Source organism: Adiantum capillus-veneris, chromosome 29 (assembly GCF_014529385.1).
Source record: "Adiantum capillus-veneris isolate H3 chromosome 29, ASM1452938v2, whole genome shotgun sequence".
NCBI lineage: Eukaryota > Viridiplantae > Streptophyta > Polypodiopsida > Polypodiales > Pteridaceae > Adiantum > Adiantum capillus-veneris.
This window is the reverse complement of record NC_140959.1, coordinates 112,462,601-112,534,689: the sequence shown is the minus strand read 5'-3', so window position 1 is coordinate 112,534,689 and position 72,089 is coordinate 112,462,601. Positions and strand designations below refer to the sequence as shown.

General features: G+C 41.0%; 1 pseudogene across 1 annotated transcript; it reads left to right on the top strand.

Annotated features, from left to right (window-relative positions):
* Positions 1 to 31,672: 31,672 nt before the first annotated feature.
* On the top strand, positions 31,673 to 34,043 carry LOC147419771 (11S globulin seed storage protein Ana o 2.0101-like; annotated as a pseudogene). Its single transcript, XR_015187155.1, has 5 exons — positions 31,673 to 32,075; positions 32,166 to 32,362; positions 32,611 to 32,998; positions 33,228 to 33,467; positions 33,628 to 34,043. The product of XR_015187155.1 is annotated as an 11S globulin seed storage protein Ana o 2.0101-like (transcript).
* Positions 34,044 to 72,089: the final 38,046 nt, after the last annotated feature.

The window sequence follows — 72,089 nt, the reverse complement described above, 5'->3', positions numbered from 1 at the left end:
GTTCAAGATGTTTGCTGCTGAGGACAGATTGGATGGGGACAACTACCCTATGTAGGCTTATAAGATGCAACATGTTCTTCTGTCAAAGGGTGTCTGGAACATTGTGCAAGGCATTGATGTACGTCTTGGTTCTGAGGATGTAGGCGATGTTGAGGATGTTGCAGGTATTGCTGCAACGATTGTAGCTGTTAGAGTTGATTTGCCTACGGCAGAACAAGCTCGTTGGGATGTTAAGGTTGCGCAGGCTCATGCATTGATATCGTTTTCTATGCAGTGCACCACTGTTCCTCACATCCGTTCAGCAAAATCTGCAAAATAGGCTTGGGATATTCTAGTAGGTCTTTATGCAAGCCGCAATGAGGCTAAAATTGCTTTGCTGCGTAAAGAGCTGGAGTCGAAGATTATGCATGAGGAAGATGATATGGACACTTTCCTTGCTAGTGTCAAAGATACCAATGAGAAACTTATTTCTGCAGGTGAAGTTATTTCAGACAGTTCCCTTGTGCAGACTGTTCTTGATGCCTTACCAAATTCTTACCAGACTTTTGCTAGTACTTGGAGACTTATGACCCAAGGAAATCCAGAAGTTGTCAAGTTTGATGCATTATGCACATTGCTATTGCAAGAGTCACTTTCCAGAAAAAACAGGACTAGACAGCGTGCAGTTGAACAGGCTTTTATTGCTTCTCAACTGTTCTTGATGCCTTACCAAATTCTTACCAGACTTTTGCTAGTACTTGGAGACTTATGACCCAAGGAAATCCAGAAGTTGTCAAGTTTGATGCATTATGCACATTGCTATTGCAAGAGTCACTTTCCAGAAAAAACAGGACTAGACAGCGTGCAGTTGAACAGGCTTTTATTGCTTCTCAAAGAAAGGGTGTTAACAACAATGCAGCCACTTCTTATGGTTCTGCTGCGAGTGGAAAAAATTCTATTCCTAATGCTTCTGCTAGCAGCAATTCGTCTGGAAATTCTGGTGATAAGGGAAAACAGAAGAAGCGTTGCCATTATTGTAAAGCCAATGATCACTTGATCAAGTCGTGTCCCAAGTTGAAGGCCAAAGAGGCTAAGAAGAAAGAGGGTGGTTCCACTGCAAATGCTGGTTCCACTACAAATGCAGCCATTATTGAGTCTTCTGTGAAAAAAGACCATGATGCAGCACTGTCAGTTGCTACAGATTCACATGTGTGTTATTTCGACAGTGGTGCTACAAAGCACATTACATCACATCGCAAATTGTTTACCTCTCTCAAGTCCATCCCTCATGGGAATTCAGTCACTTCTGCCAACAACGCCTCTTATTCAGTTCAGGGAGTTGGAAAGATTGTGCTCACTGCTGCTAATGGCAGTTCCTTCACACTTGTTGATGCACTTTATGTACCTGGGATCAAGAAGAATCTCTTGTCTGTATCCGCACTTGCTAGACTTGGACTTGTAGTCAAATTTGTGGATGACAGATGTACAGTTCATGATCTCACTTTTGGTGATGAAATTGTTGCATCTCGGCTTTTGTGCCGTGGGCCGTATAAGCTCACTTTGTATGACAAGTGTGGACAAAATTTTGCGAATGCTGTTTGCAGATTCAAGGACTATTTCAGATGCAAAACGTTGGCATGCACAATTTGGCCATCTAAATTTTGCCAGTTTGCTACGTTTGCAAAAATCTGATATGGTTGCTTCTTTCTCGCCTCTTGAAGCACCTGTCAAACATGTTTGTGAAGGTTGTATTTTGGGTAAGATGCAGCATTCTAAGTTTCCAACAGATGGTTCAGTTTGGGCCACATGCAGGTTGCAGCTTGTGCATAGTGATCTTCGTAGGCCCATGCAAACTCCGTCCTTGGGCAATTACCTTTACTTCGCGACTTTCATTGATGATTACTCCAGGCATGCATGGGTATTTCCGCTTAAAGAGAAGTCCGAAGTTTTTATGTGCTTCATACAATTTCTGGCTATGGCTGAAAAAGTTTCGAAATGTACTATTGGCACCCTCCGTTTTGATCGGGGGGGGGGGAGTATATGTCTCATGAACTTAATGCATTTCTGGCTAGTTGTGGGATAAAACACCAATGTACAGTGCCTTATACACCTCAGCAAAATGGTGTTGCTGAGAGGAAAAACAGGTCACTCACGAAAATGGCACGATGTATGGTCAAAAGTCAAGCTTTGCCACATTCTTTTTTGCTTGAGGCCATCATGTGTGTCACTTATGTACGAAAGCTTTGTAGTCTATTACTCCATATGAAGCATGGCATGATAGAAAGCCTTCTATTGAGCACAATTGGATGTAAGGCTGTCAATGTATTTTTGTTGGTTATAAGCTGAAAGCAAAGGTTACAGGTTGTATCATCCACAAACAAAACGTATTCTGGTTTCACGGGATGTAGTGTTTGTGGAAGATTTTGTTCAGCGCTTGCTGTCATGTACTAGAGACAGTAATGTAAGCTCACATGACATTTATGACACTTTGTTGCCTCTTTTCAGTGGTGGAAATACGAATGTAAGTTCCAATGAGGCAAATGTACAGCCTATGGGGGTTTCTCAAAATGTTTTAGATCAGCCTATTACTGATGCAGATGTACATTATGTACTTGATGAGGAAAGGGTTGAAAATGAGCAGGCTAGAGGTATGCCAAAATGGCTGGTGCACACTTTGCGTGACAGCAAATTGGATGCAACTTTGTCTAGTTGTACTCATTCAGGCTCTTGCCATGCATCTTATGCATCAGATTGTTATGCTTTGGATCTGTCTAGATTACATGATGTTGAGGAGCCTCTGTCTTTTGATAAAGCACAGAATTGAGAAAATTGGATGGCTGCCATGCAATCAGAATATGATGCACTTATTAAAAATGACACATGGACTTTATGTGATTTGCCTGCTGGCAAAAAGGCCATTGGTACAAAGTGGGTTTACAAGTTGAAATGCAAGCCGGATAGTGAGATCGATCGATGCACAGCAAAAAGGCATAGATTATGAAGAGACTTTTGCTCCCACTTGTCGTATGACTGCTTTACGTTTTGTATGTGCATTGGCAGCTCATTTTGGTTGAGATGTACATCAATCAGACATTGTTACTGCTTTCTTGAATGTGACATATTTGAGGACGTTTATGTAACGCAGCCTCGCGGTTTTGTCATAAAAGGACAAGAGGACAAAGTGTGAAGATGTAAGAAGGCTTTGTATGGGTTGAAGCAATCTCCTCGTGCTTGGTATGAGAAAGCGGACACTCATTTGGTTAAACGAGGCTTTCGTAACAGTCCAACAGAAAGCACATTGTATGTAAAGCATGAGGGTGATGTACTTCTCATTGTGGTTCTTTATGTTGATGATTTGCTGATCACTGGACCAAATGAGAGACATATTGCTGAATTTAAGGCTGATTTGAATGCTACTTTCAAGATGAAAGATTTGGGGCTGTTGCATCATTACTTGGGTATACAGTTTAAGAAGTGTGATGGTGGTATTGCCTTCTGTCAGAAAAGTTACATAGAGACATTGCTATGTAAGTTTGGACTTGAGGATTTCAAACCTATTGTCACTCCCATGGAAACAGGTTTGAAGTTGTGTCTACATGATGCTGGCGATCCTGTTGATGGCACTCTTTACCAAACTGTTGTTGGCTGCCTCATTTATGTATGCAACACAAGGCCAGATATTCAGTCTGCAGTCTCACAAGTAAGAAAATTTATGCATAGCCCAGGGTCTAAGAATTGGTAGGCTGTCAACAGGATTTTCCGCTACCTTAGTGGCACTTTACATCTTGGCTTGTTTTATCCCAAGGGGGGATCATTGCCGCCAGACTTACATGCTTTTTCGGACTCAGATTGGGCTGGTTGTTTTGACACGAGAGTGTCCACAAGTGGTTTTTGTTTCATGCTTGGTAGTTCATGTATATCATGGTTGAGAAAGAAGCAACATACTCTAGCCACTTCGAGTTGTGAGGCTGAGTACAGGGCAGTCTTTACAGCTACGGTTGAGTGTGTATGGCTCAGACGCCTTATGGTTGATTTGGGTGTTGGACAGGACACTGCCAACACTATCTACACTGACAGTCAGAGCGCATTGGCAGTTGCGAGGAACCCAATTTTTCATGCTCGCACAAAGCACATTGAGGTGCATTGCCACTATGTCAGGGAGAGGCTCTTAGCAGGAGAGATCAGCTTAGCTTATGTGCCAACACAGGAAAACCTTGCAGATCTTTTCACAAAGGCATTGTCTCGTGAGAAGCTTGAAGCTTTCCGCAAAGCTTTTGGGCTTACTCCCCTTTGTGGACTGATCATATCCTTAGGGCATGGCACTTACCTTTACTCATGTGCCAGCTCTCGTTCACTGCATCACTCCAGGGGGGATTTGTTACCATATACATGTGGTAGTGATGTGTGTGTACACACTAGGGCCACCGGGGCATTTTTTCCCTCTTTAGGAGGTTTTTCCCGCGTGCATTGTGTATACGCCCATCACTCTAGGGCTATCTATCTTTCCATTGCACACTAAGTAACACACTCTCTATTGTGTGCCTTCAGCTTCCTTCGTCTTCTCCAAGCTATGTGTGTTTCGCTGCAGCCCTAATTCCAACAAAAAGATTGTGATAAATTGATCTACTTTGTACTTAGCTTTAGCTTGTAAAAGGTAATTTTTTTTAAAGGATGGACATGGACAACAACTGGTATAGTCCATTAATACCTATAAGACACATCCAAGGCTAACTGAATTGTTGTCTTGTTGGGATGGATGCAGGTAAGGACTCTATGTTATCTTGGAGGTTTTTTTGACTTTGGTAAGCTATCTCACTTTGGATGGAACACTCACTTATGACTTGGGAAGTTCCTTTACTATCTGCATACTAAAAGGGGATCTTTCCTACAAACATTGTACTTAAATGATTCTAATACTGAGTTGTTTTTGTACTTATCTATTCCTTGTTCCATTGCCAACTGTCTTTTGAATGTAAAAATTCAATTATGTCTTATTATCTAAGATTTAACAACTACACACACATCCTATACATAAGGTTTTTCTTTCCAGAGAAATCGGGATGCTGGCTTTGAAAATTCTCTTCGAAATTGAGTTCTAAGTTGGATCCATAGTCTGTAATCCCTTGACTGGTTGACTGGTGTCAGGTGGTCCTTCATAGACTATTTTTTTGGTTCCCTACTCACGACTACTATAGTCTTTAACTTTGCCGGTTGAAGGTTTTGCAGGCCAAATTTTTTTTACAGTTTCTGTTTCTACTTATTTATGTTTACACTATTCACTTTTCAGGAATGCTTACCCTATAGAAAGACAGCTCGCATGAGCACTAATCACAACCCTGAGAATCTTGCAAAGATTCTCAAACAAATTAAGCTATACCTTAAGGACCCTAAACCAAAGAATGCTTTGGCAGTTAGAACTAGACCCTTCCTCTCTAGGAAGGCCAAAAATTGTATTACTTACTATGGTAAGTATAAGTGAACCTCACCACACTTTTTTGAAAAATTGCAGACTCTTGCTGTCTCACAAGGATTGGAATTGTTCTCGGATCCCCTCTTAGTGGCCACATCTCTTGTACTCAGATGTATTAGTAGCTTGGATGCTTCTCAACTAATTTATGATTCGGCTCTTACCTCTGACAAGAAATTATCTGTCTTATATATGCTATCTTTTAATGATTGGGTCAAGATTTTGGCGACTTTGGATAAAGACTCCATGAAAGGAGTGAGTTTAATTACCCATTACATTTCCCATCTTCCTTTATTATCCTCACAATACTAATAAGAGGTTGCCCTATTTTCCTCCTCTGGTGCTGATCTGTCTAAATTTCTTAGGAAGTTATGTGGGCTCAATCCCTCTTTTGTTTGTGCACCGGCTACTCCTTCTATTCCACAAGCTGGTGGAATCTTTTGTCAAGATAGTGCAACCTTGAAGCAGTTAAGGAATTTCAGAGTAATCTTTGCTTCCTCAACGACTCAAACCTCCTGGAGATGGTGCCTAAAATATCCAAAGTTTTTCCTGTCTTGACTATTAGACAAATTGAAATTGAATCCCTCAGGGTTGACCATCATCTTTGGGTCTTGCCCAACAAAGCCTTCTTAGCACCCATTTTGAGTGAAACTTGGGTATACCTTGCAAACTTCCCTGCTTCTATTGTGGAAGATTGCAGAGTTAAGATTTTTAAAGCAGAGCAATTCCTGGACAAAGGAGAGCTTATCAAAGCACCCTTCAATCTCAATCTCCTTAACCACTCCAAGTGCCCCTTCAATACTAGCCTCTACATCCGTACCAAAGGAAACATGGAATTTGCCAAGAGTAACCCTGATTTTTACACTGAATCCATCTAGAATGTCTTTTGTCCTTATGTAAAATGTGCCTGCAGATTTCTTGACCCTAAAGCCTCTTGTGAATCCAGCATCATGTGGTTCAATCATTCCATTTGGTTTATTCTTAACCATCTGGACTTACTTTTCTCGGAAAAACCTGTGGACTTTTATCTTTCCCTCATTTGCTCTTGGTTAGGTGGCCAAGCTAAGCAAATTGTAATTGCACAGATTGCCTTAAACATCTTTTGTGGACTAATGCTTGATATCTTGAAAGAATTGAGATCTGATGAGCCCAAGATTTACTTAACAATCCTTTTTGGCTTACAAAAAACTCTACAGAGGTCTCGCTTAACCTTCCTCAACATATCTTCCACATTTTTACTGCTGACATTACACAATGTTACGAAAACATTCCCCTTGAAGGGGATCTTGGCCCTAAGACAATTCTTGCCAAAGTGATTAGATTAGCTTTTTCCAATGCTAGAAAGAAGAAGATTTTTTACAACTCTCTTACTAAAAAACCCAGGTGGATTAACGTATCTCACTCCTTACACTTTAATGAAGCTAAGATTTGCTCTTACATCTCCTAGCTGCTGCTGAGTAACTGCACTATAGTTTCAGGTGGTCTTTGATTTAACCAATGCTTAGGCATCCCCATGGGATTCTCATGCTCTCCACTTATGTGTAATGTTTACCTTGCTTTCTTTAAATACAAGTGGTGTCTCAAGACCATGGAATCTTACAAAAATAATCTTTCACAGTTTAGACATACCTATAGATACATGGATGACTTACTTAGTATCAACAATAGAGACTTCCCAATTGAAATTTGTCTGATTTATCCTCACTACCTTAAAATTGAACCTACCTCTCTCCATGAGACCATCACACCCAATTGGGCTTTCTGCACATCTGTTCAATTCCTTAACCTCTCCATCTCCCTTCATGACCCATCTGTTGGTGGGTATGACCTTAGGTTTGAGTGGAAAAGGAATCTCTTGAAACTACCACTTATAGAATTCATAAAAAATAATAGCAATAGGCCTTACAAGGTGGCTATTAGCTCTTGCATCAGCCTACTACACTTAATTTGCTATTCCTCCTCTAACTCTTTTCTTGCCTGGGAGTAGATGTTTTTAATAATCAGAAAATATTGCCTTAACCGGGTTTAATAGAAACCAGATCTGTAACACTATTACACAAGCTCTCACCCAACATAATTGGCCTAGGTTACATTTTAAACAGTAGAATCTCATTTCTTTGATAAGGTAGTAGGCCCATACACAATGGGCCTACTACCAACCCATTGTGTATGGCGCCTGGGTTAGGGCGCGTACACACACACACACACTCACTTGCTGAGGTACTATGGTTTTCTTTTTTGGTTTCAAATACAAAAACCCCCCCCCACCCCCCCCCCCCCCCCCCCCCCCCCCCCCCCCCCCCCCACTTGGTTCTAACCCGATAACAACTGGGTCACTTTAGGGTTATGACTTCAGAAATGCCATTAATTTTTTTTAGACCATGGGGCATAGCCCTTGATTGTTCAACTCAGGATCTTAAGATATTATCTCTCTGGCGTGCCGAGCGTGATTACGTTTCCCCTTCTTCATTACACCGTGAAGACGGCCTCTCCCGTTTTGCTGTGGATCTCCCCACTCATGGAATCTGCGTGCCGATTAGTGCTACCACACACACTCACACTCTTCAGGATGGCGGCCCGACTCACTCAAGGCTCCCGCTCAAAGGACTGGCAGTCCTTGCTCCGTCCGCTATTTAATCAGGTGAGCGCGCATCTCTGCCCCTTACTTAGCCGGTTTTGTTTTGTTGTGTTTTTTCTGAGAAGGCTGACTGCTTGCTTCACAAAAGGAGCTATGGAGCTCACTACACAGGTGTCTCAGGTTTTTTTCTACCCTTGCTTGCCTCACTACTGGATTTTGTTGGAATTTTCTTACTATTGTTCTACATTGAGCATTCAATTGTTATTTGGCACAATAAGGTAAGTGGTTAATGGTTGTCAGACAATAGCATGATGGAGGTGTATACTTTGCTTAAAATGCCTTGCCTCAGGTGTATACTGTGTAAACATATTAGGGTAGGATGGGTTTGTTTATGACTGTCGTTAACTATCTTGGTTGTTGTACTATGTGCAGCAGAAGTTTATTTTATGAATGATAGGTGGTCTTGGTATTACTATGGTACCTTGGAATTTCTGCTGGCTTTTTTTGTTATCAGACTATGTCGGTTCAAGTTGTCACACTGCGAGCAACCGGTGTTAATACTACTCCTATGATGGATAGGTGGTCTTGGTATTACTATGGTACCCTAGAAAATCTTAGCTTCTACAAGTTTTTTTTCGTTGCAGACAGTGTCAGTTCATACCGTCCTACTGATTTTTGTAATAAAAAGGTGTAAATGGGGGTGATCTTGGCAATTTGGACACTGGAAGCATCGGGAATATGGGCATCTGAGTCGAAACTATTGGTTTTTTTTTTGTAGTGTTACTACTGTTGCCGTGTGATTGAAAAATCCCACCGCTCTGGTACACTATTTTGGAAGGTAAGTATACGGCCTTTTTTGCTTGACATTTGGATGATGAACATCCGATATGGTCTTGGAAAGGGATTAAACTCGAATGTGTATAATATCCTACAAATGTTACTGAAGTTGGTATGACTGGGTTTCTTACTGATTATCGCTTCAGCAATCTATTTGAAATGTCTGTAAGTGCGGCATATGGATTTTTTTTGAGAAAAGAAACCTTATACCCCTATTTTTTGACGATTGAACAAGGTAAGTTGGCTACTCTCTCTAAACATTGGCAGGAATTTGGTTCTGTGGCATTCATAAGACCTGATATGTACTATGTTGATCATTTTTTAGACAAGATAATACGATATTTGGATTCACTTACTGCTTTTAGACGAGCTATGCTGCTACCTTTTTTAGCTAGCTATGAAATTGTGATGGTTTTTTATTGGAAGTAGTGAACTTCATCTTTTGTAAAAAAAAAAAACATTATCTGCTCTTATCTTAGAACCTACTCAATATAAAATACTTAGGCTTAGTTGCTAGTAAAACCTCATTATTCCAACAGAGTATGACTCAAGTATTTTGCTTCTTAAAGGGATATACGACTTGTGGTGATCAAAGAGGGTGATCTAAAACTTGGATTACAAGAGACTTTGGTTCTCTTTGACTAGAAAACGCTGTGATAAATTGATCTACTTTGGACTTAGCTTGTAAAAGGTAATTTTTTTATAGGATGGACATGGATAAGAACTGGTATAGTCCATTAATACCTATAAGACACATCCAAGGCTAACTAAATTGTTGTCTTGTTTGGATGGATGCAGGTTAGGACTCTATCTTATCTTGGAGGTTTTTTTGACTTTGGCAAGCTATCTCACTTTGGATGGAACACTCACTTATGACTTGGGAAGTTCCTTTACTATCTGCATACTGAAAGGGGACCTCTTTCCTACAAACATTGTACTTAAATAATTCTAATACTGAGTTGTTTTTGTACTTATCTATTCCTTGTTCCATTGCCAACTATCTTTTGAATGTAAAAATTGTCTTATTATCTAAGATTTAACACACACACACACACACATGCACGCGCACGCACACGCGCACACGCACACACACACACTCTCAAGGCATGTCCAAGACTCAAGAGGCATACAGGACACATATCAAGCCTCTAGCCATGTTTCCCTCATAGTGTGCCTGAATCTTATTGGATGGCCTTTAGGGAAATCCAATGAGAATTTAGATTCAATTAAATAATTAATTAAGCTCTCTCTCAAAGGAGGAAAGAAGGACACTTGTCCAAATGCTACCTCTATTGCTAGTTATGACCAAAGCCTTTGATTGGCTAAACCCTGGCATGGACCAATGCGGTGCAAGCTAGCGCTAGGAGGGAGAGGGTTTGATCAAGGAAGAAGGGAGCTCTCCTTTTTGGGGAATACTCTTTCACACACTCACACATTCTCTCATGTGTTGAGCAAGAACTCCATCTCCTTCTCCAAGCTTGAGAAGTAGACAGCCTACACCAATACCTCTGCAGCTATGGAATGCAAATCCAACCAAGAGTCAAGATTCAAAGAAATGCTTATCATCTTGTAATGGAAATGGCCTATGAACTTTGATAATAGCGGAATTAGGAGAATTAAAGAGATCATTTTTGTGAGACTACTTTGAGAATATAGACGGTGAACTTAATTGACGGTAGCAACATAATCATAGTACTAATTAACTTGGCATGAATAATACTTTTGCAAGAGAGAGAGTTTAGAGAACTTGACAAAATTTGAGGATCGCATTTATGTGGAGCCGGTCCCCCCTTCAATTGGCTTTTGTATTGTAGATTCTCCCATCAAGAGAGACTTGCTACAATACAATCTTTGTGTTCCTTGTGACCTAGGTGATGCAATCACGATGGAAAGCTTCATGCATCATGAGCATAACATAGACTTTGTGAAAATCATTAAGTATCCCCAGCCTCAGTCCTAAGGCCTCAAACACCTTCCAAGGTGGAGAGAGATAGCGGGGAATGACGGTAAGGAGAAGGAAGAAGAAACATTCAAAGGAGAAAGAATTAATTCCTCACTTTTCATCGCTCTTCTTGTTAGCATACATAATAGCATAGTAATGAAGATGTCGGAAGATGGCAAGCTTAAGCATTGAAACATGGCTCTTGGTTGGATTTGCATTCCATAGCGAAAAGTGTTGGTGTAGGCTCTTAACTTCCCTACTAGCTTGGAGAAGGAGATGGAGCTCTTGCATTTTGCACTCCACATAATGAGTGTGTGTGTGTGTGTGTGGGGGGGGGGGGGGGGTGTTAACCCCCAAGCTAGCCCGCTTCTTGCTTTGGTCGACCCCCCTTTTCTAGCACTCTCTAGCACTTGATTGGACCTCCTCAAGCTTGGCCAATCACATGCTTAGTACACATCAAGCAACAAGGGTAGCCGTGGGACGTGTCCCCCTTTCCCCTTTGAGAGAGAGGACTTGATAAATGCAAAAAAATAATTAAATCAACTAAATTATCATTAGATCCCTTGGGAGGCTAATCAATAGGCTTTAGGCACACCTTGAGGGCAACATGAAGAGGAACTTGACAAGTGTCCTATTTTCTTTCTTTGTTCCAAGCTTGCCTTGTGTGAGGGTGCACGTTCTCTCTCTTGTTATGGAATTGATATTTTACTATTTTTGCAAGTGAGCAGGTGGAAAAGGCTGGACTGAGCTAATAAAAATGGAAATATATATATATTGTACATTTTATTAATCAAGTGCTCTTTTATGAGCTTTGGCCATTTATGACCAGCTGGCCAGTTTGTACTCAATTTGACCATTCAAGAAATCTATAAATGAAATACGTGCAAGAGGGAAAGGGTCACTCTTGCACGGGGGGAGATTGCCCCAGTGTCCGTGTTGTTCTTCTCTCCTCTCTTCTCTCTCACCGTGCCGACGTAGCACTTTGCTCTAGGAGGTACGTCTGTACACACTCTCTTACAGTCTCTCACTCAAAGTCTCTCTCTCAGTTTGCGTATGGCTTCAATTCTGTGCTACGAGACTCATCAGCTATGCGGAGTTGTCGATTGTATGGTTGCGACATGTTATTTCGCTATTTTGCAGGGAACTCCACGCCTCCGGCTCTAGCATCTTTGGCCCCTACAATGAGGGCTCACCCCCTTGAGTAGGGATCATGTTGACTTTGTGGAACACCTTACCCCCCTCAAGAACCTTAGTCATGGAGCACCTTAGCATCTTAGTCACTAGGCACCTCAGAACCTTAGTCACAACAAGCAAAACACACACCTTAGTCAACAAGCACGGCAAGCACTTCCAACTTGGTCCGGGTTCCCACCTCAAGCACAACCCTAGCTTACCTAAGGTCAAAGGACCTTTAACACTAACCTTTGAAGGTGTTTAATGAAGCTAACCCTAAGGTCTTTAAGCTCCATTAGCTAGCCTTACTCTTTGACAGATCATCTCTCATTTGGACCCCTTTACCATTGGCCCCGTGTTGAGATAGAGCCATAACCACATATCTATATTCTAACCCTTGCTCTCGTCTATTCTCCCACATTAAATGATCAATTTAATATGAGAAAATCATTTGGATTGGTTAGATATTAGATTTTATGACATTACCTCTCTCTTGAAATCATAGTCGTCCTCGACTATGAGGTACAAGAGATAAAGCCTTAGTCATTAGTCAATGTTTCTCAGCGGGTAGAGGATCCCTTTGTACCCTATGACATCATTCCAAGATGGATGACTAATCCATTTGGTGCTTGGGAGACATAGCTGTCGTAAGCATGTCTGCTCTTTAGTCTATTTCATTCTCCCAAGTAGAGTGACAAATTCTACTTGGTGTTTGAGAGACGTCTTCATCACAAACATGATTCTAAGCATGCATACTACTTAAATTTGTGCACAATAAAAAGAGAGGTAATCTTATAAGAAAAACACATTGATCAGTTAAAAGAAACATGTACATTTGATTACTCTAATGGAGCATTGTAAGCATTGACAAGGTTCATACTATCCTTAAGCTGTATTCCTTGCATCCATCTAGCATCTTCAAAAGGATAATTTTTTAACTTAATAAGATAGTGTAGGATAATCTTACCATGTCGTAGTACCTTGTCTTCATGCCGAAGGATAGCTTCGGGTTGTAGAACCTCTTCTTGGTCTTTGATTTCAGAAGGGTGTTCAGTAATTGATTCACTTGGTGGCTCTGCTTTGTAGGCTTAAGTAGGCTCACATGAAAAGCATTGTGTATGAGCCAATGGTTGGGAAAGTTGAGTTGATAAGCCATTTCATTAATTGGCTTCAAAATTTGAAAAGGACCATAGTATCTTTTTGCTAGTTTAGCAGAATACTTTTGATGGCTCGTAGGATTTTTTCTCGTCGTTTGACTCAATAGAGCCTTGGGAGACTTTAGTAAGATGCAATCATTTTCTTTAAGAGTTAAGGCCCTTCTATTCTTGTGAGCATCAGCTTTTTGCCTTTGTTTGAGAGATAGATATAGCCTCCTTAATCTTTTGAAAAGTTTCTTGTAGGTCACGGCTATACTCATTGGCAAAATGAAGATCTTCCCATGTACTATAAGTAGCAAGGGACTTTTAGGTCTTCCCTCAATTATTTCAAAAGGTTCTTTTCCCATAGAAATATGGACAATTTTATTGTATGCACACTCTACAAGAGGTAAGTACTTTCCCGTTGTGAGCGTTGATCTACTTCTGTAACATAGGTCTTTAGTAGATCAAGAATTGTAAGATTGGCTATCTCACTTTGGCCATCTATTTGTGGTCAATCTTGTACCTAGATTTTGAAAGAGACCTTTCCAGAAATTGCTAGTCATTCTAGGATCTCTATTGACACGATGGATGTTGGCAACCCATTGTGTTTGAAAATGTGAGATATGAAGAGAGTTGCCATTTGGTGTGCCTTAATAGTCTTTTTGACAGGAATAAAGTGTGCTTGCTTGCTAAACCTGTTGACTATTGTCCATATTCCAGTATTCCCATGGATAGAATTGGGTAATCCAAAGATAATCCATGGCTATACTCTCCTATGGTGAATTAGGGATTGGCAATGGCTGGAGTAATCCAGGTTTCTTCCCTCTATCATACTTAATCTTTTGGCATATGACAAATTTTAAAACAAATACTCTTGTATGTCCACTTTCATGGTAGGACAATAGAAGTACGTCTCTACTCCTCAAAGAGTAGCTTGAATACCTCTATGCCCCGCATAGGGAGGAGCATCGGATTCATACATAACTTTCTCACAAAGGGAGTAGGTAGCACATAGCCTATTGCCATGGAGAAGCTAACCATCCTACAAGGTGAATGGTTCTTCTTTCTTCCCCAAACAAGGATTGACATTATGTCGTTAAATTCAGGGTCAGTAGCATACTTATCTATCATAGAAGATAGATCATTGTGAGTTGCTGTAGACACCAACAATGTGAGCAATATGAAAATAAAATTGCGAAAGAAAATTTTCCCACCGTATTTGTTTGTTAAAAAGCTTGGTTTGCGTCATGCAGTACTTGAGAATTTGGTGGTCTGTTCGTAAAATAAATGGAGTCCCTAATAGATAGTGCTTCCATGTGTCTAGGGCATGTGGAACAACTTAAAGCGCTTTCTCATAAATGCCCAAGACCAATTCATCCGTATTGAGCCTTCGGCTTTCATATGCTATGGCATGCCCTTCTTGAAAAAAGAGTGCTCCAAGGAAATCACCACAAGCATCACATTGGACCTCAAATGGCTTTAAGAGATCCGAAAGCATAAGGACTGGTTGGGAGGTAAGCTTCTCTTTGAGCTTGTCAAAAGCATTTAGCAATCCATCAGTACTTAACGTTCTTATTTGTTAAGTTATGTGATGGTCCTGCTATTTGAGATAATTTTTCTATGAAGCATCTATAGTATTCACACATACCAATAAATCTTCTTAGCTCATGTAGATTCCTTGGATTAGGCCATGCTTTTATTACCTCTAACTTTGATAGATCCATACGAATACCATCTTGAGAGACAATATGACCTAAGTATTGAATCTCTTAAAGGAAAAATTCAGTTTTCTTTTGATTGAGAGGAAGCTTGTTCTCCCTCAATGCTTGAAAAATAACTTGGAGATGTTCCTTGTGTTCCTTCAAGGACTTGGAGCGGATGATGATATCATCAAAGAACACTCCAGTGAATTTGCGGTAGGATCTAAAGATTTTCTCCATTAAACGATTGAAAGTGGCTGGTACATTAGTCAAGCCAAAAGGCATGACTAGATATTTATAAAGATCAAACGTTGTACGAAATACGGTCTTTAGGATATCTTCATCCACTATCCTTATTTGATGATAGCCACTTTTAAGGTCAATCCTACTGAAGTAGGTAGAGCCTTGTAGCTTATCAAATAGATCTTGTACTTGAGAGACGGGATTTTTTTTTCAATGATAGTGATATGGTTTAGTGCTCGATAGTCCACACACATGCAGTATGTACCATATTTCGTTTTCACTAAAAGGACTGGAGAACAAAAGGGAGAGGAGCTAAGCCTCACCATCCCTTTGTCTACCAATTCTTGTACTTGCCTCATGATCTCCTCTTGTTGAGCTTGGGAAACTCAATAAGGAGGCTTGTTAGGTGGTGAGCTTCTTGGTAGGAGCTCAATTTGATGGTTTTCATCCCCTCATTTTGGAGGTAAGTCCAAAGGGATATCATCGATGAGCACATCTTGGAATCCTTTTTAAAAATTAGACAAGTCTAACTTTTCTTGATTCCTACCATTTACATTTGATGGAACATTAGGACCTTTTAGGGACTCTTTGACAAATATCATGTGCGCAAAAACTGAGCTTTTCATTGGTTTATCAAAAGCATGAGTTTTTACAAGTGTTTTAGTATGATTAGACTCACTAGCATCTATATACATGCTCTTTTTCTTGTAGGTGAAGTAGATTCTTCTTTCAGGAAACTTCATGTTGGTAGCCATGCAGTTGCACCATGGTGCCCCTAGGATAGAATCCTCGTGCTGGAGAGGAGAGATGAAAAAGTATTCTTGGTTGACATATCTTTGGACAAGAAGCCTCAACTTCCCAATCAAGGGATAACGGAGGCTCGCTGTCCCTTGAAAACGGTATCGGCCGTTACAATATCTCCCATTTTAAAAGCTTGAATGCCCAACTTGGTGGCCAACTCCATTGATATGAATTTGTGAGTAGATCTAAGATCAAACAAATGAAGGCATCATGTTCCCTTACCTTTCTGCAAGCATAGGAGAGAGGTGATCTTTTGCAATGAGCATCCTCTTTTGGAGATTTGATAGTGGAATCTCTATGAGTCTCATTGCGGGCATTTCTCTTGGGGCAAGAACGATTGATAGGTCCTTGCAAAAAGCTTCAAGCTCTTCAGAAGAGAGTTTATTTTTACCTTTGTAAACTCCCTTCTCCTTGGACCGAGTGTTGTTGGAATTGCCTTGAGAAGAATTTTGGGCATTGATTTTTTCCTTTGCATCACTTTTGTCTTTGCTTTCCATGGGCTTGACATTCCTTCTAGCCCCTTGTTGAAAATCGATACGCGAAGCAACCATACTGTGGTGGATTACTTTGGTGATAGAACAAGGCCGTTGGGAGTTGACGTACTTGGCTATCTCTTTAGGTAATCCTGCACAAAATTGTTTTTTTTTCTCGGTGAAGTCTATCTTTTGAAAAATAGTAGCCTTCAGATGTAGATCCCAAAACTTGTTCACGTATTTGTGGATAGACTCATGGGAGAGAAGCTTCAAACTACGCCATTCGGTAAGCACTTTGTCCTTTTGCATCGCTTGTGCGAGGAATTGCTTCATGATGGAAATTCATAGAGTTTTCCATGTCTTTGGGGCTTTGTTATTGCCACAAAGTCTAGACCACCATCGAAGAGCCAATTTCTGGAAGTGCATAGCTACATGGCGTAGCTTGGAGGACTCCGTGAAACCCTCATCTCCAAAGGCCGCATTAAATTATTGGATGAAGGAAAATACTTTGTTGGTAGCACCAAAGGTTCCATCATACGTGAGAAAAGAGATACTCTTTCCTCCCTCTTTGAACTTATTGAGCTTTTGTGACCTTCGCCATGCAGGGTAAGATTTGCGATGTCCTCCCCTCTTGTATTCTCTAGGAGAAAATCCATAGCTTTCATCGAAAGAGGAGGAGGGTGAAGACGAAGGAGAGGAGGGTGACCTCTTTCTTTCCATTTTCTTTCTTTGTTTCCTCTCTTCCCTTTTGGAATGACGAGGAGAAGGACTACGGGTTGATCGTTTCCTCTTGGGAGGAGTTGGCGACTATCTAGACTGCCATCTTTGTGGAGCCACATATTCAAAGGAACATAAAGATTCCTTACTTTCTTGTTATTTGGATTCCTCCTCTTGTATGGAAGAGAGTCTTCTTTTGGGAGTCTCACCAAGAGGCCTCCTAAGCTCTCTCTCCTCTTGGAGAGGAAGGGAAATCCCATAAGCGTGATGTTTTTGAGTAACTTCGGCTTGCAAAGCAAGGTTGCCCGTAGCTTGCTGCAACCTAGTCACAAGATAATTGACAAACATGGGGGCATCATCACTAGCACCTTCATGTGCAAAATCAAAGTTATCAATGTTCAATTCACTCTCTTGGTTATTGTCAGCCATGCTAATTATGCATATGTTTATAGTCGCTACTCTTCTTTACCTTTGAAAATCAGTCCTCAAACAACCACACCCTTGGTTTAGACACTATTGATTTCAAAGACTAGTGGAGAGGGTCTAACATTGCTCGGTTGATTTTTGAGCTTCCTCGTAGCTCAATAATGGTAAAGCCAAAGGCAAGGCTTGAGAGGCTCCATTATTAATACTTTAGTTCCCAACGGTGTACCTCGAACTAAGTCCTTCTCAGCCAAGATAATAGATCCCTGTCCCACTTACCCTATTGCAATAAATAGACCCAACCTTTCATGGACAACTCAAGGGCCTCTCTTCTTAAGCAAGAAAAGAGAAACCAATAGCTCTGATACCAATGTAATGGAAACGGCCTATAAACTTTGAGAATAGCGGAATTAGGATAATTAAAGAGATCATTTTTGTGAGACTACTTTGAGAATATAGACGGTGAACTTAATTGACGGTAGCAACATAATCATAGTACTAATTAACCTGGGATGAATAATACTTTTGCAAGAGAGAGAGTTTAGAGAACTTGACTCGCCCCCCCTTGAGTAGGGATCATGTTGACTTTGTGGAACACCTTACCCCCCTCAAGCACCTAAGTCATGGAGCACCTTAGCACTTTATCCATTAAGAACCTCAGGCACCTTAGTCAGCAAGCATGACAAGCACCTCAAGCTTGGGCTGGGTTCCCACCTCAAGCACAACCCTAGATTACCTAAGTTCAAAGGAATTTTAACACTAACCTTTGGAGGTCATTAATGAAGCTAAGCCTAAGGTCTTTATGCTCCATTAGCTAGCCTTGCTCTTTGACAGATCATCTCTCATTTGGACCCCTTTACCATTGGCCCCATGTTGAGATAGACCCGTAAGCAAATGTCTATACTCTAACCCTTGTTCCCGTCTATCCTCCCACATTAAATGATCAGTTTAATATGAGAAAATAAAATGGGTTGGTTATATATTAGATTTTATGACATTATCTCTCTCTTGAAATCATAGTCGTCCTCCACTATGAGATAGAAGAGATAAAGCCTTACTCATTAGTCAATGTTTCTTAGTGGGCAGAGGATCCTTTTTTACCCTACGAAATCATTCCAAGATGGATGACTAATCCATTTGGTGCTTGGGAGACGTAGTTGCTGCAAACATGTTTGCAAGAGTGACAAATTCTACTTGGTATTTGAGAGATGTCATCATCACAAACATGATTCTAAGAATGCATACTACTTAAATTTGTGCACAATAAAAAGAGAATTAGTCTTATAAGACAAAAACATTGATCATTTAAAAGAAACATGTAAATTGTAAACATTTTCTTACTCTAATGTAGCATTGTAAGCATTGACAAGGTTGATACTATCCTTAAGTTGTATTCCTTGCATCCATATAGCATCTTCAAAAGGATAATTTTTGAACTTAATAAGATATCCTCGGCTAGTCTTACCATGTGGTAGTACCTTGTCTTCATGCCAAAGGATAGCTTTGGATTGTAGCACCTCTTCTTGGTCTTTGATTTCAGGAGGTTCTTCAATAATTAGTTCACTTGGTGGCTCTCTTTTGTAGGGCTTAGGTAGGCTCACATGAAAATCATTGTGTATGAGCCAATGGTTGGGCAACTTGAGTTGCTAAGACATATCATTGATTGGATTTAAAATTTGAAAAAGATGATAGTATCTTTTCGCTACTTTAGCATAATACTTTTGATGGCCTGTAGGATTGTTTCTCGTCGTTTGCCTCAATCGAGACTTGGGAAACTTAAGTAAGACCCAATCATTTTCCTTAAATGCTAAGGCCCTTTCGTGCTTGTCAGCATCAGCTTTTTGCCTTTGTTGAAAGATAGATATAGCCTCTTTAATCTTTGGAAAAGATTCTTGTAGGTCACGGCTATACTCATCGGTAGCGAAGATCTTCCCATGTACTTTAAGTAGCAAGGGACTTCCCTCAATGATTTCAAAAGGTGCCTTTCCCGTAGAAGTATGGACACTATTATTGTACGCATACTCTACAAGAGGTAAGTAATTTTTCCATTGTGAGCATTGATATACTTCTGTAACATAGGTCTTTAGTAGATCAAGAATTGTAAGATTGGCTATCTCACTTTGGCCATCTGTTTGTGGGTGATAGGACAAAGAGAAATTCAATCTTGAACGTAGATTTTCAAAGAGACTTTTCCAGATATTACTGGTCATTCTAGGATCTCTATCTGACATGATGGATGTTGGCAATCCATGGTGTTTGAAAATCTGAGATATGAAGGGAGTTGCCATTTGGTGTTCCTTAATAGTCTTTTTGACCAACAACCCAATCATGCATGCTACATCGAGAAAGTGTTGCATGCTCGATTTCCAAATGCCCCCAATGAGCGTTTTTCAGTAGAGTGGTTGGAGGGCAATATCATTTTTAAAAAAAAACAAGCAATCAAGTGTACGACGCGGTCACAAATCTAGACATGAGCTATCATGGTGGCAACATGACAGATGCGGAGTGGGAGTGGGCAATGCAAGAAAATGGAAAACAAGCTCCAACGGGCTCATCCTGTAGTCAACCGCGCGATGCTCGGGGCCATATAAACTCCCACACACTATGGTTCGAGAGGCAAAGCAGCTTGGAAGGACAAATATGTAAGTTTTTTTAAAATTAGAGCTTAAACGGATTCAAAAAAAAATTTGTTGAATTTATTTTGTTATTGCTAACTTAGGAAAATATCACTCTGAGTCACCCGACTAGAGAGATGGTTAAGTATCGAGAGCGGCATACAGAGTTTGATAGATGGTGACGGTTGTTGGAGAAACATCACATCCCTCGCGAGAAATTCGACTCAGCAATCGGATCTCTATAGGAGGTAAGTGTGGAAAAATCATATTGTATTCATTGTGTTGAGTTATTAATTTGTTTAATGTGGTTTTGGTTAATGTAGAGTCAAGGTAATCAAATGTATGTACCTGTGGACGAGAAGGAGGAGCTAGAAAAGGAGGAGGAGGACTTGGACAAATAGATAATCTTTGTAGTCCTCTTTTGAAGTGTAAATGTGGCACAAAAAAAACTCTATGAGCACATGTATATACAACTCAACTAAAGTTTTGATCTTATTTGTAATTTTTTTAAATTATTTCTCCAACTTGCTATTTTAATTGTCAAGGTAATGTATGTTCAAAGCCTATTGTATATTTTTTTTCTGTACACTTTTCAAAATGCAATTGATGTTTCATATGTTTTATGCGGGTCAAAAATGAAGGTGCTCATTTGGGCCACCCAAAATTGGGTGGCTCAAACGAGCAACTTTATTTTTGAAAAGCTGTATAGCGATAATAGGTGCGGCAATAGTCGTGGATATATATCCGCGACTATTATCGCGTCTATTGCTGACAAACCATTTTCGCGCCTATTTCCACCTCTATTACCACCAACTCAATGTTTTCTCACTCCATTTTCATTTGTTAATCTGCGGTAATAACAACGGTTCTCAATTTTTCCTCTTATAATGAAAGCCAACTTCTCCAAGATGACAAAGCAAGTGCATGTGAAGACATAGAAGAAGTGAAGGCTTCTTCTTGACCTTGGCGAGCTTGGCATGAGTCCCAAGACATGGCATGAGGTTGGCATTTCCTAACACTCCATAAGTACTACCTCCATAATGAAAGATATGGCTATGTTTGTTTGTATGACCTCAATTACTACAAAGAACGCCAAAATGACCATGTTGAGAATCTTTGAATCCATACTCATGTTCAACATTTTTAACTTGATCACCAGGCAATGGACAATTAGCAACGTCTGAGTAGCTATGTGTTGTACTTCTTGGGCACACGTGTTGGTACAATGGGTCAAGGAAATACATACAGTGAAATTCATGTGAGACTAGAGAGAGATTTTTAGAGAGATGTTTAACTCACTTGGGTTGTTGTGAGAAACTACTAAAAGCCGTGGCAATTAAAAGGTCTCTTCATCAAATATTAACATTGCAATTTAGAGCCATGACACATTGAGATTTGATAGCATCTTAGACTTTGACAAAAGTAGATATGTACTTGCCAGCATATAATGTATTTCAGTTCTAGGTGCACTTGTACTCGTTTATTATATGTCAAGGACTGGAGGATTTATTGATGTTGATAGTACACAAGAGCCAGGCTATCCGTTGCATTAAGATTGCTGACGTAGGCTACGCTGAAGTTGAAAGTACATATGACACAGGCTGACATGAGGCTAGCAAAGATTCGGATGTTGTTGGAGGTTAGTAAGGCCTTGAAAACAAGTTTTAGTACATCAGTTGGTGCATAGTTGCAATTTGAATCCTTCATGTTTCTCAATTCAGGGAAATGTTGTCAAAATAGATAATGTTGGCTTCAAGATATGAGCAAACCTTTGAAACAAGGGACACTGTATACTCTAAAGCTTTCAAGCCCATCGATGTGTGGGTGATTGCTGTGGTTGATTTGACAAAAATAGGAATGTGCTTTTCGAATATAATACGATAATATTAAACGAATGCATGAGCCTATCATGTAATGAAATTGGCCTATTTAATTTGAGAGTAGCCGAAATTAATGAGAGTACTTTTGAGAAATGACTTTGTGAGCATAGCGGGTGAACATAATTGAAGATAGCAACATAATCATAGCAATTAGTTAACTTGGCATGAAAAATACTTTTGCAAGAGAGAGAATTTAGAGAACAGTTGAGGACCGGATTTATGTGGATCCGGTCCCCCCTCCAATAGGCATTTGTATTATGATTTCTCCCATTAAGAGAGACTTGTTACAATATAATCTTTGTGTTCCTTGTGACCTAGGTGATGCAATGAAGATGGAAAGCTTCATGCATCACAAACATAACATAAACTTGAAGAAAGCTTTAACTATCCCAAGCCTCAGTCCCATGACCTCAAACACCTTCGAAGGTGGAGAGAGCTAGCAGGGAATGAGGGTAGGGAAGAGGAAGAGGAAGAAGAAACATTTCGTAGGAGAAAGAATTAGTTCCTCACTTCTCATAACTCTTGTTTCTAGCATACATAATAGCATAGTAATGAAGAAGAAGGAGATGGCAAGCTTAAGCATTGAAGCATGGATCTTGGTTGGATTTACACTCCATATCCAAGAGTGTTGGTGTAGGCTCTCAACCTCTACTTGCTTGGAGAAGGAGAGGGAGCTCTTGCACTTTGCATAGCACACAATGAGAGTGTTTGTGAGTGTGTGTGGGTGAGTATACCCCCTAAGAAAACCCCTAGCTTGATTGGGTCGACCCCCCCTTGTAGCTCATACTTGAAGCTCATTGGACCCCTCCAGGCCTAGCCAATCACAAGCAGGAGGCATTACAAGCAGCAAGGGTACCCTTGAGACAAGTGTCCCCCTTTCCCCTTTGAGAGAGAGGGCTAGATAAATGCTAAATCATTTAATTAAATCTCCTAAATTATTATTGGACCCCTTGGGTGGCCAACCAATAGGCTTCAGGCACACCATGAGGGCAACATGAGGAGGAACTTGACAAGTGTCCCTTTTGCTTTATTTGTACTATGCATGCCTTGTGTGAGTGTGTGGGTGTTCTCTCTCATCCCCCCTCATGTAGGGCTCGCCCCCTCCTTGTAGAGATTGAATATTTGACTTTTTGACACCTCAAGCCCCTCATACATAGGCCCAGTTCCCACCACAAGCTTGGCCGTTAAGCACTTTAAGCTGGGGCTAGGTTCTCACCTTAAGTGCAACCCTAGCATCTCAAGCATGTCAGGCACCTTAAGAAACTCAATATTTAAGCACCTCAAGCATTTCAAGTACCTCAATCATTAAGCACCTTAGTCATCAAGCATGACAAGTAGGACAAGCACCTCGAGCTGGGGCGGGTTCCCGTGCCTCAAGCTCAGGCCTAGCTTCCCTAAGGTCAAAGGACTTTTACACACATTATTGGAGGTCTTCAATGAAGCTAACCCTAAGTTCTTATGCTCCATTTGTTAGCCTTTCTCTTTTATAGACCATCTCTCATTTGGGCCCCTTTACCATTGGCCCTGTGTTGAGATAGATCTATAAGCACATGTCTATATCTTAACACTTGTTCCCGTTTATTCTCCCACATTAAGTGATCAATTTAATATGAGAAAATCATTTGGGTTGGTTACATATTAGATATTAGAATTTATGACATTACCTCTCTCTTGAAATCATAGTCGTCCTCGACTATGAGGTAGAAGAGATATAGCCTTAGTCATTAGTCAATTTTACCTAGCGGGTAGAGGATCCCTTTTTACCCTACAACATCTTTCCAAGATGGATGACTAATCCATTTGGTGCTTGGGAGACATAGCTTCCGCAAGCATGTGAAATTCTACTCTCCCAAAGTAGAGTGAAATTCTACTTTGGGAGAGTAGAATTTCACTCTCCCAAAGTAGAGTGAAATTCTACTTGGTGTTTGAGAGACGTCGTCATCACAAACATGATTCTAAGCATGCATACTAGTTTAATTTGTGCACAATTAAAAATATGACTAGTCTTATAAGACAAAAACATGAGTCATTTAAAAGAAATTTGTACATTTGCTTACTCTAATGTAGCATTGTAAGCATTGACAAGGTTCATACTATCCTTGAGCTGTATTCCTTGCATCCATCTAGCATCTTCAAAAGGATAATTTTTGAACTTAATAAGATACCGTCGGATAATATTACCATGTCGTAGTACCTTGTCTTCATGCCAAAAAACAGCTTCGGGTTGTAGCACCTCTTCTTGGTCTTCAACTTCGGGAGGGTCTTTAATAATTGGTTCAGTTGGTGGCTCTCCTTTGTAGGGCTTAAGTAGGCTTACATGAAAGGCATTGTGTATGAGCCAATGGTTGGGCAACTTGAGTTGATAAGCCGTCTCATTGATGGGCTTCAAGATTTGGAAAGGACCATAGTATCTTTTTGCTAGTTTAGCATAATACTTTTGATGGCCGGTAGGATTTTTGCCCGTCGTTTGCCTTAATCAAGCCTTAGGAAACTTGAGTAAGACCCAATCAATTTCTTTGAACATTAAGGCTCTTCTGTGCTTATCAACAATAGCTTTTTGCCTTTGTTGAGAAATGGATATAGCCTCCTTAGTCTTTTGAAAAGATTCTTGTAGGTCACGGCTATACTCATCGGCGACGAAGATCTTCCCATGTACTTTGAGTAGCAAGGGACTTTTAGGTCTTCCCTCAATGATCTCAAAAGGTGCTTTTTCCGTAGAAGTATGTACAGTATATTGTAGGCATACTCTACAAGAGGTAGGTACTTTTCCCATTGTGAGCGTTGATCTACTTTGGTAACATAAGTCTTGAGTAGATCGAGTATCGTAAGATTGGCTATCTCACTTTGTCCATCCGTTTGTGGTCGATAGGCCGAAGAGAAATTCAATCTTGTTCCTAGATTTTCAAAGAGACCTTTCCAGAAATTACTGGTCATTCTAGGATCTCTATCTGACACGATGGATGTGGGTAATCCATGGTGCTTGAAAATCTGAGATATGAAGAGAGTTTCCATTTGATGTGCCTTAATAGTCTTTTTGACAGGAATAAAATGGGCTTGCCTGCTAAACCTGTCGACTATTGTCCATATTCCTGTATTCCCATGGATAGACTTGGGTAATCCAAAGATGAAATCCATGGATGTACTCTCCCATGGTGAATTTGGGATAGGCAATGGCTGGAGTAATCGAGGTTGCTTCCCTCTATCATACTTGGTCTTTTGGCACACTACACATTTTGAAACATACTCTTGTATGTCCACTTTCATGGTAGGCCAATAGAAGTACGTCTCTACTCCTCGGAGAGTAGGTTGAATACCTCTATGCCCCGCATATGGATGAGCATGGGATTCATACATAACTTTCTCATGAAGGGAATGGGTAACACATAGCCTATTGCCGTGGAGAAGATAACCATCCTGCAAGGTGAATGGTTCCTCTTTCTTCCCCAAAGCAAGGGCTAACATTATGTCTCTAAAGTCAGGGTCAGTAGCATACTCATCTATCATAGAGGATAGATCATTGTGAGTAGCTATAGACACCACATTAACTTTGGGTTGTCGTGAAAGTGCATCGTCCACTTGATTGTGCTTACCAGCTATGTGAGCAATATGGAAATTAAATTGCGAAAGAAAATTTTCCCACCTCATTTGTTTGTCGGAAAGCTTGGTTTGCGTCATGAAATACTTGAGACTTTGGTCGGTTCGTAGGATAAATGGAGTCCCCAGTAGGTAGTGCTTCCATGTGTATAGGGCATGTAGAATAGCTAAAAGCTCTTTCTCATAAATGCCCAAGACTCGTTCACCAATATTGAGCCTTCGGCTCTCATATGCTATGGCATGCCCTTCTTGAAGCAAAACTGCTCCAAGGCAATCACCACAAGCATCACATTGGACCTCAAATGGCTTTGAGAGATTCGGAAGCACGAGGACTGGTTGGGAAGTAAGCTTCTCTTTGAGCTTTTCAAAAGCATTTTTCTCCTTAGCAGTCCATACAAACTTAACGTTCTTCTTAGTTAAGTCGTGTAGTGGTCCTGCTACTTGAGAGAATTTTGCTATGAAGTGTCTATAGTATGCGCACATACCAACAAAGCTTCTTAGCTCATGTAGATTTCTTGGGTTAGGCCATGCTTTTATTACCTCTAACTTTGATGGATCCATTTGGATACCATCTTTAGAGATAATATGACCTAGGTATTGAATCTCTTGAAGGAAGAATTTGCTTTTCTTTTGGTTGAGAAAAAGCTTGTTCTCCCTCAATGCTTGAAAAATCACTTGGAGATGTTGCTTATGTTCCTCCAAAGACTTGGAGTAGATGATGATATCATCAATGAACACTCCAGTGAATTTGCGGTATGGTCTAAAAATTTTCTCCATCAAACGATTGAACGTAGCTGGTGCATTAGTCAAGCCAAAAGACATGACTAGATATTCATAAAGACCAAACGTTGTGCGAAACGCGGTCGTTAAGATATCTTCATCCACTATCCTTATTTGATGATAGCCACTCTTAAGGTCAATCCTACTGAAGTAGGTAGAGACTTGTAGCTTATCAAACAGATCTTCTACCCGAGGTACGGGAAATCTGTTTTTGATAGTGATATGGTTTAGTGCTCGATAGTCCACACACATACGGTATGTACCATTTTTCTTTTTCACTAAAAGGACTGGAGAACAAAAGGGAGAGGAACTAGGCCTCACCATCCCTTTGTCTACCAGCTCTTGTACTTGCCTCATGATCTCCTCTTGTTGAGCTTGTGAGACTCGATAAGGAGACTTGTTAGGTGGTGAGCTTCCAGGAAGGAGCTCAATGCGATGGTCATCATCCCCTCGTTTTGGAGGTGAGTCCATAGGGATATCATCGATGAACACATCTTGGAATCCTTTAAGAAAATTAGACAAGTTTAACTCTTCTTGATTCCTACCATTTACATTTGATGAAACATTAGTATCTTTTAGAGACTCTTTGACAAAAATCATGTACGTAGAAACTGAGCTCTTCATTGACTTATCAAAAGCAAGAGGATTTACAAGTGGAATAGTGCGACCACGCTCACTAGCATCTATATACATGTTCTTCCCCCTATAGGTGAAGTATATTCTCCTTTCAGGGAACTTCATGTTGGCAGCCATGCGATCAAACCATGGTGCCCCTAGGATAACATCCTCATGTTGGAGAGGAGAGATGAAGAAGTCTTATTTGTCGACATAGGTTTGGACATGAAGCCTCAACTTCCCAATCAAGGGAGCAACGGAGGCTTGTTGTCCCTTGAAAGCTGCATCAGCCACTACTATATCTCCCATCTCAAAAGCTTGAATGCCCAACTTGGTGGTCAACTCCATTGATATGAAGTTGAGAGTATAGCCAGGGTCAAACAAGATGAAGGCATCCTTCTCTCTTACCTTTCCCCAAGCATAGGCAAGTGATGATCCTTTGCAATGAGCATCCTCTTTTGGAGCTTCGACGGTGGAAGCCCTGGGAGTCTCATTGTGAGTATTCTTCTTGGGGCAAGAACGATAGCCATGTCCTTGCTCCCCACACTTGAAACACTTATGGTCCTTGCGAAAAGCTTCAAGCTCTTCAGGAGAGAGTTTGTTTTTACCTTTGTAAACTCCCTTCTCCTTGGACCGATTGTTGTTGTTGTTGGAAGCGACTTGGGAAGTATTTTGAACATTGGTTTTCCCCTGTGCATCATTTTTGTCTTTGTTTTCCATGGGCTTGAAATTACGTCTTGCCCCTTGATGAATTGATGCATGAAGCAACCATGGTATGATGGATTACTTCGATAGTAGTACCAGGCCGTTGAGAGTTGATGTATTCGGCCATCTCTTCAGGTAATCTCGCACAGAATTGCTGCCTTTGCTCGGCAAAGTCTATCTTTTGAAAGACAGTAGCCTTGAGATGTAAATCCCAAAACTTGTCTACATATTTGTGGATAGACTCATGGGAGAGGAGCTTCAAGCTACGCCATTCGGTAAGCACTTTGTCCTTTGCATCGCTTGCAAGGAATTGCTTCATGATGGAAACTCATAGAGTTTTCCATGTCTTTGGGGCTTCACCATTGCCACGAAGGCTAGCCCACCATTGACGAGCTGATTTTTGGAAGTGCATAGCTCCATGGCGTAGCTTGGAGGACTCTGTGAAGCCCTCATCTCCAAAGGCTGCATCAAATTGCTGGATGAAGGCCGACACTTTGTCAGTAGCACCGAAGGTGCCATCATAGGTGAGAAAAGAGATACTCTTTCCTCCCTCCTTGAAATTCTTTAGCTTTTGTGACCTTTGCCATGCAGGAAATGATTTGCGATGTCCTCCCCTCTTGTATTCTCTAGGAGAATCGAAATAACTTTCATCGGAAGAGGACGAAGGTGAAGAAGAACGAGAAGAGGGTAACCTCTTCCTAGCCTTTTTCTTCCTTTGTTTCCTCTCTTGCCTTTCAGAGTGATGAGGAGAAGGACTATGTGTTGATCTTTTCCTCTTGGGAGGAGTGGACGATCGTCTAGACCACTGTCTTCGTGGAGCCACATCTTCAGAGGAATATAAACTTTCATTGCTTTCTTGCTCTTTGGATTCCTCCTCTCGAATGGGAGAGAGTCTTCTTTTGGGGGTCTCTTCAAGAGGCCTCCTAAGCTCTCTCTCCTCTTGGAGAGGAAGGGAAATTCCATAAGCACGAAGTTGTTGAGTAACTTCGGCTTGCAAAGCAGGGTTGCCCATAGCTTGCTGCAACCTAGTGACAAGATAATTCACAAACATGGGAGCATCATCATTAGCACCTTCATGTGCAACATCAAAGCTATCAATGTTCATTCTACTCTCTTGATTATTGTCAGCCATAAGCACGAAGTTGTTGAGTAACTTCGGCTTGGAAAGCAGGGTTGCCCATAGCTTGCTGCAACCTAGTGACGAGATAATTCACAAACATGGGAGCATCATCATTAGCACCTTCATGTGCAACATCAAAGCTATCAATGTTCATTCTACTCTCTTGATTATTGTCAGCCATGTTAACAAAATTTATGTATGTACTTAGTGTATGCTTTGGCAATTTAAAACCTTAGTTGCCACTCCTCTTAGCCTTTGAAAATCGGCTCTTAAGTATCTACACCCATGGCTCAAAGTGGTTAATTATAGAGAGTAGAGGAGTAGGTCTAACATAGCAGAGCTGCCGAGGGCTAGCTCCTTTCGGACTTCCTATGGCTCAATAATGGTAAAGACGTAGGCAAGTCTAAAAAGACTCCATTATTAAGTCCAAATCTCTCGAGGCGTGCACCATCCCCCACATAGTGGGCTCAACAAAACCGATAATAGATCCCAGTTCCACTTACCCTAATATAATAAACAACATCAACCATTTATAGGCTACTTAAGGACCTCTCTTCTTAAGCAAGAAAAGAGAAACCAAATGCTCTGATACCAATGTAATGGAAATGGCCTATTTAATTTGAGAGTAGCCGAAATTAATGAGAGTACTTTTGAGAAATGACTTTGTGAGCATAGCGGGTGAACATAATTGAAGATAGCAACATAATCATAGCAATTAGTTAACTTGGCATGAAAAATACTTTTGCAAGAGAGAGAATTTAGAGAACAGTTGAGGACTGGATTTATGTGGATCCGGTCCCCCCTCCAATAGGCATTTGTATTATGATTTCTCCCATTAAGAGAGACTTGTTACAATACAATCTTTGTGTTCCTTGTGACCTAGGTGATGCAATGAAGATGGAAAGCTTCATGCATCACAAACATAACATAAACTTGAAGAAAGCTTTAACTATCCCAAGCCTCAGTCCCAAGACCTCAAACACCTTCGAAGGTGGAGAGAGCTAGCAGGGAATGAGGGTAGGGAAGAGGAAGAGGAAGAAGAAACATTTCGTAGGAGAAAGAATTAGTTCCTCACTTCTCATAACTCTTGTTTCTAGCATACATAATAGCATAGTAATGAAGAAGAAGGAGATGGCAAGCTTAAGCATTGAAGCATGGCTCTTGGTTGGATTTGCACTCCATATCCAAGAGTGTTGGTGTAGGCTCTCAACCTCTACTTGCTTGGAGAAGGAGAGGGAGCTCTTGCACTTTGCATAGCACACAATGAGAGTGTTTGTGAGTGTGTGTGGGTGAGTATACCCCCTAAGAAACCCCCTCGCTTGCTTGGGTCGACCCCCCCTTGTAGCTCATACTTGAAGCTCATTGGACCCCTCCAGGCCTAGCCAATCACAAGCAGGAGGCATTACAAGCAGCAAGGGTAGCCTTGAGACAAGTGTCCCCCTTTCCCCTTTGAGAGAGAGGGCTAGATAAATGCTAAATCATTTAATTAAATCTCCTAAATTATTATTGAACCCTTGGGTGGCCAACCAATAGGCTTCAGGCACACCATGAGGGCAACATGAGGAGGAACTTGACAAGTGTCCCTTTTGCTTTATTTGTACTATGCATGCCTTGTGTAAGTGTGTGGGTGTTCTCTCTCATCCCCCCTCATGTAGGGCTCGCCCCCTCCTTGTAGAGATTGAATATTTGACTTTTTGACACCTCAAGCCCCTCATACACAGGCCCAGTTCCCACCACAAGCTTGGCCGTTAAGCACTTTAAGCTTGGGCTAGGTTCTCACCTTAAGTGCAACCCTAGCATCTCAAGCATGTCAGGCACCTCAAGCATCTCAATAATTAAGCACCTCAAGCATTTCAAGCACCTCAATCATCAAGCATGACAAGAAGGACAAGCACCTCGTGCTGGGTCGGGTTCCCGCGCCTCAAGCTCAGCCCTAGCTTCCCTAAGGTCAAAGGCCTCTTACACACATTATTGCATGTCTTCAATGAAGCTAACCCTAAGGTCTTATGCTCCATTTGTTAGCCTTGCTTTTTTTTAGAACATCTCTCATTTGGGCCCCTTTACCATTGGCCCCGTGGCTATATAGATCTATAAGCACATGTCTATATCTTAACACTTGTTCCCGTTTATTCTCCCACATTAAGTGATCAATTTAATATGAGAAAATCATTTGGGTTGGTTAGATATTAGATATTAGATTTTATGACATATCATTAAAATTTTGCTTTGACGCTCTTGGCCATGCCATTTGGCTCGAGGGCAAATGGTTGTAATTAGGCTACATGCTTGAATGGGGGGCTCATTGGAGAAAAAAGTCGTAGGCCAACCAAGTATGGTAAGCAATGAGCATACATGTTGCAGTAAGTGTCCCTAACTATATGAGGCACGTTCGCACGAGTTGGGGTAGAGCCCTTGTAGCCCTTAAGCAATTTTGGCGTGTTGCGTTTAACGACTAGAAGCAGCTCTGTGCATGGACTCTTCAACAATCTACGAGGCGGGGGTAGAAGATAGGGTTTGCCCACTTTGCCGATTTCGGCAGAGTTGGGTCTTGCAATCTTCGTTTGCTGACGTTGGCAGGCTGGGTGGAACTATGCCCATGCAAAACTGCCCTAAAATTTTCTGATGAGGCGGCTGACTAGGCACCACGTCACAGTATAATACACGTCACATATTAATAATTATATTAAAAGGCAAATTTGAGTTTTAGTGTTGCGTGTTGGAGTTGCATGTGAGCGGACTTTTCCAAATTGAGAGGAGCTTGCGCGGGCGTAGAGGCCGCGTCTCGACACTGCGAGCATGCTCTTTCCAAACTCATCTTCCAGCTGCGCGCTACTATAAAAGGCGTCCACTGCACTCTTGCTTCTTCATGTGTATAGCTAGCTAGGTGAAGCAGAGTGCCCACTAGAGTTGTAGTTATGGCGCGTGCAGGGCAGCTAGTAGTTAGTCTTCTTCTTCTCCTTGGTCTCTTGATCACCTCCAGCTTTGCCTCTCGCGAGGCCGGTGGTGGTCGTGGTCGCAGGGAGGAGATGGAGCCTCGTGAGCGTGAGGAAGGGGAAAGGGGAAGACGCAGTCATCGTGGCCGCGAGGAGGAAGAAGAGCGCAGCCATCCTCAAATCGAGCTGGGACGGCCTCGTGACCAGCTTCAGTCAGAGGGGGGACGGCTTCGTGTTTGGAGTGAAGAGATCGATGCCATTCGCAACGCGCATGTGGGCATAGCGGAGCTTGAGCTGGAAGAGAATGGGTTGCTGGTGCCACAGTATACGGATGCGGACAAGATTGCCTACGTTTTGCAAGGTGCATTTTGATATTACCTTTGTAGTTTGTGATTAATGGTGTCTCTCTTGCTTAGCTCTTGCTGAATGGTAATTGTAATTTGCGGTGCAGGGTGCGGTAAAATGGGCGCCGTCATCCCCGGTGCTGAGAGCGAGTATCGGCGAACTTATATTCGGAAAGTGCAGCGGGGGGATGTGGTTGCGCTGCCCAAGGGCACTGTTTACTGGTGGTATAATGACGGCAGTGAGCGTCACCGCGTTCTATACGCAGGCGATACCAGCTATGGAGCAAACCCCGGGCGCTTTCATGTAATTACAAACCCCGTGCATGCACTTAATCGTTTGCCAGTGCTATATGAGCTCTGCATGTGAATGAATTTTAATTCAAACATAAAATTCAAACATGATTAGTTATTTATTCAAACATGATTAGTTATTTACTACTGGTAAAAGTGGAATCAAAGTTATTACATGTACTTAATAGTAAAAAGAGCTCAATGCTATTTACTTTTGGTAAAAGTGATGAAGTGATAAGAATGTGTAACTTTTGTATGCAGCAATTTGGACTTGCTGGTAGCAAACAGGCCAGGTTTGGATCTGTGCTTCATGGATTCAGCAAAGACACCCTCCGTGTCGACGAGCAAACAATCCAGTCTCTCCTTGAGCACCAACATGAAGCGGGCATTGTGAAAGCGAAGCAAAAGATCCACTTTCCACAGATACCCGAGCGGCGCAGCCGGAGAGAGGAACAGGAGGAAGAGAGAGAGAAACGCCTTCAAGGAAACTTCAGGCCCTTCCTACTTTGAGGAGCTCAAGTACAGCATAAGGGATGAGCTTCCGGACTTCTACGTAAAGAACGGCGGTGCTCTCAATAGAGTCAATTGCCATAAGCTGCCCGCTTTGCATCAGATTGGATTTAGCGCGGTAAAGGTGTCCTTGGAGATGGTAATTTTCAACTTTCAACTTTTTCTTATGCTTATTGCTCCATTAATTTAAATTAGAACAGCCATTGATTACTTAAAAGATTTAAGATGATGATTAATAAAGGTTAAAAGAAACTTTTTCTTATGCTTGCTTCATTAATTTAAATTAGGACAGCCATTGATTACTTAAAGATTATAAGATGATGAATAAAGGTTAAAATAGTCTGATGTTGGATTCTGGCTTCCATCAGAATGCAATGATGGCCCCTTCTTTCGTGCGCAATGGGCACCAACTTTTCTACTTCACTCGAGGGAACGGGCGAGTTCAAGTGGCGAGCGCAGAGGGAACGGGCGAGTTCAAGTGACGGGGAGAATGTGTTTGATCAAGAAGTGCGCGAGGGCACTATGCTAGTTATTCCTCAGTTCTTCCCTTCAGTGAAAATTGCAGGAGACGAAGGACTTGAATGGATCAAGCTAGTTACATCATCAAGGTTTGTTATGAACATTGCTCGACATCACGCCACCTCTTCGTCGTCGTCGCCATCATGTCGTTGCACAGTATTGAATGATAATGCAGTGCATTTTAAGTGCATCTAATGCGTCCTTGATCTCCTGAATGTTGTTCCTTGACCTCCTGAATGTTTTTTGCAGCCCTCACACCACCTTCCTGGCAGGCAAGAACTCGGTCTACCGTGGAATCTCCAAGCAAGTCACCGCCGCTGCCTTCAATGTCGATGAAGAGCAGCTCAGAGAACTCGGCAGGGATGAGGTCATCTTCCCTCCCTCCCTCCAGAAGAGGTGGCTGGGAGAAGCGTCGGTCAGAGGAGGAGCAGAGGCGGAGGCGCGAGGAGGAAGAGAGAAGGAAGCATCGACGCGAGCTGCCAGCTTGTGCTGTGGCTTCTCTTGAAGTGCTATGAAGAAAAGAAGTGGGGTGTGTGCCTGTAGATAAATAAGAGCTTCAACAGGAGCTTGTTTTTGACTTCCGGCCTACATTTTGCTTGTACATACTCGTGCAGCAAAGCCTGAGTTTTGGAATATATATAGAAAAATCATCCACAATTTTTCAAGCCTGAGTCTTCTCAAATTAGTTGTTTTTTTTAATGCAGAGGGGCAGGGGGGTTGTCACTTCCAAATGTTTTCTGCAAACCTTAATTGTGGATTAGGCTTTGCATACTTTATATTCACAGCATGTCACTCGAAATGTTTTTTTGTGCTACTGATCAGACTCTTTTTGAGCAGTAATCTTATCTAATTGGTTGCCATTGGCCCTCCGACACGTTCGCAGAAACTCAGATTTATGATGCAAGCTGCAAGCTACATGGAAGAGCATATATTTTTGTTGAAAGTTTGCACCCACAAATGAGCAGACCTGCAAAGGAAGTTAATTTGCAGGATGGCACAAAACCATCTATATTCCTATGGAGAGGTTTCAGCTATTTTTATTTAATATGTGGCTTTCCAATTGCCTGCAATTAATTATAGGTCTTCAATATTAACCCATCGATGACTGTCAAGTCCCCTTTGCATTAGTGCTAGCGCGCGAGAGAAATGAAATGTTATATTAACCTCTTCAAAAGGCTAAAGTGACCTATGAGACCAGGAGTTACAATTGGTGAATCTGATAACAGTGAGTACAAAAAGTACAAAGAACTGGAAAAACTGAAACTAAGACAAAATAGGTATGGAGAGGTGATGGGTTAGCTGAAACAAAGATGGATCAAAAGAGATACAAATCATCAGATAAGATCCCTCATCGGTCGCTGTCGAATCTCATCAATATCCTCCATGGCCAATACTCAAAACTGGTCGATACTTTGCCTACTTGTCTCGCATGTCAAGCTAGGATGGCCTGGATTCTCTGTTGCCGCCTCCGTCTTATGATGTAACAAAGATGGATCAAAAGAGAGACAAATCATCAGATGAGATCCCTCATCGGTCGCTGTCGAATCGCATCAATATCCTCCATGGCCAATACTCAAATTGGTCAATACTTTGCCTGGTTGTCTCCAACGTCAAGCTAGGATGGCGTGGATTCTATGTTGCCGCCTCCGTCTATGATACTTTGCCTTGATTTGCCTAGCTCAATGGCTCGATCGATCCGCGTAACTTCGGTGTGGGTGGGGTCTGAGATTTGTTGTGATGACTGCTCCTCTGGGGCTAGTGTAAAGAAGTTTGTGATCTCTCTTTGACATTGGTTCTCTCGTGATGTCCTCAACAAGTTCTCTCTATGTCTGCATAGCTCTAGTAGAAACAATCGAAGACATCTGAGAGAGAGAGAGAGAGAGAGAGAGAGAGAGAGAGAGAGAGAGATTTTAACCTCATGTGACGTCGAAGTCGGCCTATGAGACAAATAAAGTATACATGTGTGTGTTCCATCTATCGGCATCGAGTAACATGTAGATGTCATTTGGCTCGGCTCATCTTAGCCTGCTAGAAAGTCACTCCCCTCGGTGGATCTAGGAGTGGGGAAGGTCATGTGGTCCTGTAGAAAAAATCGCTAAGTTGTGATTGTAACAACCCCCCCCCCTGTGTCTCTATTTGTGGTTGTATAACTGCTAGCAGGTAGCACCCCAACTGACTTTCATCGCAAGAGTGTATGAACTGGCGGAGGCTAGGCTATTGGCCCTCTGAATAATGACTAGTAAATGTCTCTTGTTGGGGTAAAGGTGTTGTGTTGCACCTTTGCCCGGTGATGGACGTTTGGTGTCCGACCGCGCACTGTGTACATATCTTATTCTTCACGTACATACCAAAGAAAAAGGGGCTCCCCTCATACTAAGGTCTCCTCCACCCACACAGCACTGCGTTCTTGCTTGTCCCCTTCCCCCTAAACATGCACCGCACCGCGCACACGCATCCACACAAAGCATACTTCAAACTAGTATCAAAGCTACGGCTTGGCGAGATCGATATTTGTGCAATGGCTTTCGGGCTAGGCGCACAAGCAACGGAGCTCGGTGATGGAAGCTCGAGCTTGGTGGCGGAAGATCCGGCACGGAGAAGCTAGATCAAAGTTGGATCGGAGGAGATTCGGGGATTTTGGAGCTCGAAGTAGACCTCCAAAGGTAGTTAATCTGCAGTATTGCACAATATAAAACAATCTATATTTCTATGGAGATGTTTCATGTGAGGTCCCTGCCCCTTTTTGAGAGGAGCGGAGTACCTTTGATAGGTCTCCAATCGTGAGAAAGAAAAACCAACGGACATGGCTTTAGCTACTACGTAGCCACGGGCATGAACCGTTAGTGAAGGATTGGTCCTATCTCGCTATGGCGGAGCGTGACCACCATAACCCTATCTAAAAACTATCTATAATCAATTATACCTAAAAGTATAAATCTTAGAGTGACCAACCTGTGCGCTTTTTTCCCCATGTTTCAGAAGCATAGCTGCCAAGGTTTGTCTCTTTTAAGATTTATGACTAATAAAAAAAAATTCTAGCATTGGAAAGTTACCCGATTCATCAGGTCCACCCGTCCATAGAATGATACCGTCGGAGTATCATTCTCCCACTTTCCACACCACACTCATCCTTCTTTTGTTATCTAATTACTACCACACTGTTTAAACGTACATGTTCCTTTACTTTATTTATGATACTGGTTCGTTAAAACAGGCCTTCAAACACTATTACAAACAATAGTCAAACAAGAAGTCGTCCAATTTTAAACCAATAACCCTTGGATTAAGTTCACTCAAGAATCTCTACTCGCGCTATTATGTCCGATCGGTATATACATTATTTATAAAAACCCTTGTCCTCATGAGCGTCCCATACCACTCGACAAGTATTCGTTGTGCTAATCTAAACGTACTCTCGTCACAAGAACAACGGTGCCAATCTGGGCGTTATCCTCACGCCACGGCAAAACAAAACCGCAGTATCCAGCTGCGCTAATCTGGGTGTACTACCACCACAGCATCAGCGGTGCCATCCTGGGTGTCATCTCACGCCTCGGCAACTGCCACATAATACCAGCGCTAATAAGTAGAGAGAATTGAGAGAAAGCATACCGAAGGTTTTGGACAAACATTCTTTCCTATAGCAACCAATTTAACCAGACAATCTTTCCTACTTGTCAAACATATGACGAGTTTTTTGGGGTTAAGCCCCGTGGTTTCGGTCCGTGTTTTCTTTTCATAAGGTAAATAATATATTGCTATGGTCTCGGATATGCAATGATGCATAACTTGAAACTGCAATGCTAACCTGTACCATAGCTCCGATTGGTCCGATTGGTGGAGACATAGCATTTTCACAGGGATTTCACCGTTATTTGTACCAGCTTCATGATCATTAGCGCCTTGGGTTCGAGCACGCTTTGGAGCCATTTTTTTTGTACTACACTTATGTTATACACTTAGAACTTTAAATTGGTCAATTTCTCTAGTGATCTCCTTGTTTCCAAAGAGAGTCTGTAATTTGAACCCTCGCCAACTCGGATTCTAACTTAGTGTTGTTGTTCTACATCTAATGTCTATACATCAAATATTTGCTAATCTTAATTAATAAAAAATTAAGTGTGTAAATTACAAGTGAAACTTTAGAAATGCATTACTTTTATGCATGACATTTCTAATCCAATTCGAACTTCAATTCTATACTTCAACTAAATCAATTTTTAGTATTATTCAAAATTCTATTTAACCTAATTGACAATAACATTGGTGAATGAGAATTTCATCATGTATAATAAGAATATGATGAGTTCTCTTATGTATTAACTTTTAATTAACAATATATAAGTTAATAGTGAAGATGTACTAACTAGAGAGAGTAGGTATACTTAGAGAGATTAGAGTAAGAGAAAACATACACACACATCTTTTCGAAAGTTAATTGAATCTTACTATCCATTAGAAAGATTAGAGTAAAAGAGAACGCACACACATACTTTTCTAAAGCTAATTGAATCTCACCAATGTATTAGAGAGATTAGAGTAAAAGATAACACACACACACACACACACATATCCTTCTTAAAGCTAATTGAATCTTACTAATCTATTAGAAGATTAGAGTAATAGATAGCACACACACACACATAACTAATTGAATCTTACTAATCTATTAGAGAGATTAGAGTAAGAAATAGCACACACACACATATCCTTCTTAAAACTAATTGAATCTTACTAATCTATTAGAGAGATTAGAGTAAGAGATAGCGCGCACACACACACATAACCTTCTTAAAGCTAATTGAATCTTACTAATCTATTAGAGATTAGAGTAATAGATAGCACACACACACACATAACTAATTGAATCTTACTAATCTATTAGAGAGATTAGAGTAAGAGATAGCACACATACACGCATATCCTTCTTAAAACTAATTGAATGCTCAATTAATACACACCTTATTAGTCCACTAGAGTTTTTGCTCTCTTAGTGGTTTGTGGACGCCTTCTCTCTGAGAGAAGTGGTAGCACTTCGTGAGCGCTATAGAGGCAATCTCTATGTCTAAAGTGTGAGCATTGATGCTCTATTTATAGCAGAAAAGAAAACGTCCGACTTTTTTTTTTCAAATTTTTTTTTAAAAATAAAAATAAAAATAAAAAATAATTATATATATATATATATATATATTTTCCCCCAAAAATCATACCTCCGTTTTTGGTACCCTTGTGGTACCCATGAGCTTGACCACTTTGTCAGTATCATCAAAAGATAAGGCCACAGAGCCCCCCCCTCATTAAGATTAGTCAAGAGTAGCCTCTCCTTTTTCATGTGACAATTGAAGGAGCACGAGCGGAAGTGCGACACGAGAGAGGGTGCGAGAAGAAGAGCACGAAGATATGGTGAACTCACTCTACTGTAATGTGTAGAGCATAGTGAGTTCTTATTAGGTTTTTACAAAAGAATATGTGTACATACCTGGCGGCCCGCCCACTTACCTGGGCGACCACATTGGACTTTATACCCCAACAACCTCCCACTTAAAGTCCAATGTGGTACTTTAAGTGTGAGAGAAGCTACTATACAAGATAATATACAAGGGATGTAGAGAAGTGATGTACTACCCTACACCTATCTGCTTGCAAAAATGCGCAAAGCTCTCTGAGGGAAGTCCTTTTGTAAGTAGATCAGCAGGATTTTCTGTGGTGTGAACTTTGACAAGCTGAAGTTGCTTATCCTCGAGCATTTCCCTGATGAAATGATACTTCACATCCACATGCTTTGTCTTTGAGTGATAAACTGGATTGCGAGCCAATTGTATAGCACTTTGACTATCACAATATAACACAGGCATCTCTTCTTTGATTCCCAAATCTGTTACTAGTCGATTAAGCCAAATTGATTCTTTGCATGCCTCTGATGCTGCAATATATTCAGCCTCTGTAGTAGACTGAGTAACACAATCTTGTAATCTAGAACGCCATGATACTGCTCCACTAGCCAATGTAAAGACATACCCTGACGTAGACCTTCGGTTGTCTAAGTCACCTGCATAATCTGAGTCTGTAAAACCCTTTATACTTAGCTCCTGACTCCCATAGCATATACGCATACTCTTTGTAGCTTTCAGGTATCTCAATATTTCTTTCACTGCCTCCCAATGTTTCTTGCCTGGGTTTGACATGTATCGACTTACTACTCCCACTGCAAATGCAATGTCTGGGCGAGTAGCAATCATTGCATACATCAAACTACCCACTGCAGACGCATATGGAATCTTATCCATTTCAGCCTGTTCTTCCTCAGACACAGGACAATCTTGTTTGCTAAGTTTCACATATGGTGGCAATGGAACACTCAGTGCCTTTCCCTTCTCCATATTGAAACGTTGCAAAACCTTGTCAATATACTCTGTTTGAGATAACCAAATCAACTTCTTTGATCTGTCTCTCTCAATGCGCATACCAAGTATATGACTTGCCTCACCCATGTCTTTCATGTCAAACGATTTTGCCATCTTTGACTTCAAAGCTGAAATTTCTTCCAAGTGCTTGCCAGCAATCAACATGTCATCCACATACAAAATAAGGATCATCCAGCTGCCATCCTTAGCCTTCTTTGTATATAGACAGTGATCGAACTCACTACGTTTGTAGCCTTGAGAAAGCATAAACTTGTGGAATTTATGGTACCATGCCCTCGGTGATTGTTTTAAGCCATAAAGACTCTTTAACAACTGGCATACCCAATCTTCCTTGCCTTTCTCAACAAACCCTTCTGGCTGCTGCATGTAAATTTCCACATCTAAATCACCATGCAAGAACGCTGTCTTGACATCCATTTGGTGCAACATTAAATCTAATATGGAAACCAATGCAAGAAAGCATCTCAATGTAGTCATCTTGACCACCGGAGAGAAGACTTCATCAAAGCCAATGCCTTGTTCTTGCTTAAAGCCCTTGGCAACAAGCCTTGCTTTGTACTTTGGTTGACTATCATGAGCGGTGATCTTATACCTGTAAACCCATTTACAAGGTAGAGCCTTTTTGCCCCGTGGTAATTTAACTAGCTTCCATGTCTAGTTTTTATGCAGAGCTGTCATCTCTGACTGCATGGCCAATTGCCAATTCCCGGAGTCCTTCATTTGCACTGCTTCCTTGTAACATGAAGGCTCATTGCAATCAGTCAACATGACATAGTTCATAGATGGAACAAACCTATCAGGAGGTCGCGTGACACGTCCAGATCTACGCACAATAGGTGGCTCAGGCTCAGCCACAACCTGTGGTTCCAATCTATCCTGTCCTTGCTCCTCTTGAGCCCTGACATTTTGTCTTGCACGTGCAGGTCCATCTTCTTGGAAGACAACTCTTCTAATCTCCTCAACCCTCTCTGGTTTAGAATGATATTTGGATTCATTAAAGTGAACATCATTGCTGCGGACAACCTTTCTGGATTCGGGATCCCAAAGTTTGTACCCCATCTCACCAGAATTACCATAGCCTAGAAAGATGCACTTTCTACTCTTTGGCTCAAGTTTGTTCCTAAATTCTTTTGGAACGTGAGTATATGCCTCACAGCCAAAGACTCTTAGATGCTTGTATGAGGGCACCTTTCCTGACCATACCATCTCTGGCACTGAATCCTTCTGCAAAACCTTGCTAGGAGATCTATTTACAAGATGAACAGCTGTTGATACAACTTCAGCCCAAAACCCATTTGGCAGCTGTGCATTAGACAACATACTTCTGACCTTCTCTTGTATGGTCCTATTCATCCTCTCAGCAACACCGAGGAGGATTGTAAGGAGCAGTAAGTTCACGTTTTATACCTTTTGACTCACAAAAGTTCTGAAAGGCCTTTGAAACATACTCTCCACCATTGTCAGTGCGTAAGCATTTAAGCTTCTTGCCACTCTGATTCTCCACAAGTGTCACAAACGTTTTGAAAACACTAAACGCTTCATCCTTGTGCTTGAGAAAGTAAACCCATACTTTCCTCGAGTAATCATCTATAAATGTCATAAAGTAAGAAGCTCCCCCTAGAGATAGGTTAGGCATAGGTCCACACAAATCACTATGAACAAGTGCCAACTGTGTATCTCTTCTACTGCTTCTATGCTTATGTGGCTGCTTTTTTTGCTTACCATACAGACAATGTTCACAGAATTCAAAATCATTAAATGAAAATTCAGAACGAGACAAGATTTCCATTCCCTTCTTGGACATATGTCCTAACCGGCTATGCCACAAAGAAACGTTCGGCTGCTCGGTTACATTGATTACATTTTTAGAGACATTTGATACATAAATCATGTAAAGTCCTCCAGACTTTACTCCATGTGCTACTGTCATAGAACCCTTGGATATCTTCCACATGTTCTGTCCAAAAGTGGTGACGTAGCCAGCATCATCAAGTAAACCTGTGCTGATCAAGCTCTTTGTAATTGCGGGAACATGTCTCGCATTCTTCAGCGTGAAAGAAGAGCCATTCTGAAACTTCAATTGAACATCTCCAACGCCTAAGATCTCACATGTCTGCCCATTGCCTAGCCGAACATGATCTTTAGTGGTCACATAAGAAGTAAACCACTCCTTGTTTGGAGACACATGAAGTGATGCCCCTGAGTCTATAATCCAGTCATCTATGGAAATCCCATTTTTGGACACTATATGCCCTAAAATGACTCCATGTTTAATCCAAAATTGGCATTTGAAAGGGTTTAAGGAGATGCGATACAATCTGCACTTCTCAAACACTTTTTGTAAGCATGATAGATGTTCTTTCCAAGAGGAATAAACACAAAGGTCATCTAAGAAAGCTTTGCAAAATTCCCTCAAATATTCTCTAAAAGCAGTGTTTATTAATCTTTGAAAAGCAGCAGGGGCATTGGTTAAGCCAAAAGCCATAACACGAAATGCGAACACTCCAAATTCGATTATAAAGGCTGTTTTAGATTGGTCCTCCAGCGCAATTGTGATTTGATTGTAGCCAGAGTACCCATCTAAAAAGCTATAAGCTTCCTTCCCTGCAACTCTTTCAAGCACATGTTCTGAATATGGCAAGGGGTAATGATCCCTCCTAGTGGAGGCATTGATCTTTTTGAGATCCACGCACACTTTGATTTTCCCGTTCTTTTTTGGCACAATCACTATTGGAGACACCTATTCTGAGTGCTCAATAGGGTATATGAATCCGCATTTCACAAGCTTTTCAATCTCTTCTTGAACGATTTTTGCATATTTAGGATTCATTGGGTAGGGTCGTTGCTGAACATGTTTAGCCGTGCTATTCATGGGGATTATGTGTTGCACCACGGAAGGTGGAACACCTTTCATATCATGATATATCCAGGCAAATATATCCCTAAATTCCTTGAGAATTTCTTTTAGTACACACTCCTTAGTCTTTGTCAGATCTTGGGCAATGAAAACAGGTTTGGACTCTTCTCTTGGGTCTGCTAACTCTATTTCCTTAACTATCGCTGGACCATCATAGACTCCATTGCTTCCATCGATAGATTTTCTTTGAGACTTTGTATACACAACCTTACGTTCCTCTGTGGTGTAGGATTTGAAATGTTCAGGTGCAGAGTGTAAGTCTGTGGGGTCATGTTGTTCTGTGGACTGTGATTTCACTTTCGATTCCTTTTGTTGTTGAGCTAACTCTCGATTTTGTCGTCTCCTTACGGTACGACTCAACTTTGGCTTCTCTGCAGCCTCTAGTTGTGCGATGTCAATGGGTTGTGGACTACACCACATAACGGTTTGAAGGTATTCACCCCAGTTATCTACCAACTTCCGATGAGCATCACATGCCTCTATATAATTAAGCCATTCTGCGGTAGATTTCTTTTCATTTATTCTAGCACGCATATTTACGCGATATCGTCGCCTCTTATATCTCTTACTCTTCTTGTCTAATTTTTGATTACAACCGATCTCTAGTGAAGACTCACTAGATGAATAGCTTCTTGTGTCTTCTGATCCCTTGGATAGATTGTCATCTAGGGTATCATTGGGCCCTAAATGGTTTGTTCCCACATTTGCACTAAGATTTAACTCAGATTCTTTGTCCTTAGGGTCAATTTCAATTGTTGATTCTGACCCCAAATTGTGTGGGCTATAGTCTTGTGAGGCACTGCTGGTTCCCCCTGAGGTGTTACCCAAGTTGTCCCCCTATTTCCGCAAGTGTTTATGGTTGCTTCTAGGTGGACCCAATCCACATTTTCCGACTCAGTCATCTCAGGTAGTACATCCATATAAGGATAATCTTCCCCAACATCAGTGTCCGCTTTACACGTGTAACAATACTGCAATGGGGCGAGTGAACTGTGGTGTCATGTCTATGATCAATTATAAACATGTTTCCTAGGGGATGTGTTCGACCAGTTACAAGATCCACTCAAAGGATAGAATCTTGGAACTGCAAGTAGACATGGTTTTTAGATCAGTCATGCACCATTTTTGCTTCCCTCATGAAAGGATGTCCTAAGATCATCTCCAATGCCATAGTGTGCTTGGCGGAATCATTAAAAATGAAGGTAATTCTTATTTTATGTCCAAAGACCTTGATCTTGAGATCTTCTAGCATCCCAATAGGTTTAACAATAGACCCATTGGCCATCTTCACTAGTATGGTTGTGGTCGCAAGGTGAGATCTTCCCATAGTTTCCCATCAATTTTTAGTCACAATGCTAACCCCAGTGCCACCATCAAGGATTCCCTTCACAGTTAATCCCTTAGTAGTGATTGGTATGGTCGCATTGGATTCATCACCCTCAAAGTATTGTCCCAACTTGTTCACATGTATTTCTACCACAAGGTTCTCATCTACGTTGGGTTGTGGAGCTAAGTGTTCCTCCTCTATTGGCATCTCCCCAGCTCCATCCATCTGTGAAAATTATGGTAGCCCAAACTTTAGTTCTCCATTGAGGAAGGCTCGAAGAGTTGAGACTAACTCATGGTCTTTATATAGTATGGTGGTTCTAACTTCTGAAGACATGAAATCCATCAATTTGGCAATGTTTAACGACACCTTTTGGGCTTCAATCCCTTGCGTGGGGAAGATGGGATCTCCATTTCTTCGATAGGATCAGGTAGTCCCTCTGCAAACATTCTTTCCATCAAGAAGTGAGTACACCCACTTTCCCATGACTTTAAGTCACTTTCTTCTTGGATGACACTAGGTATGGCTAAGGGTCTATGGACTTGGTGAGGTTGTTGTTGCGCAACGAACAAGGTGTCTGTAATCTGGATCTGCCTAGTTGTGCTGGTTCTAGATCCCTTTGGGTATCTTCTACCAAACTCCTTAATTGATTGACTCGCTTGATCTCCTCTGTAGGGTTTGGATAAGTTCCTATCTTCTTCTTGGATCCCTGCCATTGTGGCTCATGAAGATCTTCCTTGTTGGTTTCTATCTTAGTGGTTGTTTTGGTTTCCATGAATCAGAATCCTGTTCAGCATCGTTCATATATACGGGGTCGTCACCAGTGCCTATATTGGTCTTTGAACTGGGGTTTGAATTCACTGCTTTTTGCAATCTCTTCCTTCATGTTTTCTTCTTTTTTTGAGATTGGGCAATTGATGCCGTGTCTCTTTGCTCAAGAATATAATTTTGTTTTTGGAGCATCGATCGTGTGAGTACGTTTATTGGTACCACAGGTGTACTCTGTGATGGCTCCTCGGTAACCTCAATCAAGTTTAATGGCGTGATCTTCGGTGCATTTGGATTATTTGGACGTTGGGCAATCAAATGATCTATGCCACATCGATTACACATGTGTATCAGCATTGTAGACGTGCTTGCTTGATTGGTTTGCATTAGTGTGACATTCTTTTGTAGCCTAATAGGACACTCGGCCACACGATGTGGACCTCCACACTCATAGCATTGAAGACGTGGTCTCTTAGCAGTGTAATTGATATTTTGGCCTCTTGCAGCAAGAGCAGCTACTTGATAGACAGGTTTGACTTGTCCCCAATAGTCCTCCATGTAGTATTGTAAACTTTCTTCAAGTGCATCCATCCCATAGGCAATATTAGGGTCTATATCTTCCTCACAGCCTTCCAAACAAGCAATAGATGACTCACAACCCACTTGATTCACAGAAGTGATTCTCGGATGTGGTGGTTGCGGTCTTAGCGAGAGCTACCATATAGCGGTGCTTTACTAACAAATGAGGTCCATGGCGTGTTTCTTGGCATGCTCATCATTGGAGTAGGCATGGTAGCCGTAGTGTTATCAAGAGAAAGATGAGCTAGACTTGGAAAAGTAAAGCTATCACTTGTAGGCTTAGATTGCATTGAGACCCCTGGAGAAACAACATATGGAGGATCCATCGGACTTATCGAGGGAGTCTCCATTTGCGATAAGGTTGGTTGTTTAGCCTTCCCTGTATCCGTTGAAGGCATGTGGATCCCCTTGTTCTGTCGCTCTAGCTCAATAACCCTATGGATGATCTCACAAACTCTTTGTTGTTGATCCTCCACACTAGTAGCACCCGTTGTGGATTGTAGGACATCTAACCAACCCACGTGATAGGTGTGACCTGTGTATAGGTCAATTAGAGTTTCAGATAGGAATGCTCCATCGCAGCTTGAGGTGCTAGGGGGATCCTTTGAACTAGATGCAATGGGGCTCTCTATGGGTTGACCCTTAGTGGTCACTAATTCAGGAGCACTCAATTGCTCTCCTAGCAAAGATATTGACATAGGAGTTTTTGCTTTTAACTCTCTTCGTTTCTCTGCCTTGCGGGTGAAAGCATGTTAACTTGTCATGCTTTTTCATGTCCCGGACAATGCTAACTAGCACAATTTTGACATATGCTAACTAGTACAATAACTTGAGCTACATCTCCAAGATCTATGACATATGATATATCAATAGAAAGCACTTGAAACAAGGAATCCAAATGTACAACCTCCAACAAATTTTGATATTATTTATAAAAATTTTATCGGACGCCCAACTTTTCGAAGATGTGCTAACTTGAAACTGCTAACTAGCACAAAAAGCGTGACAGGTTAACATGCTTTCACCCTTGCGTAAGCTCTCGATTTCCTTTTCCCTAGCCGCAATGATATATCAATCAACTTCTTGCACCTTGGCAAGGCTTCTACCATCAGGTAATATAACCTCAGAGGGGAGTAGTTCTGAAGAGTCAGGGGGTGCAATGCATGGAGTATTCGCGTGCACATTCTCTAAGGGCATAGGGTCTACGTTTGTCATGAATGGAGAATTTACTTTGCCACCCCCCTCATTTACATCGTTAGTTCGGTGTTCGGAGCGAGTGGCTCTACTAAAGGTTTCCTTCAAGCGGGTAAGCACGCTCGGCCTGGACTGCGGGCCCTTGGCATGCATGTCTTAGCTTAGTCAGAGGAAGAGTCACTAGATTCTATATGCGGGTCCTGAGTGGTACTACCTTGGGTTCCCGCTGAGGGCCTAGAGCCTAAGGTAGAGGAATAATGAGTGCCCCCGTAAACGAAAACACTCTTGATATGCTCGTCCTCTAGCACACACCCAAAGCGTAGGTACATGTGACCTTGACACTCTAGAGGTGTTGGTGAGTGCCTCTGGAGGCCGCTGACCTTTTTTTTTTTTTTTTGGGTGTTTACAACCCAAGTTTTTTTGTATTTTTGGTTCCTTTTTTAATCGAGCCACATAATATGGCGTGCGATAGCTCAAAACGAGCGTCTTGGTAGAGGGACGTGCCATGCTTTACAACCCCCGGTTCTGTTACCTACAACGCTCAGAATCCTAAAACTAGTCTTTTCCTAGGTGAGGAAAGGGCTAGAATTAGTAAGTCCAAAGGGTGAGTGTGAAGGGGATGGTGGAGGACTTGAGGAACTTATCCCACATGCCCTCATTCCCTCTTGTGGAGGTAGGGCATATATATAAGAGTGAGTGTAGTATATATCATAAGACCGAGGACTGAGGCCTGGGCTTGGGCTTGGGGAAATCTTCGTAGAACACACTCACGCCTCACGCTTAAATATTTTCGGTTTTTTTTAATTATTATTATTATTTTTATTTTTTGTAATCGCCGCACGCGCGGTTTCGGTGGCCCTTTTGGGCCACACACACAAAACTTTTTGCCTACACTAACTTGACCTTATCTCTTCTACATCTAACTACTCTGCTAACTAAGCTTAACTACTTTGCTAATTACTAACTGACAGTGGAAAGTGAATCTACCTACTCTGCTAACTGTTTACTCCTTCACTAGCTAACACACTAACTATGCAAACAAATAAAAAAACTGTGTAAACAGACATTGGCAGAAACCAAGCTATCTATTAACTGTGTAAAAAACTGTGCAAGCAGCCCTTGACAGAAAACACTCTTTCACTACTAACACATTAACTGCTAACTGTGCTAGCAGGCATTGACAGAAAATAGAGATTATGCAGGAAAAAACTTGAAGAAATTAACTTCTTCTTCTTCCTTCCTAACTCAAAGACTCACTGAAGAAGCACAGAGTGCCTCGTGAGCTCTGTGTAAGGCGATTCCTCGGCAGCTGCGCCAAAAATGTGCGCGTCTATCGCACGTGTCAATGCAAGGAACTTGCCAATACACTGTGTGCAAGCCACAAATGGCTCCAAGCACGCAACTAGCCTAAACTAGTAAGCTCAAATATGACGATGGTGTGTCACTTACTGCTCTACGCTTGTTGTCGTGGAGGATTCCTCGCCGCGAAGAAGGAGTCGCCATTGCGCCGGGCTCAACCGCTTCACCACTGTCGTGCCGTCGTCGCAACGCTCGATCACACAAACTCTCTCTGTCTCTCTCTCTCTCTCTCTCTCACGCATACACACACACACAAGGAGATGGAGAAGAAGAAGATGGAGATGGAGCAAGAGCACTCTTCAATTGCACACATGAAAGAAATTATAAGTGAATTTTAGGTTTAGTTGACTTTTATATGAGCTTGCCCCATTCACACTTGGGCGCCCATGCTTAGCCAACTAATCTTTTGAATGTTCTAGCTAGAGTGAGCCTGTCATCGGCAATCAATCTTACCCTTTTTCCTATTGGACCGACAAGCCCGGTACCTTGACTCTACCAAATAAATAATACGGTGTCCGTTTTAGGTGATAGGAATGTGCGTGAGGGTTAACAAGGTCATTTCGGGTAGATTTAGAAAATTGCATGGTATGTGTAGAGTTTACTCACCCTTAAAGGCTTATTTTTTTAATGCAGAGGGGCAGGGGGTTTGTCACTTCCAAATGTTTTCTGCAAACCTTAGTTGTGGATTAGGATTTGCATACTTTATATTCACACGATGTCACTTGAAATGTTTTTTTGTGCTACTGCCTAGACTCTTTTTGAGTAGTAATTTTATCTAGTTGGTTTCCATTGGGCCTCTGACACGTTCGCAGAAACTCAGATTTATGTACTCTACTTGAATCATGGAACTTATATTTGTCCATTTCATTTCTAGTAAAGCTCAACTCTGCGGTACAAGTATTCCATATCAAAGTACAAGGGTGGACATTAAGTATTGTGGTAGAAATTAGTTAGGCTTGAAGCCTTGGGTATATGCGGTTTGTAGGAGCATCAAATGCAGATGGACAACGGCTGATTATGTATCTGTTTTGATGATGGTACAAAGACGGTATGGTAGCAATCAGAGGCCGCGGTGCAAGCTGCAAGCTACATGGAAGAGCATATATTTTTGTTAAAAGTTTGCATCCACAAATGAGCTGACCTACAAAGGAAGTTAATTTGCAAGATAGCACAAAACCATCTATATTCTTATGGAGAGATTTCAGCTATTTTTATTTAATATGTGGCTCCTGGCTTGGAAATTTTCCAAGGCTGCAATTAATTATAGGTCTTCAATATCAACCCATCGATGACTGTCAGGTCCCCTTTGCATTAGTGCTAGCCGCCAGAGAGAGAAATGAAATGAAATGTTATATTAACCTCTTCAAAAGGCCAAAGTGATATAAGACCAGAAGTTACAATTGGTGAATCTGATACAGTGAGTACAAAAAGTACAAAGAACAGAAAAAACAAAAACTAAGACAAAATAGGAATGGAGAGGTGATGGGTTAGCTAATACAAAGCTGAAACAAAGATGGATCAAAAGAGATACAAATCATCAGATGAGATCCCTCATCTGTCGCTGCCGAATCGCATCAATATCCTCCATGGCCAATACCCCTGACTTGTTGATACTTTGCCTGGTTGTCTTGCATGTCAACCTAGGATGGCGTGGATTCTCTGTTGCTGCCTCTTTCTATGATGTGAGGCCCCCCGTGGTCGTGGGCACCTGGATCTGCCTAGCTCAATGGCTCGATCGATCCGTGTACCTTTGGTGTGGGTGGGGTCTGAGATTTGTTGTGATGGCTGCTCCTCTAGCTAGTGTAAAGAAGTTTGTGATCTCTCTTTGAGATGGTTCTCTCATGATGTTCTCAGCAAGCTGTCTCTATGTCTGCACAGCTCTAGTAGAAACAACACGTAGGACGTCTCAAGGTGATTTAGGACTCCAAACCAACATGTGAGCACACCACTGTGATCAGCACAACAAGGAGAAGCTGGGGTGAAAATTTCAAGTCATTCTGAGCAAAAAGACATCCTACCCGTAGGATGTCTCCAGGTGATTTTTAGGTCCAATTGAAATTTTGAGCATACCAGTGTGTTGTTAGACTCCAGGGGAACCTATGGTTCAAATTTTGACCAAATCTAAGCAAAAAGACATCCTACCCGTAGGATGTCTCCAGGTGCTAAATGAACTTCTGGGGAGATTTTGACCTCATACAACTGTTTATCATGTCCTATTAAGCTTAGCCATCAAGTTTCAAGTCATTTGGACATCATTTGCTCCTGATATAAGACATCCTACCCTCTGAGTGCACCAGAAGCTTATGCAGCCCAAATCTTGCCCTTTTGGCATCCAAATTCAAATCGAGCATAGCATTGGGTTGCTTGACTCAAGGGGAATCTAGGGTTCAAATTTTATTCAAGAGTCTGAGCAAAAAGACATCCTACCCATAGGATGTCTCCTGCATGATTTTGGACCCTAGACCAACATTTGACAATACCAAAGTGTTTCATAGCATCTTCTAAGCCTGCCAGTCAAATTTGGTCCAATTTGGAGCTCATTTGACTTGAAAAGTTAGCTGATAGAGTATCTAGCTTTTGAAATAGATTCTTGAGCATTTGACCAGCCTAGAGGTGTCAGAAACAAAAAGTGAGGACACCTAGGGGTTCAACACACCAAGGGGCGTCTCTGGACCAAATTTTATTCAATTCTGAACAAAAAGACATCCTACCCGTAGGATGTCTAGGAGCTTATTTTGAAAATCTGAGTATACGACTGTGTTGCTAGACCCAAGGGGAACCTTTGAACCAAATCTTGCTTCATTCTCAGTAGAAACAAATATGGGCATAGGATGTCTCCAGGGGGTTTTTGGGCAGGAATTTGGGAATTCTAAGACCACCAGTGTGTTCAGAGGGTAGGTTTTACCCTAGGAACATGTTGACTTGAGTGTTTTCCCATGTTTTTTATATCCAAAAGTCAAAAGGCAAAGTCAGAAAGCAAAAAAATCATAAAATGCTTGATTGGAGTGATTTTGATATTCAAATGAGATTATGAGTATACCAAGGTGTTGCTAGACTCAAGGGGAACCTTTGAACCAAATCTTGCTTCATTCTGAGCAGAAAAAAATTTGGGCATAGGATGTCTCCAGGCCACAGTGTCACACAGATCCCAAATCATCTTTTAAAATTGAATTTGGACTCACTTTGACCATTCTAAACTGCATTTCACTATTTTTTCCATAACTTTCACAAACGGTATTGGATCGGAAAAGTTTATATATCAAAACACAGCCTGAGAGCGACACTACAGATCTTAGAGCAAAACTTGAACTAAATGTATGACTTTGGCAACCATTTAGGTCAACTTTGAAAAAAACGTCGTTTAAGGCCTCAAAATGAATCCGGAAGTCAGGAGTATCTAAAACCGACAGTTCGAAAGAATTGTGAGAAAATAGTCTCACTGTTTTGAACATAGTTTTGACTTTTCCCTAGGAGAGGGGCTAGTGAGCCATAAGCGAGGTCATCGGCTAGAGTCAACCCAGGCTCTGGAACAGACCGCTCAAATCAACCTAGAGCGGACACGAGTGCATCTGAGATTTTCATCATCGGGAAGCTGAAATTTGAAACCAGATTTGGTCTCTAGGCCTTCTAATTGACCATTAAAGATTGCTAAGTTAGCAAATTGAAATTATCTTTTGGGAAAACCATTGGTCACCCGCGGGAAGATGTAAAAGTTAACTACGGCCTAGTGTAAAATTTGAGCGTCCATACACAAATCTGGTAGCAGTAAGACCATACACAAGGACTCTTGATTTTGCAACAACAGTCGCAAGTTTTGGATAACTTTAACACAAGATTTTTGCTAGCAAATCGCTGCAACTTGTGCATAATTATCTTGTGCTAGCCTAAGTTTAGTTTAGCTAAAAGCGAACTTGAAAGTCACTTCCAAGCTCAAGGAACAAGTGTGGCCGTCAAAGGCACATCAAGAATTTTTGCATTCATTGTGAAAAAGTTTGCCAGCTAAATAGAATTTTGCAAATTGTGTGCTAAAGTGAACACAGGTTAGCTGGACTCAAGAATCGCTACGAAGGGAGCAGTTGTTGTAGTATAGTGGTAAGTTGCATAACTTATGACAGTGCTTCCAATAGATCGAGGCCTGCTAAAAAGCTCTAGGAAAAACAAGCAGCCAGACAAGTCAATATCAGTCTTGGCAAGCAAGGGAGCTATGAAGTTCAAGCAGTGCAAGCAAAGCGCAGTTCAGAAAACTCAAAGATTAAGGCATCCACAAAAGCTGAAGGACCTCAAGAGAAAAAGACCAACACAAGGGTGCTAATAATTTTTATTAGCATTGAGGCAAGAAATTAGAGATATCACTGAACAGGTACAACAAGGGAGTCAAGACGAAAGCAATGGCATCTCAAAGGAATCATACCAGCCGAGATGAAGCTTCAAGTACATCCACAGAAATTACAAGAGAGCAAATTTGGATCTATCTGATTGGCCACTACAAAGGATTGCCATGCTATAAGGATGTCAATCGGAATTTGTACATCAAGACAAAGAAAGATACAGAGGGAACTCAGACATCTCAATATGTGGAAGTTGAAACAACGAAGAATGTACTACACCCACATCCAGATTTCATGTAAGACTGTCTGGGATCAATTTACATGAGGCACAGAAAATACATCAACAATGAGATAGAAATGTTGTACAAAAATCAACTTACAAATATCTACACATATCCTCCAAGTAGTTTTCTGTACAAATCACAAGATGGAAAACAGAAAATTGGTACCCTCTATGGAGACGAAGATGGTCGATACTACAGGGTTGTCACAAGTCATGAAGTTCCTATAGAAAACAGTCATTATTTTGTAGAAGAAGCGTTTGGCTCAAGAGGAGAAGACTACATGTCTAAAGGTGGTAATGTATACCATCTCGTCATGGGTTTACCTCTAACTACGCACTTGGAAGAATTGACACCTACAGCTGTCACTACACAAATGAGTGACACACTACATGACACACAACAAGGCACAACACAAGACACCACATGGAAAGACACGACACAAGTCTCGTGCATCGCACCAACACAAGACAAAGCACAAACACACCAAATTGCACAAACAGGGAATACGCCGGAAGTATCACCTATGACGATAGCACAACTTCAAAAAGAATCGGTCTCAAGAGCTACTTAACAAAGCATAAGAAGTCATATCATCAGGCATTAAACAAATGCGAACATCAGATATGGAACCCTCTCGGATGGGGGGAGTTCAAACTCAACAAAGAGACCCTATCTCTTCAAGAATGGGATTAAGATTCCAGTTTTACAAGAAGCAGTGTCCTTTTCAGGAGCCCAAGTGGAATTTCAAGAAGCATTGGAAGATGCCGAGCCGAAGGAGAGACCACCGGAAATTCACAATGCCAAATGTAGAAGGTCAGGTCAAGATGTCATTGTGGTCAACAAATATGGTAGGCACTATGAAATAGCCGATGTGAAAAATATGGATGAGTTTAACATTTGTGTGAAACCTGTAAGTCACATACTTGGACCCCGTCCAAAAGCACCATCCAAGGAAACGGAAAACAAAGATTCGGTTCGATCTTCACCCTCGGTGCAAACCTCGCCAAAATCAACTCGGAAACATAGCCCTAAGGCTATGCAAAAGCCCCAAGTCAAAGACCATACACTGATGGAAGAATTAGAATTACGACTGCTAGAAAGAATGGATAGTGATTTGATCTTGTATGCAAGAAATAATGGAAGCAAGTTTTTGCTTCTCAAGGACAAGACGATGGAGGATAAAGAGACGAAGCCAGTGGATACACCTAAGTCAGTCGTAATCTACAGGTACACGCATGTAACTCAGATGTCTTATTTGTATTGAGATACCATAGGAAATCATTATCAACAGTATATGGAGAGCTACCTCGTCCAAAGAATGAAAATGCTGAGATAGAGGAATATTGCAACCAGTGTGCCATCAGTCATTTAATCAAGGACTGCCCAACAAAGCTCTACCTAGAAAAGAAGAAGCAACAAGCCAAAAGCAAAGTTCAGACAGTGACAACAAGGGAACGAAAGCAAGAATCCCCAACGAGATCTCCGAAAAAGAAGCAGATCTTGTCGCAGAGCACAAAAGATAGGCTCAAGACACAGTTGCTTGAAGTCAAGGGTGTCAACGACATTATCATAGAGAATCAGGCTTTCAAAAAAGATCAATTGAATCAGCTGATTCAAGATCGCTTAAAGAACCTCAGTGAGGACAAGTCAAAGCATCCACAAGGTGATGAAGATGAAGCTCGCAGTTCAAGGTTAGAGAGCAAAAGAAGCCAAGATTATGAAGATGGTAAGTCAACCCAAGAACAGGTGGTAGAGGTAACATCAAATCTTACTGCCATGTCACAAGCGGAAGGCATGCAAGAAAAGTCAACGAATGAAGTTGAAATTCCACAAGGAAATTCCTCTACTTTGGAATCTACAGTGGTGGTTAAAGAAATCAAAGACCAGCAGAAGCTAAAAGACGATGTAGCTAAAGTCTTAGAACCCACCGAAGAATAGGAAATGACCGACTCCAAGATTGAATAAGGACAAGCAATGCAGGATATGAATGAATATTTTCAAACAGAGACTCTACAAGAACCCATGGAGCAATGTGAACCAAAGGCCACGGCGACCGTTGCATTAGAAGAAGAGAGTCAACCTCAACATCCTGCTACACAAGCTTCAAAATATTTCCAAGAAGAAAAGTCACCATTGAATGACCTTCAAGTGCTAGAAGAAGTAAATAGTGACAGAGAGCTTCTGAAATCAAGAATCCAGGCGTCATAGTCAGAAACTAGCAATGAAGACCAACAAGCAGCTCAGGCTATAGGCCTTCCCCAAAGCTATAGATCAGAAGATAGTAAGCACTTGGGACATGCTACAACCAGTCAAATGACAAAGAAGTTCAACATACAAGAGGATGACAAAGCTTCCAAGGCACAAAAGTCCAAGACAAGTACCAAAAGCAAAGAGGACATCAGTTACTTGGCAGCCAACAAGAAGGTTAAATTCTCGTTGGATGTGCATGAGAAAATGAAGTCCAATTTCACAGTAGAGATAGATTCCACTGCCACACTGAATGTCATGTTTTATGGGCTATGGTTACTTCTAGATAAGCCGGAGTCGTATGAAATTCAGGTAAAGGTTTCCATATCACATGGAATTGAGGTCACAAGTTTGGGGATTGCAGAAGCCACCCTTAAACTACGGTCAAAGTTCATTAAAGACAAATTCATAGTGGTGGATTCATCGAAAATGAGCACACATTTGATTTTGTCCAAGAAATGGGCAAAGACAGTTGAAGAAGAACCTGGATTTTCAGCAATGGTCATCATGACTAGCTCTCAAGAAAGCCATCCTACGACCGCTCCAAGATTATCGGCTGCTGAGAAAGGAAAAGCTAAAGTTAGCACACAAATGTCCTACCAACACACGCATCCTCTTCAATCAAAGTCTTCAGTCCAAACCACTGAGGTTCAAGATAATGCTTCTACATCAATGGTCAATACGCTTCCACGCCCAAGGCAGACTCCAAAGAAAGTTTTTCAACCAAAATACCCTACACTGCGAGATCATCGTCGACAAAAATCTTCAAAGGTCTACATCAAAGCTGAAGAAATCATAGTCAAGGACCCAATATGGGTAGAGGATCGTAGCCAACACATGGAAGGTACACACATAGGTTGGATAGCCTCCCAATACAGACTGGAAGAGCAAGGCTATTATGAAGGTCACAAGGAAATTTGGTTACCAAAACCAAAAATCTCAGCTTATGTAGTAAATAAAGGCTTCAAAAATTGACCGCAACAGCAACAAGGCTCATATTCCTCTCGCCAAAGGAGACCAACCAACAAGGCCCGTCACAAGTACATAAGAAATTTCAAATCAAACTGGCCTTCACAACATCATCGGACTTCATCGGTACAAAATCCCACAAATGACACTCTTGTACATCTCAAGACGACATCACAAACATCATGGGAAGTGCCATCTACAATTCTTCAATCACAAGGTTACTATCAAGGAAATCGGAGAATCTGGCTACCAAAGATGCCAGGTAAACATTCTTCGACCAGACGACTTCAGCTTGAAAATAATCGCAATTTCACGGAAGGCAAAATCAAGGACAATTTCACAGTCAAGGCAAAGGATATCTACAAAGACACGCTAATCACAGGATGCAGATACAAATGGGTGCCAAAAGAACAACACATACCGAAGAAGATTGAAGTCATCTCTAGATCTCAAGAAATGTCAAGACATGATGGACAAAGTGTTACGGAGAATGGAGCGAGCCAATCTTCTCAAGCAAGGGACCAACAACAACAAAAAGAAATTTTGACAACCAAGGTCACCCAGGTTTGGCAAAAGAAACCAATATTGCCGTTATGGTCCTTTACAAATCCTCTCTTCGAGGATGGGAGTTTTGAATTTCAAAACCTATTCTTGGTCGAAAGCTTCCGAGAAGTAAGTCAAGTCACCATAAAAATCATGGCATAAGAGTCAAGAGTCGGGCAGCTGAGCCACTAAATGAGCAAGCATCAGACCCTAGCTTCATGTCTTAATAATTTTTGTGGTCTATGAGTCTAGATATATAGATTATAGCTCAAGCTGGAAGAGTTGAGCATATGTAAGTTATGTCGCTCGTGCTGGATAGGTGAGCATAAGAGTCGAAGTCTAATTATTTTAATCGGTGGAGTGGCGGAGTAGTCCAAAAAACACTCACGCACATGTGCATAGTGAGGAGAGTGAAAAAAACCTCGAGCATCAACAACCCTTCTTGTGAGTAACGATAGCTCTTGAAGTCAAATATATTTTTGCTTTTATAGCTATGTTCACTCCTGGAAGCACCCATTCAAACTCTTCTCACACAACATATTCTTTCCAATGCATCTATATGTGCAAGCATATATAATGTCCCATCATTGGACATTTGCATTTGACACAATTTGTGTTCCACCCATGCACTTACACAACAAAATGACAATGAGGAAGCAGTAACAAGTTTCATAAGCATTTTCTCAACAGCAACGACTCTGACTTCAAGCTACTAAAACTTATCCAATGTATATCTAGTCAATAATAGTAGCCATACGGCCATAAGTACTTTAACTCAACAAAACTTGGTTACATCAAAACATAAGTACATACAGCCTCACATTTAATTGTGACTAAAGCCATTTTCTCTCACTGGGTTTTTCCCTTTAGTCCTATCCAGGTATCCAAGACCTTCATTTTGTAATATATGCCACCTTTTTTTTTATATATAAACACAGAAAAGTAGATCAATGGCATTCCCAAACAACTACATGATCATCAACTAGAAAATCAAAGGGGAGCGGCCCATAAAAAATTCAAGAAGGCTTCAAGTTACAGGTACACGTGCAGCATGACACCCAAAGAACAAAAAATACAGAGCTGCCAAGATAAAGACTTGCTGCAACAACAAACCTCACTCGACTTATTCACAATACAACAACCAATCGGAGGGGCAGAGCTATGGCTTCAACTACACTACATGTACAAGAAAAAGGTAACTCTACAACATACAAAGCATCGAGTAGAAGCAATTGCAACAAAAAAAGCTTCAACCAACACCAAAACATGAAGAACTCGTCAAGGCACTACAGACATAGGATCTTGTCGAGGACGGTAAGAATTCGGAGGGGGAGAGTGTTGACAGGTCAACTTTTCAACAACACTTCCATAAAGATTCCTCAAAGATTCTTTAAAGATTCCATATGAAGATGCTGATGGAGTGATGAAGATGACGATGGATGCTGTAATGTGAAGATACAAGCTCATGGAAATCATCGGATATCTCGTTATTATCATTTTGAGCCATTACGGCCACGTTTGTAATGTTTACAGGAACTTCATATTTTAAGTCGGCAATTGTATTTTGGCCACAGATTCTTGTTGGATGAGCAAAGCCAGCTCACAGTGTTGTAATTAATCTCTATAGAAGCCTAGGGACAAATCAGGTCCTTTTGGCCGGACATTAGGTTTTCTAAGGTTTAGCATATAAACCAAAACCTAACGCTTTGTAAAGGGACCTCTAATAATCTTATATGTTGTGTCGATTGGGAGACTGCGAGAGTGTGTGTGTGTGTGCTACAAGAGCTACGGTGGTCAAAATCGCAAACGGAGAGCAGCTGCGTGTTGCCCGCGAGGAGAGCTACGCGTTGATGCTTACATCACACGCGTTCATCTGTGTTTTGACAGATTCACCCGCGAGCTACTTTTGGAGTTTTGGTGAGTAAATGTTGTTCGTTTTTGCATTTCAACATATCCACGCGATCAGAGCAAGTAAAGATACACATTAGGCATCTTAGTTTTTGGAAACGTCAACCTGCAAAAACTTGTCAGACACCCTACACGATTCTGCACCGATTGTTTTTGGGTAGGATTTCGGGTCACGGACCTTAGGGAGAGTGGCCTATTGGTGTTGATAGGATATCCCTCAAGTTTCATAACGTTTCGAGAACGTCTAACGGGATTTTGGCTTGCGGTAGTATCATAGGAGACTGTCACATTCATAGAACCGATGGCATGTATATTTGATATCACTGTACAAAGTAGTCATTAGTCGGTCGAGTAGAGGTTGACACCCTTTGCTTGCTTTCACACGCCTGTGGGTTGAGCTCTGTCCTCAGTTGACATTATATGTTAGGTGAGTTCTCGCTATGCTGACGTCCATCACGGTGTATTTTCCAACACACATGCAGTGGGAGTTGCGAGTAGGTTCATGGACAACCCAGGTAAAGAACACTGGCAAGCTTTGAAGTGGATACTTAGGTATCTAAAAGAGACAAAAAAAAATTCTTTGTATTTTGGAGGAACTAATATTTTTCTAGAAGGGTATGTTGATGCAGATATGGCAGGTGACAAAGATAATCAAAGGAGAACTACTGGCTATGTCTTCATGGTTGGAGGCACAACAGTAAGCTGGGTGTCAAAGCTGCAGAAAGTGGTCTCAATTTCTACCACGGAAGCAGAGTATGTAGCAATGACGGAGGCAAGCAAATAAATTATGTGGCTTCATGGATTCTTAGAAGAACTTGGATTCAAACAAGACAATTGTGTCTTGTACAGTGATAGCCAAAGCGCTATCATCTTGCAAATAACTCAACCTTTCATTCAAGGACGAAGCACATTTAGGTGAGATATCACTTCATACGCACTCTTTTGGAAGAGGGACAACTAAAGCTAGGAAAGGTGCATACAAGTGAAAATCCTGCAGACATGTTTACAAAGGTGGTCAACAAGGAGAAGTTGAGCTTTTGCTCATCTTTCAATCGGCATTCAAGGATAAGAGGCCAGGATGGAAAGTAGTCATAGTTTGGTTTGGAGATCAGTCTCCAAGTGGGAGATTGTTAAGTATGGAGCCTGATTTACCCCTTGTACTTTTTTGTGGTAAAAACGCACATTTGTAAGGCCCCCATTATGAGGAGAATCCATCGTGCGTGAAGGAAAATTACTCGCCAGAAATAAAAATCACTCTTTGGAAACCAAAATTTTCACTGCCAATCTCGATGGAATATTATTTTTCCCCAGAATATTATGGCCGGACGGCGGCCGGAAAGTGGTCAAAAAACGACTGCTCGGTTGGCCAGTTGGCCGGTGGCCAGTAGTCAATGGCCGATGGCCGGTGGTCGAAAGTCAATGGCCGGTGGCTGGTGGCCGAATTCAATGGCTGGTGGCCAAATTCAAAAGCGGACTTGTCTTCTCAAGGACGGCCACACATGGGTGGATTGGAGGGTCTGATTTGGACTTATCTACACAAGGGCGGCTACACATGGCTACCTCTCATGAGAGAGGGCAAACCTTTTGGCCTTTAAAAGGAGGCCATTTCTACACACATTTCATAGTGTGAAGTTAATGCAACAAGGTGGGTGTGAGGCGACGAGAGTGAAGCAAGGTGGGAGATCTATTAAGGGTATAGTCCTTTTGTAAACTACTTCTTGTTTTGAAGTACTAAAACCATTGAGTGGCTGCTTTCACGTGGACGTAGCCCACATTGGGTGAACCACTTATATCGTGTGTACTATCTCTCTCTCTCTCTACTCTATAATCTCTTGTGTGTGAAATCTATCTCTCTCCATTAAATAATCCACTCAAATATCTATTTACCTACGTCATATTTCCTAACAAGTACAGACTCCAGGAGACAAACAACCCTCAATGGCCATCGGTAAAATAAACTGCAAAACACATCTAGAAATGGTATTAAAGTCCACACATGGATATGCTACACAATTTCCACCATGATATATTCCACTTCAAACAAACCTGTGACATTTTATGCCATTCGTGTGACTTCAAACTAGTAAGCTTCCCTTCTTTAGTGAAACATGTTCGGAGTGAGTGCATTATGCCAGTGGACGTCTGCACAAATCGAATGATCTCTTTTGATTTACATTCTTGGTCTCTTTTCAAAATCCATGGTGCTTTAGAGAGTTTTATCGATCCATCGAGTGATGTCTGTGGCTAATATTTCTCCATACGATATGCATTTCTAGGTCAATTTTAGCTCTTAAAGTATCTATCTTGCCATATTGTTATGAGACAAATCGAACGGGCGCTCAACTGGCCGGACATGTAGCCACACACCACATTTGTAGTCTATTATTGTTTTGAGCTAGTGTAGTGATACTCTATGGAAATCCTTATTCTAGAGTAGCATGTCAATTCTCTCAGTTGTAATGATGTCATGATAACTGTAAAGGTCTTTGTGAGCCGGCCACTAGCCATTAAGAATTCCCTAGGTATAGATGTCAATAACCTTAATGTGAAATAAGGCTCAAGCTACAATTCTGCTCCAACTTGTAATTATCGCAACTAATGATTGGGCAGTCTGTTTTCGATTCAAAAACTTGCATTGTGTTCCTCTTTCTTTGTTCTTTCATTCAAGTGTAAGCATTGTCAAGGCAAAGGATATCTACAAAGACACGCTAATCACAGGATGCAGATACAAATGGGTGCCAAAAGAACAACACATACCGAAGAAGATTGAAGTCATCTCTAGATCTCAAGAAATGTCAAGACATGATGGACAAAGTGTTACGGAGAATGGAGCGAGACAATCTTCTCAAGCAAGGGACCAACAACAACAAAAAGAAATTTTGACAACCAAGGTCACCCAGGTTTGGCAAAAGAAACCAATATTGCCATTATGGTCCTTTACAAATCCTCTCTTCGAGGATGGGAGTTTTGAATTTCAAAACCTATTCTTGGTCGAAAGCTTCCGAGAAGTAAGTCAAGTCACCATAAAAATCATGGCATAAGAGTCAAGAGTCGGGCAGTTGAGCCACTAAATGAGCAAGCATCAGACCCTAGCTTCATGTCTTAATAATTTTTGTGGTCTATGAGTCTAGATATATAGATTATAGCTCAAGCTAGAAGAGTTGAGCATATGTAAGTTATGTCGCTCGTGCTGGATAGGTGAGCATAAGAGTCGAAGTCTAATTATTTTAATCGGTGGAGTGGCGGAGTAGTCCAAAAAACACTCACGCACATGTGCATAGTGAGGAGAGTGAAAAAAACCTCGAGCATCAACAACCCTTCTTGTGAGTAACGATAGCTCTTGAAGTCAAATATATTTTTGCTTTTATAGCTACGTTCACTCCTGGAAGCACCCATTCAAACTCTTCTCACACAACATATTCTTTCCAATGCATCTATATGTGCAAGCATATATAATGTCCCATCATTGGACATTTGCATTTGACACAATTTGTGTTCCACCCATGCACTTACACAACAAAATGACAATGAGGAAGCAGTAACAAGTTTCATAAGCATTTTCTCAACAGCAACGACTCTGACTTCAAGCTACTAACACTTATCCAATGTATATCTAGTCAATAATAGTAGCCATACGGCCATAAGTACTTTAACTCAACAAAACTTGGTTACATCAAAACATAAGTACATACAACCTCACATTTAATTGTGACTAAAGCCATTTTCTCTCACTGGGTTTTTCCCTTTAGTCCTATCCAGGTATCCAAGACCTTCATTTTGTAATATACGCCACATTTTATTTTTTATATAAACACAGAAAAGTAGATCAACGGCATTCCCAAACAACTACATGATCATCAACTAGAAAATCAAAGGGGAGCGGCCCATAAAAAATTCAAAAAGGCTTCAGGTTACAGGTACACGTGCAGCATGACACCCAAAGAACAAACAATACAGAGCTGCCAAGATAAAGACTTGCTGCAACAACAAACCTCACTCGACTTATTCACAATACAACAACCAATCGGAGGGGCAGAGCTATGGCTTCAACTACACTACATGTACAAGAAAAAGGTAACTCTACAACATACAAAGCATCGAGTAGAAGCAATTGCAACAAAAAAAGCTTCAACCAACACCAAAACATGAAGAACTCGTCAAGGCACTACAGACATAGGATCTTGTCGAGGACGGCAAGAATTCGGAGGGGAAGAGTGTTCTCAGACCATAGGCTGACATTCTCGGTATGTTCTGTTGCAGTTTTTATGACCTTGTCCATGATGGATTGTGACTTTGGTACCTTGTCGGATTGCAACCAGACTTGGTAGGATAGTGCCCCTAGATGTCTTAGTCCCTCCCTAAAGTCTCATTGCATTTCGAGTCTGTTCGAGTTCGGAAATGGCGTGATGACCTAGAGCTGTGAGAAAGGACATAGGCAGATTTCCCTGATCATTGAGTGTTGGTTTGTTTGTTGAGCTAGTCTGTTTTCTTGTTAAGGTTCACTTCTTGATATTGACGATCTCAAAGAGTCTCCATGCCCCATTTCAGTAACTTCTCTGAGTATTGACATTATGTTAGTGCCAAATCGTTATGCTACAGACGTTTGTCGCGGTAACCCGCTAACGTTGGCGTCGTTGCCGGGGATATGATCCTTAGATGGTGAGTGACCTAGTGCGTATTTAGAGCGTTCTTTTCTGTCTTTCCATTCCATTTACACTCTAGTAGTGTAGTAGCTAGACACGGGGTTTAGTGCTTGATAGAGTCTAGAAGTCGAGGACATGCTAGATCTATTCTTGATAGGTAAAGAAGGTTGTGAGTGAGATAGCCAAAAGCATTTCATTCTTTGATTTTATTTATGCTTTCAGAGTGTTGTTCCATTTTTTTGTTTTGACTTCATTTTGTATCGTTTTGTTTGTTTTTGTTTCATGTTTAGTACTTAGGAGTAGGATAAGTAGAAACTATCACCATCAAATTTGGGCTAAAAGATTGAGGGGAAAAAAAGGTGAAAGCCATATTTTGGCCGAAACAACCATAACTCTGAAATTCTAAAAATTTGATGATAGAGACCTCAAAATTGATCCAAATAAAAAAATTTGTGGATTTAGGGCATTAACATACTCTCTAGAAGCAATCTCGAAAGTCTGGCAAGATTCTGTGGAGGAACATGGATCACGATCCATGTACCCCATAGACCATTTCGATTAAAAACTCATCACTGACAATGAAAATTAGTGGGATATTTCTCTGATCAAGTTTGCTTGAAAGAAAAACTCAAAAATCACATCAGATTTTAGGGTAAGAACAGTAAAACATGCATTGTAGACACAAAATTTGGGATTTTTCAACATTTTGGGATCCAAATTCGAAAACGGGTGAGATTTGGCTTTTATAGGGCATAGAGAATCAGTAAAATAAAATTCATGAAAAAATGTTGTCAAACATGGATCGCGATCCATGTACCTTTTGACATTTGGGGCTGATATTTGACAAGTACATCCCTAATAACTAGTGGAACAACTTTGCCAAAAGAGACCATAGATAAAAATTGAAAAACATTGATCAAAACATTAAAATTCTGCCAGATAGCCAAATACCGCAAGGCAAACAAAAAAACTCACTTTTGACTAGAAAAAAGTTGTCCAAATTCAAAAAGCTTTGAGGATCAAGAGTATAACTATAACATGGACTATACGATGACCAAGTTTCATGTCAAAATGAGGTCAAACATGGATTGCGATCCATGTACCTTATCAAAATTTTTGGTTGAGATTTGAGCAGTATGTAGCTGGTATCATTTGGAACAACTTTCCCAAAAGAACTATATGCAAAAAAGTTGTAAAAAGTGGTCAAAAGAGCCAAAAATAGAACATTGTCAAAACTGCCAGAGCAGATTATAGAAGTCAGTTTTGGTTGGGTAAAACTCATCCAAATTCAAAAATTTCTTCATGAGCAGGTTACAAACATCTTAAGCTATCAGCACACTAAAGATCAAGTTCAAAAGTGGTGGAACATGGATCGTGATCCATGTACGCTTTTTGGACATAAACTTTTCTAGTTTGTAGCAGAGACCATTGTGAACAAAAGTCTCCAAAGAAGCATAGTCAAAAAAGTTGAAAAAGTGGGTGAAAAGAGCCAAAAACATTGCAAAGAGAAAAACCCTAAAACAGACCTAGGGATTGACTTTTGTCTTACCTAAACAAGTCTAAATAACACAAAAACCATAAAGCAAAGATCAGGAGACCAAGGACAAGCTTTGTGCCAAGTTTTAGTACCTTCTGACACATAGGTACATGGATCACGATCCATGTTCCTCTGTCTCACAGACTGATACCAAACTTGCACATAATAGGAAGTCTAGTGGTCTTTTTAAAATTCAATTTGGATATCAAAAACCAGACCAAAAGCCAAAACTGCCAAGTACTCTCAGCAAGTACCAAAATTGACCTAATTTTCAATCCAAAGGTCCATTTAAAAAAAAAAATGGACCTACTAATCATGTTGATGTTGATGGTACCAAGAAAAGTCAGTTTCGCCTCCAAAACATGGATTGCAATCCATGTACCCATAGTGACATCTCGACCTGGAACTTTTCAGATCAGAAGTGCATGCACAAGGAAACATTTCCCCAAGTCCAATAAAACCCAACAAATTTGGGTCAAAAGGGATCAAAATAGGTGACATACTAAAAACCGTAGTGGAGACCTAGTGTTGGCAATTTGACCTATCAAACCAAGTCCAAATCCAAAAAGATTTGAGATTTAGCTTGTGGACATAGAGTGCAATAAGCTGCCAAGAGATCAAGTCCATATGTTGTTTGTTGGGGGCAATCGTAGCGTAGCCTAATCAACCCAAGGCCAATAAAATTATCAATCCTAGAATCGGCATTGCGGCTAGGGCATGGAAGCACGAGCATCGGATGTATCAAATGAGAGGATTCAAGAGTATGCTTATCCAATGCAATAGAGATTAGTCATTATTAACTAACTCTAATCACATCATCAACCAAGCATCACCTACACACATTAAGTCCACCAAAGTCCGACTTACCACATACACTAAAGTCCAAAAGCACACTAATGATAAGCACACACTAATTGCATTGGTGTTGGCCTCTCCAATCACCACATGCCAATCAAGGCACTTCATCAAAATCTACACACACAAGGTGAATGGTACTAGAGTTTCATAAAACCTATCCACACACAAGAAAAAAATAGGGCATACACACTCATTACAAGATTAGGAACCATCTTAATCAACCTAATTAGTGATGTTAAATATCGCAAGTTGAATGCTCATAGAAGGATAGGAGTGTTTAATAAGTAAGAAGTCATCACACACACTCAAATCTAGAATAATGAGAATGGGAAAACTACTTCATGACATAATGGAATAGAAGAATTAAAACTAATGAGACATTAGAGATTAGATAAAGAATAGCTTCTCTAATTACAATGGATTAGCACTAGCCTCTTAAGCATGGGAATTAAGCTCAATTCTAGGCTATCCATAGAGTGAACACTCAAGAGAGAGAGAGCTCTCAAAAGTGGATCCTCAAGAGTGGATACTCAAGAATGAAGCCTCTTTGCATAAAGGCTTCCTTATTATAAAGATTTTCACCACAATCCCTTGTACTATGGGTTTAAGTTTGAGCCCTCTAGCTAGCGTATACAACTTTGGAACTCCCAATTAGCCCAATACCTTATACAATGTGAGTCACATTCATAGTATACCTCTCGCTTGATGCACAATTGGTGTAGCCTGTGTTAGCCGCTACTAACATGGTTGAACATGGATCGTAACCCATGTACCTCAACCTCAAAATTTGATGAAAATTGGTACAGATCTTGCATATGACCTTGGCTACACACAGTCAGAATTTGGATAAAATTTTTTGACAGAGGAATATGGATCGCCATCCTTGTACCTCAGCATAGTGGGGGTATCTAAGTTGGTGATCTTGTAGACATACTTGACTACATCTCAAATATCAAGTTTGAGCTTAAAATACCTTCTAGAGACCAAGATACAAGCCAAAGTTCCTGTGTTGTGGTCCTGAAACTGTTTTGAGTGTTGTTTCAAGTGCAGTTCACCAAAATTGATCTAACTTATGATACACAACTCCAAATTGAATCAAGTATAGCTAGGAAAAAAGCTTGTGGGCAATAGGAACCCAAAATCAGGTAGAGGTATTTTTTTCTAGGTTTCTTAAATCCAAAATTTTAGGGTACCCAAAACTAGTGTTCAAAAACCAAAAGAGTCACAAATTATTGACTTCCAAGAGACCTGATCAAGGGCAAAAAGGGATAAGTTGCACTAAGCCAAAGTAGGCTTGCCAAGGACTATCTTGAGAGTTTTGAGTGTGCCTTAAACATGACAAATCATCCACCACTAGGGTTAACTCAGAGACATGAAAAATGAAGCAAACACTGCAACGCCGACAACAGGGGGATTGGGAGAACACATAGAGGAGAGGCATCCTCAGATCAACAAACCAAACATGAGATTCATTAGAACCAATGAAGCCATGCGAGTTCTTACAGATTACACTCATGATGGCTTATACAGATTAACAAAGAGGGAGTCATATACCTTCTATCAATGTGTAGAACCCTATGCTGGAGAGTTGACCACCCATAAGAATCTCTATGCCTTCACATATATTGATGCCCACGGAGTGCAAGTTTTGATGGTAGATAAGTATGGAAGAGAGTACAAATCTGTTGATCCAATTGACTTAGATGGGTATACATACAAGGGTCTCCAATCTCTACTTACTTCCAGATAAAAAAGATGCCAGAGTACATATCTGAGAGGATTCCACCGGGATTTTCTCCAAGCCGAGAGGAGAGAACAAGATCCAACTTTGCAAGAGATCACAAATTGGTTAGATTCGTGACTGGACCACAATGATTAAGACCATATCAAGTGGCTCAATGTGTCAAGACAAAGTATAGTGGGTCAGGGGATCCATATTGACATGTCTCACTCTTCAAACAAGTTTTGAGAGTTGAACAGATTGTGGATTTCCATACTCAATATGAGGGATTTGGGTTGACATTGGAAGGAACAGCATTGACTTGGTTCCAGCCATTGAATAGAGATGATTTTCCCAACATAGCACAACTCTTGCAAGAATTTATGGAGGAGTTCTCAAAAAAGGGAATTAAGCACAACACAGTGTCACACATCTATGCATTCAAACAGAGAAAGGACAAAAAGGTGAAGGAAGCTTTGCTTCGCTTCAAATAATACATAGAGAGAAGTCCTGTGAGAGAACTACCATAAGATGAGAGGCTATTAGTTCTCTTCATATAGGGTTTGAGGAATGAAACTCTCAAAAAGGACCTACATCTAAAAGGATGCACAACATTTGAGCAAGTCACTAGAGAAGCTCTTTATCTAGTTGACAATTGTAAGGCCTACGGGGAGGTGATTAAAGATACAAGACCATATTAGGTATTTTGGTAAAAATCTCACATTATGGGAATCTCCAAATCGACTAAATTCATGTAATTTGGGAATTTTCCACTTAAAGTGGGAAAAATTGAGGTGTGTGGTTAGTAAATAAAGTGAAAATCTCATAGGATTGTGGTGTTGATAAACACCAAAAGTCAAGAGGATGTACAACACATGGATTTGAATAATAACTATAAATTACATAAAACAAAGGAAGATACAAAAAAGATTTTGTTTACAAACTGACTAGTATAGTCACAATAGAAGCTCCACATAATTCTACTCCACATTTGATACCATATCTGAACTTTGATCCAAGTGTGGTTGATGTGCACGAGTGAGGCCTTCTTTGGCTTTTAGAGCATGCCTTTCTGGAATCTTTATTCTAGAAAATGGTCCTTCTTTGTTGGGTCTCCAGGACCAAACAATTGCATCTACATTTTCCCACACTTGTGGGTCCTTATAGTTGAAAGCCCAATAACCCTTCCAACAATTGTTGTAAGCTTGAGTATCTGTCATCCCACTTTTTCTCGCGCAAGGTGCCCAATATTGAATCAATAGTTTTCTGTAGTTTGGTGATGTAGGCTTATTATCAATGTCAGATAAAGCCATTGCAAGCCACACTGGATAGATTTCTGTGTCACTCGGAACAAGCATAAGAAAGTCACCTTGGTGCACATCAGACATAGGGTCAAACTCTTCCCTTGGCCTATCTCGTTGAGGCCCACAAAAATGATCGTTCAACTCTTCAAGGCCTAGGAATCTTTCTGCTCCTTGTTGAAAATTCATTGTAGTGCTTTGTAGGTGAGAATATTCTTGAGTTTTTGGCCAAAACATTTCATACAAGACTCCCTCTGACATGATTGCTTTTCCAATCTCTTCAATTACCTTACTCCAATAATCTATCACAGGTCTATAATATCGCCGAATACTTGAACCATTCCCTAAATTTTTCCAAAATTTTATATAGTTCTTTAGCCCCAAAATGACTTCTTCGTGGGCCTTGACATACTCCGCCATTTGTACTAGAGGTGGATCTCCATGTGGTAACATTGGCTTGCCTTCTGTGTCTGTTTTCCAAAGGCGAATACTTCCACTCCAACTTGATACACCTACATGTGCGTTATATTGCATCATTGGTGTCTCATCCTGCATAAAGAACCTGAACTGAAGCGGTTTGGAATGTCCAACAAGTATGTCTTGTCCATCACAAAGATAACCATCACAATATTGCTTGAAATCGGGGATCTTTGTGAGAAAAAATGGAGCTGGAGATGAAGATGAGCTGTTTCATAATGTATCCATCAAATGTGGCAAAGTATAGGTTTGTGTAACTCTCAGCTTCTCTGAAAACCTACTAAACATGGCGTCTATGTCCTCATGTGTATGCCCAACCATTAAAAATCCCAGCTGGATGGTTTTGAAAACACCCCTTGCAACAAGCATTGACAAATAGGCAAATAAGTATCGATTTTTGTTTTCCCCTGCACAATTATCCAATTGTAGCAACAAGTTCTCTGGCAATCTGCGAAATGTTGACCCCAATTCCTCTTCTGCAATTTCTGACGACTGCACAATGGTCTCTTTTCCATCACTCAAGTTATGGTAGTCCAAAGCATCCCTTGAGTTCAAAGCATGTAGTAGTGAAATATTGCTCCTTGTAAGTCCATTTGTTACTAGATCACCAAGAGGATGCTTATCTATCCTCTCTAGGTTATGTAAACAATTAGCAATTGAGCCAATTGTAAGATTTGGATCAGCTGGCCACAAACCATTCAAGACAAAGTGTCCGTAATGACCTTCTCCATGTCCATGAGTGATCATGCCAATCAATGCCACCTGCAGATTATATCCTGAATCCACACCCTTGGGAACAATGCGTAATCTAGGAATGGCAGTTTTCTTTTGATCCATCTTATCATGGATTATGCATACATATTTTTGTGGTTGAGTTTCTGAATACGTGCGCCATGCATAATATAGGCTTCTGCAACTCTTTTGTTGTGCCATGTGAACTTCTCTCTCCCTCAAGAGAAGAGCTCTCTCTTCAAGAGAAGGTTTAGCTTCTAACCTTGCCTTGATTGAGCTACAAATATTGCACTTAGAGAACTCACTCGTCTTTGTTAAAGTGACATGTGGGTACTCTTTGTTCCAAATTCTACCAAAAGAAGATTGGGATAGCTTCTTCTCATAGCCCATTTGGTCAAGTGTCGTGTTGATTTCACATAAAATATCCACTTGTTTGTATGTTGATGGAATCACCAATTGAGTCTCTCTTGAGCCATCTAGCAGTGTTCTACTTCTATGTGGCATCTTCTCAGAGTTGTTTTCCACAAACTCATTTAGTAGTGCTCTTGCTAAACTAGTATGTTGAAGTCCCCTTCTCAATGTACATGTGTTCCCATGTACATATTGGCGCACACCATTTTCAAAGTTCTCCTTGTATCGATAAAATGATGTCTTTGGTATTCCATGTAGCTCATACCATGCTCTACAACAAACAATAGAGCCATTTAGCCTGAATTGGTATCGTGACTTCTCATCTTTCTGATAACATATAGAAAGAACATCATAAATATAATTAGTGCATGATTTTTGAGACTCTCCCCAAAACTGTTGTCGTAACCTTGTCACCATATCACGATCTGCAAACTGGCAACATTTTTGTGCACAACAATCAATGCATGATACCCTTTGAATTGATTTGTTTGAAAGGTAAAAAGTCGAAGTTGGTGCTGCTTTTGATTTTTGAGTCTTGTTCATGAAAGTGTATCGTCTCTTCCTTGACAACTGGACAACATTACTCCCATCAAGTTTTTTTCCAACATTGTCATCGTTGGATACATCCTCATATGTAGCATGCATGTCATCAACAGGAACAAATCGTTGTAATGGGCTCCCATTCAACATTGTTGTCTGCTTGATGGGCCACTTTAGCAAAGTGATGCTACCCACTTCAACCACATCATCAATGCTTGCATTTTCTCTTTCAATACCCACACCCACACAATCAGGACCAAGTTCCTGAAAGTTGACATAATCATGTGGAAATACATATAAGATGGTCCCTTCATTCATGTTTTGCATCATTGTGTCATCTTTTAAAAGGACCCTCTGATTTCTCCAAGACTCTCGAATCATTGCTTCAAATTTTGGGCTTGTCATAGGTATTGCATCTGTAACTAGAGGATCAGAATGATCATGTTCTTCATCACCATTGTAGCTTTCGTGTGGATCAATTAAGTTCCCATTTAATACAAAAGATTGCAAAAGAAGCTTTGACCATCGAACAACACTCCATAATGAGCCTTGGAGAGATGAAGTATCCATTGTAGGAAAAGGTAGGACCACATCCTTCAAGCATTCCTCCACTAGTATGGAGACATTTTCGTGCCCTATCTTTGTACCACCACAAGTGGAATCTGGATCTGTTCTACACACACAGCCAATACCAACAATTTCATTGTCAAGTATCATATGTACTTTCTCCCCAGAGTCAAAGTCCATCCTGTAAGTGAAAAAGATTACATTGTTAAATCCATAGTTATAGAAAAATACTCTTCAAACAAAAAATCATGCTACAATATGGAAAAGGTTTGCATAGGTTGGACAAGTGGTGAACCTTGAGACCAAATCCTCCTTGCTATATTAATGGAAGCAAGGTTGGAAATTATGGTGGATCTTGAAACCAAAGCATCCTTGCTATATTAGAGCATAGGTTGGACAAGTGGTGGACCTAGTTGTAATACCCACTGCCACCTATCAACTACTATAGGACTATGCTTTCCAATGTCCAAGTATCCCTTGAGGCTTTCAAGGTTGAACACGTGGTGGACCTTGAAACGAAAATCCCCTTTCTATATCAGAGCATAGCTTGGACAAGTGGTGGACCTAGTTATAATGCCCAATATCCAAGGTGAAACACCTTAGGACCTTGCTACCTTGCTTGCCAATGTTTACGTAGCCCCTCATTTATTTAATGGAAGTAAGGTTGGAAAAGTGGTGGACCTTGAAACCAAAGCCTCTTTGCTATATGAGAGCATAGGTTGGACCTAGTTGTAATACCCACTGCCACCTATCAACTACTATAGGACTATGCTTTCCAATGTCCAAGTATCCCTTGAGTCTTTCAAGGTTGAACACGTGGTGGACCTTGAAATGAAAATCCCCTTTCTATATCAGACCATAGCTCGGACAAGTGGTGGACCTAGTTATAATGCCCAATATCCAAGGTGAAACACCTTAGGACCTTGCTACCTTGCTTGCCAATGTTTACATAGCCCCTCATTTCTTTAATGGAAGCAAGGTTGGACAAGTGGTGGACCTTGAAACTTAAGCTTCTTTGCTATATGAGAGCATAGGTTGGACTTAGTTGTAATACCCACTGCCACCTATCAACTACTA